Consider the following 72089-nt stretch of genomic DNA (forward strand, 5'->3'; position numbering starts at 1 on the left):
TATTTATTTCTAAACGACGATGTCCCCAAGGCAATGTGTGAATACCACACTCGAGGACGCACCTCTTGTCGTCGTTGGGATCCAGGGCAATTTTCCTAACTTCGTTTGTTGTAATCACATGGTTGACGCTCTGGATTCTTTGTTCTATGCTTAGTATCATCGATTGCGAGTAAAGGCAATCGATGTAATCGTGGAAGGTGAGTTTGTCCTCCACCGTATTTTTGCCCACACCTTTTGCTTTCTTCGTAACACTACTCTCTGTTTTTATGGCATACATCTTCGAACGCAAACCCGCGAACTCGACAATAATATCACCGTTACATTCATCTTTCAGCTTACCTAGGACTTTTTTGTTGAGGGAAGGAATTCCAAATCTGTTGGGTTGAGGGTACGCAGAAGTATCGAAATACTCAAGCATGGAAGGATTTTTTATGTCTTCGTATAGGTTGGGTGTTTGTATGCTGTAAATGAAGCTGTCGGTGTCCGTGTACAAAAGTGATATTTTATCATTGTAGAAGGGTTTCATCACGTCATAATGAAATTCGAACATGTAAAGTTTCGACAAGTCGAGAACCGTTGCGCCAACGTAAATTGGTTTTCTGAATTTCATCAATTTTATATGTAGATTGAAAAGTGCTAAATTCTCGTTGTAAATTTTTCTCGACTTGAATCTAGGATCGGCTATCCACTTCCGACATTTATTCTTATCGGAAATTAATTTCACGTCTACGTGCTTTCTAACATTCTCCATGGTCTTTCCGTACACCGCATTGTTCATTAATTTAAAGAAGTCCTTGTCTAAATTGGAAGTGGCAGCTGTTCTATGTTGTGTGTTAGTTTCTATGTAAGATCTTAACCACGTGGAATGTTTAAACTTTAGTATTCGTCTAACATTCACTATCTGAACACCCTTCCCAATCAAAAACCGGAGATTCTTGTAGTGGACGACGTATCTCTGTTTAGGATCCAATGTTAACAAAAGCTTGTCTTGAACCGAGTCGGGTGGACATTTGATTTCGGGAGTCGGAGGCAAATCCGAAAACGTGTCGTGCAGGTGGTCGGAGAATTGGAGATCTACCTCTGCGAAGAAACCACACTCGCTATCGTCGAAATGAATAATATCTATCGAAGTGGGATCTAACCATTCGAATCCCCCGTAAGGAAGTTTCTGAACCATGGCATGTCCGTAGAGATTATTAACGTCAGCGTAGAAGATGTAATTCGATGCTCGATTTGAATCGTAATCTTCTTCCATGTGTACGTTATTAGCTTTTGCATGTCTCTGTACGCATTGCACCATTCCACCTCGTATCCCTCTTTCGATGAATAGCAACATGTCAACGTCCGATATCAGTTCCAGCTTGACCTTTGTCTGGAATAACATTGCCGACCACGCTAATCCCGGTAGACTGTAGAAATATGCTGGATCTAATTTATAAATATTCGTTGCCGTTTTCCTGAACGCTTGAAAAACATCCGCGAGTATCGTCACGTCTAATTTTAAGTATGCGTCGTGGTAGTCTCCGAGTGTCCTACATTCTAATTTCTCCCAAATGAGTTGCGCGTGTTGGTATTCTTCTTCCGCGATTCCTTTCTCTCTGAGTCTGCTGTAAAATTCTCTTGGAAGTGGAAGAGCGTCGTCGTTAAATTTAGAACCATCACTAACATATTCGTAAGGATAAACCCCTTTACGTCTAACGAGTTCTATGTCTACGTTGGGAAAACTAGCTCTAGTTATTTTAAATTGATCGTCGGTGAGTTTGTTCGCTAAAGCATCCAGACTTGCAGAGAGAAATCTATACGAATCCAGGAAGCGCATCTCGATTGTATTTTTCGTTCCCGGAATCGACACTTGCTTGCTGAGACTAATGTAACGTTCTTCATTCTCGGCCAAGACACCTATACGTTTCGGATCGTAACCAAGATGTCTCACCAGGTGGTGAAAATCATATCCGCTTCCGTTGTGAAAGAATATGGGGATGAATTTAGGTTTCTGGATTTTAAGATTGCACGTGTTGCAAATTCCACCTATGTAGTTTCCGCTGAAATGATCGTGGTGGAATATTTTTTTGTTCTCATCAGTGAAACTTTGATCACATACCGGACACACCTCAGTGGAATTGTAGTTTTGAAGTTCATTTTCAGTTAAAGGTGCCATCGGTTTTGATGTAAGCAGTACGCTACCAATTACCTCAACCTCCTCCACCATTTTTTCCAGGAAGTGTTCGATTACATTTGGCCCGCGGTATATATATGCTTCATTTATTTTATCACGTCGCACAACAACATAGCCGAAACTATTAGGTTGATGAAGCTGGTACGGCGTTGTGGAGGAAATTTCAGGATCCGGTTCGCAGTAGGAGAGTGGTTTGAGGAACGCCTCGAAATCTGCGACGATGATTGCGGGATGTTCCAACAATGCCTTGTGCATTTTGAATTCTTCGACTTCGTTCGTTTCGGGCATCAACATTCTAGCCGGTCTGTTGTCGCCGCAATAAATTTTATGTTCGGCAAGTTTCTCCAGAGCAATTTGACGTCCGGTGTAATTTCGATAATCGAGTTGTTTTCGATCGTCGAACGTGGTTAGGCATCTCGGGCAAACTTCGATGTTGTTTGCATGCTTGGTTGATTGACTTCTGACCAAACGTGATAGTGAACGAATTAGCGTATAGTGATGAACATCCTCGTTGGAAATTAGAAGGAGATTTATTACACAGGCATCGTCATCGTCGATATCGCTTATCCTGACAGGGTGCACGAGATATTTATCTGACGTGAAGGAATACACATTAATAGCGATGCGTTTTCCTGTACGATTTTCGAACTTTGTTATATCCGACAATGTCACCGGGTATTCAATGTCAGACATTACACTTTGAAAGTCGGTCTCGTATTGTTTGTAATGTCCAACCCACTGTGGATTATTTTTGCAATGAACAGGATGCAGTGCAGCCAACACACACCAGAGAAAACACTTGTTATCGCTGTTCTGTATATTTAACACAGCCCTCTTGTGTTGAATGTTCGGTGGAAGAGGAACGTAGCTGGAAGCTCGAAGAGGCGAGAATCGGTTCACGTAAACAGTTAACGTGTGAGGACTTCCACATAGAGACCATCCCGACCCTTTAGCCTCGAAATCGTCATGTTTGCTAACCAGCTCGTTGGAAACTTTATAATAGAAGTTGTCCAAATTTTCGACGTCCGCCAAATAAAGAGTCTGGTTTTTTGTACGATGATAAAAAATACTCGTTGTGCCATCAACTTTCTTGTATTCGGAAAACAGAACAACGTATACTTTTATAGAGTTGTTTTCAAGTTTATCTTTTAAAATATTTAGTACAGATGTTTTCGTTTCATCCAAGAAACTAAGGATGTCACGACCTGGTTCTGACTTAATTGAAAAATCCTGGAGTTGGTCGTTAAATGCAGATCTAATTGGTTTGCGTTCATTAGATAATTTAATTTGCTTGGAAGTGGAAGCTTCCGTTTCTGAATTATCGATTTTCCTTTTCGATGTTCCTTGTTCGGTCGATGGTTTGCAAATTTTGAGATGTTTACTTAAATTTGTAATGCTGATTATTTTTCCGCATCGAGCACATGGCTTAGAAGGTAACGAACGATTAATTCTCGAACCTGTTTCGCTACATCTTGCCCTGTGTACCGATAAATTGTTCCTTGAGATTAGCTTCCCACAAGTAACACATTCAGTTTTATCATTTTTACGATTGAAACTGGCGGTGGATGCCATTGTTTTCTCCAAAATCACAGAAATCAAAAAGTCTAGTATATAGCGACACAATTTTCAGGTATGTTATTTTATATAGAATTTCTTGGAGTGATTACAAAACTCAAAAATTCAATCTACTGTAAATAGAATTTCAGGTATGTTATTTATATAGAATTTCTTGTGTGCGAATACAAAAACTCAAGAATTCAATCTACTGTAAATACAATTTTCAGGTATGTTATTTTATATAGAATTTCTTGGGGTAATTACAAAACTCAAAAAATAAATCTACTGTGAATATAATTTTCAGGTATGTTATTTTATATAGAATTTTCTCGGGGCGTTCAATATTGTCAACGGTATCATATTAGAGCACGTCGCCTGTCGCCTAAACACTACAGCTCACAGGTCGGTAAAATCTGACATGAAAGCAGATAATACGCCTATGCCTTATTTATATATAATTTTCACGGGGCGTACAATATTGTCAACGGTATCATATTAGAGCGCGGCGCTTGTCGCCTAAACACTACAGCTCACAGGTCGGTAAAATCTGACATAAAAGCAGATAATACGTTTATGCCTTATTTATATATAATTTTCTCGGGGCATTCAACATTGTCAACGGTATCATATTAGAGCACGTCGCTTGTCGCCTAAACACTACAGCTCACAGGTCGGGAAAATCTGACATGAAAGCAGATAATACGCTTATGCCTTATTTATATATAATTTTCTCGGGGCGTACAATATTGTCAACGGTATCATATTAGAGCGCGGCGCTTGTCGCCTAAACACTACAGCTCACAGGTCGGTAAAATCTGACATGAAAGCAGATAATACGTTTATGCCTTATTTATATATAATTTTCTCGGGGCATTCAACATTGTCAACGGTATCATATTAGAGCACATCGCTTGTCGCCTAAACACTACAGCTCACAGGTCGGGAAAATCTGACATGAAAGCAGATAATACGCTTATGCCTTATTTATATATAATTTTCTCGGGGCGTTCAATATTGTCAACGGTATCATATTAGAGCACGTCGCTTGTCACCTAAACACTACAGCTCACAGGTCGGTAAAATCTGACATGAAAGCAGATAATACGCTTATGCCTTATTTATATATAATTTTCACGGGGCGTACAATATTGTCAACGGTATCATATTAGAGCGCGGCGCTTGTCGCCTAAACACTACAGCTCACAGGTCGGTAAAATCTGACATAAAAGCAGATAATACGTTTATGCCTTATTTATATATAATTTTCTCGGGGCATTCAACATTGTCAACGGTATCATATTAGAGCACATCGCTTGTCGCCTAAACACTACAGCTCACAGGTCGGGAAAATCTGACATGAAAGCAGATAATACGCTTATGCCTTATTTATATATAATTTTCACGGGGGCGTTCAATATTGTCAACGGTATCATATTAGAGCACGTCGCTTGTCGCCTAAACACTACAGCTCACAGGTCGGAAAAATCTGACATGAAAGCAGATAATACGCTTATGCCTTATTTATATATAATTTTCAGGGGGGCGTTCAATATTGTCAACGGTATCATATTAGAGCACGTCGCTTGTCACCTAAACACTACAGCTCACAGGTCGGGAAAATCTGACATGAAAGCAGATAATACGTTTATGCCTTATTTATATATAATTTTCTCGGGGGCGTTCAATATTGTCAACGGTATAATATTTGAGTGCGTTGCTTGTCGTCTAAACACTACAGCTCACAGGTCGGTAAAATCTGACATGAAAGCAGATAATGCGCTTATGCCTTATTTATATATAATTTTCACGGGGCATTCAATATTGTCAACGGTATCATATTAGAGCACGTCGCTTGTCGCCTAAACACTACAGCTCACAGGTCGGGAAAATCTGACATGAAAGTAGATAATACGTTTATGCCTTATTTATATATAATTTTCACGGGGGCGTTCAATATTGTTAAGAGCGTTAGTTTTTGTAGAGCTCTCTTTTTCCATCTTTCCTCTATACAGTGAAGACACAATTAGCTAACCTAGCAAACAACATACCTTCCTAATTAATATGGATATTGTCACACACTCCTCTTATTTTATACTGTTGTAAATAGAAAAGATTATGTACGGTAAATGTTTTGTACATTATAGGAAAAAAATGCAAAATATCCTCCAATTTTAATTCGAATCGAGTCGAATTTTTACATATTTCCACGCCGCCACATATTGTCCTATTTGCTTCTTTTACTTGCCTTGCTTAATTAACTCTCGCTAATTAGCATTTTTTTGGAAGAAGTCAACTAGAACAACATATGGCGGTATGAGAAATATGCAAATCAAAGAACATTTTAGCAATATATGGGCCCTAGCAATTAGCTTTCTCGACTAAGAGTACTCTTTCAAACGTCTTCTGCTGATCGTATTACTAAACGAGGACGTTTAAAATTTTTGGGTGTTGAAAAAGTTTGACCCTACTTTTTTATTTCTATTGTTTGCTAATAGATGGCGCTAACAGTACCCCCTCCCCTCCCCTCTCCCCTCTTCTCCTCTGCTGTATGGCAAATAGCACAAACATAGAAATCAAGATTTTGGAGAGCAAAACATAAAATTTGCATGCATCTGATGTCGAACCAGGAACTTTTATCTTTCGGGGAGTCAACATTATTTCTTACTCAGTCGTCATATAACATGAACACACGCAAAGATTCACATGTGCTTTTATTATTTTGTGTTCGGTAAGTACAAGTATATTCTTACATAAATTATTGTTTAATTTAATAAATTGTAAAACTCGGAGCCTGCTAAACTAATACTCCTTCTGTATTTCATTAAACTATTGAAAGCGAATGTTGCGTGCACGCGGAAATAGCACAGAAAAAAAAACCGGATGGAAGCAATTTAAAATCACTGGGGCAAGGTCAGTATTACGAGAGCGTAAAAAACACGTGCTTCCATTCAACTTCGAAAAATAAGAATGAATATGTGCATACAGAACACATATGCTTTCTTTTCACAGTTGTAAAATCATATAAATTGTGCATGAAGTAAGTTACGAGAAGGCTCTCTCAATTAGGTACAAGTATTGTACAATTAGGTACAAATTGTTGTATAATTATTTCCCCCAGTTGCCCAGTTGGAGTTGGGGGCATAACACTGGTATTATTTGTAATCACAGTGCTTACTCATGTATTTTGTTTAATATTTTATTTCAAATTCACTGTCAGAAACTAGTGTTGCCAGTTTCTGCATGTAGGTTTACCTACTCTGTTGGTTGTCACTGTCAAGTTTTTAGTATTCGTACAGCATAAAAAGCTATAACCCCTCCCCCTCAAAAATATATACATTGTATACGCCAAGATGCCCAATAGCCTGGCAACACATCATGAAAAAACATGCCAAGAAGACCCAGTGGGTTTATAAGTCAGTGCTACCAATTCCTATTTGTAGGTTAGCTTAGCCAGTGAAAGATCATATAGTAGAATTTTTGTAGAGTGGGTGTTTGCGAGTTCCACGATGCCTTGCCCGAGGATACCCTATGCAGTGTCATCCTGATTGCAGAGAAGTCCTTCGCCTACGACGTGAAGAACGAGAGGGTCACAGAGCAGTTTTAAATTCATAAAAAATTGCCACATACTAAAAATCAACATCCAACACATTTTAGGTTATATAAAATTTGTGAAAACCTTATAATACTGAAATATTAAAACAAACAGAGTCCCCCCTGTAGGTTAGTTCGGTGCGTAAATAAAAAAAATGATAGGTTAAGTTATATCACTTAGGATCGTAAGAAAATTAAAAAATCGTAAAAAAAAAAGATAGGTTAAGTTGTATCACGTAAGATCGTGATATACCTACCAAGTACGAGTAGGGGAAAAATAAGTGCAGTGAAAAGTTGTACTAAAACATCGCTAAACGCTATAACATCGACAAAAAATTGTCAAAGTATGTCAAAAACTTATATTCGATTGATGAAAAAAATACCTACAAAATATGATCCTCAAATAATAACGTTCAAACAGTACCTAAATAAAAAAAATGATAGGTTAAGTTATATCACTTAGGATCGTAAAAAAATTAAATAATCGTAAAAAAAGGATAGGTTAAGTTGTATCACGTAACATCATGATATACCTACCAAGTACGAGTGGGGGAAAAATGAGTATAGTGAAAATTTGTACTAAAACATCGCTAAACGCTAAAACATCGACAAAAAATTGTCAAAATATGTCAAAAAGTGATATTCAATTGGTAAAAAAAGACCATACCTACTAAGTACTATTTTGAAACAACCAATATACACTACTCATTTGGTGCGTGACTTCTGATAGTTCGGCAATAAAGGATACGACTCAATCACACCATGGTGTGTGTACTTAGTGGGTCACAGCAGAGAGTATTGCTGAAGTTAATTGTGTTTTTAATTAATTAAAGTCCTTTAAAGTTCCAATTTCATATATATTTTTAAAACAAACCGTAACTTGTTAATGATCCGAAAAGTAACGCCGTTTGTGTTTATGTGTTTTAAGTTTAAACTGTTAAAGATTATCGCAAGGAGGATATTTAATTTTATCACGTATAGTTTTCAAATGCACAAGGTTCAATGGTCGACTCCATCGTAATTAAAATGACTGAAATCTCCTCGCCCCGAAGATGGGAGCCTTGGTACTAATAATTGTAGTGCAAATTGATAAGGAGATAGTCGAGAGAATACATGAGTCAGTCGCAGTGCATTTTTTTATTTTACCTTATTTAAGGATTTTTTTTTTACTAAAGTAAAGTTAATATGTGAAAAACGAAACTCTAATTATATTTCTAGGAATAGAGGATCAATTATATGTCCGCTACTATACGCTGGCGTAAGTAGTCAGAGTGACGCTACCATTCGGTTAGAGTATAACCCGCTCGTTGATTCAATGTTTTAGATAAGGATTAATAATAGGTGTTTTTAGTTGTACGCGCAGAAATACCGGTAGTGAAATATAAAAGTGTGCGCAAGTGTTTATATAAAGGGTGGCTCAATAAGTCACTTAACACCCTCAGTACAAGGCCACTGCGGAATGGAATTTGAAATTGGTGATGACCAATCGTTAGCTGGCCAAGGGGGAACCACATTGACGCCACCCACACGGTCGGCGGCCATCTTGATGTCCGCCATCTTGAATTCAACTTGAGAATTTTAAATGGGAAGGGGGTCGTGCGACATATCAAAATGGGCTAGAATTTCACGAGAAATGCAATGGTGAAGGTTTTTCGATGATTTTTATCTGATAACCCATTTTCGACAGATCAAAGCTGAATTGTTAGTGTTGGTAAGTTAATGGTGTGGCGTGCTGTGTGGAACACGATTGGTTAGTCAATTTTCCATCAACGGTACCTTAAATGCTTAGGGCTACTTGGATTTGTTAAATAAACAGTTTTTTTCATCCTTGCTTATGGAAGAAGGTACTTTTTACAGTTTTTTCAATAGGGAAGAACACCAGAACACTTATGGGAACGTTATGAACCAGTTTTTGTCCAAAGTTAGTTATCAGATGACAAGGGTCACATATTCTGTTTATAAATTTCCTTATGAACATAAACATTAGCCTTGTCACTGTGAAGGACTTTTAATTCAATGGAAGCGTCACACTGTAAATTGTTCGCGACAACCATTCATAATGCACAGCTCTTCATGGATGTATCCGATTAAAATAATGTGCAATGGCATGCGAAAGTCTCTCCATAGACGTCACTTTGATCTCGATGCATTTCCGATGCGCTAAACAAATTTTAAGGCATTTTTCTAACACCTCGAAAAGGAGCAAATTGGTACAAAAATTCAGTCATAACATTTTACTGGTTAAAGATATGTCGAAAAAAGCTTCACCATTGCATTTCTCCTGAAATTCTAGCCCATTTTGATATGTCGCACGACCCCCTTCCCATTTAAAATTCTCAAGTTGAATTCAAGATGGCCGCCGACCGTGTGGGTGGCGTCAATGTGGTCCCCCCTTGGCCAGCTAACGTTTGGTCATCACCAATTTCCAATTCCATGCCGCAGTTGCCTTGTACTGACCGTGTTAAGTGACTTATTGATCCACCCTGGATATGTTTTAAGGAATAGAGCAATGATGTCCGCTACTAAAGGTAGTAAGTGTGACGCTCCCTTCCATTAGTTTTAAGGCTATGTCTTCCCCTACGAATTAATTGTGTAGACAGAGGTACCCATAGCAAGAGGAATGGCACTGCCATTGTAGCGCAATGACATAAGAATGACTTAGTCTGCATGACTTTTAGTTTGTTAAAACACCAAAGTTAGGCGTAAGCCAACTTGTAACTTGTCATAACTTGTCATAAATATTCAACTGTCAAACGAAACAATGTTTCGGACAGGAAAAAAAAATATAAATATATACTAACAGAAAATCCAATTAATATGTGATAAACGTCCACGCCGTGTAATGCTCTACTAATTCTCTTCTAGTTATTCAAAAATAAGTTGGCTGTGCCTAACTTTGCTTAAAGCATATAAGTATATGTATATATGTGTACGGACTCATTCTCGTTACTACTGCTTACCTGTGTACGGACATCTCTCGTCACTACAGCCTATTTATGCAACTATTACTTCTCAACTAGAACTTTTAATTAATCGGGCTGTTTATACCCTAAATCACGGTACGCCACTCTAACTATATACGCTTGGCGTAATAGCGGACATAATTGTACAGCGTGTCGAGGAATATAATTAGCGTTTCGTTTCTTTACTTATTAACATGAATTAAAATTTTCAGGCAAGGTATGCGTAAGTTAAGGTAAGGCAAGTGACTATCTCGTATAAACTTGACTATCTCCTTAATCCAAGCTCCCTTCAAAATGTGCTAGGAGACTTCAGTCATTAAGAATATAAATGTTAAAATTGATAGGAAAACGTCCAATAGACGTCCCTGGCCGACCGCATTTTTGGCAAAATGTGCCTGCCTGAAACCCGACATCGAACCTTCCGCCACGCGGAATGCCGGACGCTCCTGATACCAAAGCGCCAGCCCGACGTGTGTAACCGCGACAGAGCTAGGGCGCAGGTTCCTCCGCATTTTACATTTCGCTGATTACCGACCCAAACTTGAAGTCGATAAATTTAATCGAATTCATCCTCATGTTAGACTAAACATCTATCATGGCATATATAAATTCTTCTCCATTTAGGGTGGGTAACGAACTTAGGGGTGGTATCAAGCACTCCACTACGTGTCAAAATTTGGGGTTAATCCTAAACTGGTTAACAAACTCTTTTCTCATCGCATTTCCGAAAAAAAGCATGAGAAGCCCTAGCAAATCCACCACGTAACGAAATGGAGCTAGGGGCTAGACTACAGAAAAGACAATGGTCACTCGTTGGGTTTTGTGAACCGTTGAACCTGTATCATGGCTGGGTGTAGGATAATTACCTGTCTATCTGAAGTCTTTAGCTGAATCAAAATAATCGAAGTCCTCTGTAAGCTTCTCTCTTATGCTGACCAAAACGTGCTTCCACTACTGACCTCCTGCCTTGCTGACCACATTCTCTCTCTCAACTCAATCCCAAAAGTCCATCTACCTTCAGCTTGTCTCACCTCTATATTCCCAGGCCATCGAGCTCTTCCTCAATGCTGAATCGTGTTTATTATAATTGCTACCATGCAAACCGCTGACTCTGTAACCAGAAGTATGACCTGTTCCTGAATGCTCAGGAGGTTTGCATGGCACAACACAATGCATTGTAAACATGCCTAAGAGGATTGAGACAGCTGAGAAAAACAAGTTAATGCCCTGGTCAACATGATGCGTTCAGAGAGACTTAAATAAAATAAACATATAATCTTAGGGATTGATACATGGATGTATCCGATTAAAATAATGTGCAATGGCATTCGAAGGTCTCTCCATAGAAGTCACTTTGATCTCGATGCATTTCCGAAGCGCTAAACAAATTTTAAGGCATTTTTCTAACACCTCGAAAAGGAGCAAATTGGTACAAAAATTCAGTCATAACATTTTACTGGTTAAAGATATGTCGAAAAAAGCTTCACCATTGCATTTCTCCTGAAATTCTAGCCCATTTTGATATGTCGCACGACCCCCTTCCCATTTAAAATTCTCAAGTTGAATTCAAGATGGCCGCCGACCGTGTGGGTGGCGTCAATGTGGTTCCCCCTTGGCCAGCTAACGTTTGGTCATTACCAATTTCCAATTCCATGCCGCAGTGGCCTTGTACTGACCGTGTTAAGTGACTTATTGAGCCACCCTAGATATGTTTTAAGGAATAGAGCAATGATGTCCGCTACTAAAGGTAGTAAGTGTGACGCTCCCTTCCATTAGTTTTAAGGCTATGTCTTCCCCTACGAATTAATTGTGTAGACAGAGGTACCCGTAGCAAGAGGAATGGCACTGCCATTGTAGCGCAATGACATAAGAATGACTTAGTCTGCATGACTTTTAGTGTGTTAAAACACCAAAGTTAGGCGTAAGCCAACTTGTAACGAAAAGTAGAACGAAACGTAAGCGGTATTCAAGGCGTGGAGTATTTCACATATTAACGAGATTTCTTTTGTTATTATCCATATACTGTCTCTCTCAGCTATTTATTAAAGTATAGCTTAATATTCCTCCTTTTGAATTTTCTAGCTCTGAATTTTAAATACCTTAAATTTCATGTGTATGTATATTATGATATTTATATTTCAAGTTACGGCATTCCTTAATGTTTTAATAAACACTCTTTAGCGTTATTCAACAGATTTCGTGTGGTTACTTAATCGCATCGCAAATCACTAAATCACTAAATATCGATAAAAGTTAAAAGTTTTGGAAAATCATTGCCCAAGGGAAATGGAACGATTAAATATGTCTTCAAGTGTACAATTTTTAAATATATCCCAGTTGGATAGCGACTCTTGGCACAGTGGTCCCGCCCAACATGCAAAATCATGTCGAAATCTTGTATCAGTTTTTACCTTTCAAGACCCCTTTTATGACCAAGCAGGTACTCCAAACGAAATTTTCCCGTCTAGATACATTTAATGTTGCATGTCAAACTCTTAATCCATCTCGCTCTCTTCAAACTAATCCTGTTAAAGCAAAAAGAGTTAAAGGAGTTACGGTGAAAACACAAAACGCAGATGTGTCTCGAACCGACGACCCCCAGCCCCACTCCTAACCAATTGTCTCTTTCATTCAAAACATGTTTTATGACGACATATAATCAAGCTGCTTTTCCACGCACTCCCCTAGCCGTTATGCAACTGAGTTCGTAGCATCCTTAGGCGCCGAGCAACCTTCTCCCCTTTTTTTCCCTCCGCTTTTATCTCGAGGAAATCCAGGTACATCAAGAATCAAAAGTTCATGACAGGTACTCTCTTCCTCTTCCTATTTGTTCCTTGGCACCGCCTCCCTCGTTACCAGTCCTAAGTTTCTATCGTCATGTTCCTCGCAGAGGAAGAACTCGTTCCTGTTATTGGTCATCACTCACGGGAGCTTCGTCCATCCAGAACGGCCGCCATATACCTTTCCCCCCTTCCCCCTCCTTCCCCCCGACTGAGATCAAACCTCCAGCAGAGTTGAAAGATGTCTTTAGCTAGACTCCTCGAGTTCCTGTTTATGCTGAATTGCACTTCCCTCGCAGTTATCATCGTCGAGGCCACTTCGGTGCTCAGTTTCTACTCCAGATTCGAGTTAGCGGAAGAAACATATCCTATTTCAGTCTCAGAGAGAGAGAATTTGATGACATCTTTCTTTGTTGTAGATGAACTTTACACCCAGGTGGCTTCGACACTGACATTCCTAGCCTCAAACCGAGGTGTTAATAAGAGCCTCTTCAAGGGCGCTTATTTATGCGATTTTTTTCTCGTTCCTTCAGAATTTTCAAAAGTTTCCCGAATGAAATTTAATTACTTCTTACAGATTAATTTCATGTTAATCTTCGTAAAGTAGGTAATAGCGAGTAATTGTGTTTATGTGTTAATCTCCCACACGTCATAGACTTTAGTTGAAGTAATATCATACGAAAGGAACGTGTTTCCCAGGTTATTTTTAGGGGTGAGGAAATCGTCGCACAACATCAACCCGGCTAATTGTGACTGCCCATGCCAAATCCTATACCTTTTCTCCCTGCCCGGCGTCATGATGTTTCATTTACGGTTCCGTTTCAATTTTTTTCCTAAGGCGACCATAAAAAGTAGTTCTTGTTTACCTTATTAGGCTAAAAACTCAAAAGAGTGGATTTAGACACCTACAGTTGTCATGGGTCAAGTGTAATCTCTTACGCGGCGAGCATTTCTGCTAAGTGACAAAGAAAATACACGGCTGGCTATTGCATGACGTAGAGTAGTTTTTTCCTCTTTTCTGTTTAACGTAATGCCTTATATTTTTTTCCTTTATTTTCAGAACCGTAAATTTACTTCACAGACAGCCAAGAAATGTTTTCTAAATCAATAAACCAGATTAGTTTCAGTTTTGAATTTACATTTTACCTAAGAGAGACAAATGCGCCCCCTATTTTGCCAACGGTTTTAAGACCAGCCAAGGCAACCTACTAGGGTCACACCCGGGATGTTTATGGTTTGCTTTGAGCAATTTTAATTTGATTTTTGTTATTATTGTTTATCGTTTTTTTTCTTTTTTCTCCGTCTATTTAGATCAATTGATTTTTGATGATGAAATTATCCACACTCGTAGGGCTTTAGATACAGAAATAGCTATTCGAGCAATTTCTCCACTTTTTAATACCTCTGGAAATTTTTCAAATGCAATTCTTCTTGATTGGACTAACTTTCGACTGGCCATGGAGAAATTGAATCAGTCACTCGCGAATGACCCAAAATTTCATGAAATATTTTTGTCCCATTTTCCCGTCACTGTTATCCTATTACTAATTTGGAACTTCATTTTAACTGTTTATTTATGCTATACGTCAGGCATATGCAAGCGCAAACCAACCTTGACTAGCGAGCGTTAACAATGCGTCACTATGTCGCCTTGATTTATTCATCCATTTTATTATGTATCTTTCGTAACTAATGATTTTAACGTCATTGGAGCCATGCCATTTACTCTTTTATTTTACTTGTGGCTAGGTACGTTTTAACAGCTGTGACGTTACCAAATTTTGGGATAATTATTATTTTTCGTCAGTTCCTCATTTTTTACAATGCTTTGACATTTCTGACATGATATTAATGGATTTCGTCGGGATACTTTTCTGATACCAGGGGATATACTTTATACCATCTACATATTACTTTTATATATTTATCAATATTTAATCCTAGATATTTTCGTTTATTTTATTGTGCCATGTCATAACCTTAGTTTATGTGCATATTATTCTATATTTTGGGAGCAGCCAGGGGCTATATAATTTAGTCAATATATACATACATTACTTTTGATGAAGTCATATTTTCATTTTATCGGTGTTCCAGTGTTAAGGCGTCAAATGACATTTGCCGCCTTTTATTTTATTTAGCCTTCATTCAAATTTTGTTTTATAATTTATATAACTTATTGGGCATTTTAGTTTTTGTTTATTTATCTCTACTCATGATTTTCACTTGCCTATAAAAGACGATTACTTTACACATTTTTTATATATTTTAAATATTGAATGACTGAGAGCAATGTAGTCTTTCCAATGTCCTACCTGTTTCCTACCCTGTTCGGAAATTCCAAGAGTTCAAGGAATTTCGAAAGCAGTCCAGCGACTTTTTTGAGGCCGGAAGAATAACGCATTCCTGAAGGCTATGGAGCTCACCAGCCTCCTTTGGATTTCAGCGGTGTATGTCACTGGTGTGAGAGCTGAAATCGCCAGGGATTTTCACCTCAAGACGCTCCTGCTGCTGTTATGCATCTTCGAAAATCTCAATCAGAACGACCTATCCCCTTTTGGTCGTCTCCGCCCCTGTTCCTATTATCTACCACCAATTGGGACCAGCGTAGCAGCAACGAAAATCCTATCCCAAGTGACATTCCAGGATCGGAACATCGTCAGAAACATCACAAGAAATTTCATCTTACAGAGCAAACCCCCCCTGACTTTCACCCCCTTAAGAAGAAGCATGAACATCTTTCATGTACATCGTCCCCTTTTGCTCTGTAAGGCCGGGCAGTGTACTTCACGACATATTGGAACTTTGCGGGTACAGTCAACGACCCAAATGTGTTGAGACCCCACCCCGGTGGATCAGCAACCTGCCAGGCTGCCTGTGAACAGTTTCATCATACCAGTGGCCATGTTTAGTGTTCCCCTTCTTGGAGTGACCGAGGCGTCGCAACCACCAGACACCTTGCATACTGTATGCAACGGCACGGTACACCTTCCGTTTTCGCATGCAACCAGCGTACGAAATGTAGGTCGCCATACGATGTGTGCCGGAAACATGCAATGGCGTCTTCTGTGAACTTTCGTGGGCCTATCATAAATACCTCCCCCCAGTGTCCGCCATTGTACAGCGCATATTTTGGGGCTTGGAAACGCTACTTGGAGTGGCTCTCCATGGACTACCCTTTGTTCGCCGCCCCACGGCCAACGTCTTTTCATCTGACTTGTGCTGAACAGTATTCCTGAACTTTCCACACCGAAATTCTAACCCGGTCCCCCAGTGCAATTGTGATCGGTCTAGGACCGTGCATCTCCAGGAACAATGCTTCGTATCCCAGGACTTTGGGGTTTGAGTGTATTTCGATTGCCCTGCCTTCTGACTTCGCAGGTCATCATGTGCCCACATTAGTGTGATACGAAAGTCAATAGCAAGTGAAAAATGTTTTCTTCAATTATATTCTTCTCTTCGTGTGGTTGCGGGTAGCCAATACTGCGTGTGTTGTTTCTTTTATTGGCTTCAGTGCATCCATGTCAATGCTGCGCAGTCCAGTGGAGATTGGTGTTTACCACGGTCTTTTTTGCTCTCGCCTTGAACTGTTAACCTGAGAAGGCGGGAGACTGCGAGCATACGGCCTCAAGGTTTCTCACAGCTTACGTTCGGCGCTTAGTTAGCAGTTGTTCAGATGCCATTACCAATCTCTCCGAGTTGTTATGCGAAACGCAGAAGCCATTCGCAGGTCTCGGGTTACGATCCAGTGTGATGAATTTTCCGCTGACTCCGCGGACCTGCAAACAACACTTGCTATCGCATGTTGATATACCGTCAGCATCTCTCATTACGAAAGACTCTTCCAGCGTGTGGCTAATGAAAACAAAATACTTTATTTCAGCAGTCAAGCTTGAACTTAATTCTGTTCCATTTAATTTTCGGTGAAGGGTCTCCGACATTTTTTTTATTATTTTATTTTATTTTATGTAGCCTTTTTCATGTAATAAAAAAACCTTTTAAATTTTGGTGAATGGCAGAAGGTTCAATTTGAAATTTTAATGATTACAATTTCAATTTTAGAAATTGTCTCGCAAGAGGGGGTCTCGTACCATACCCGTTCGATTAAGAAATATTGACCCTGGCAGACCTTGTCAGCTCCTGCTCAGAAATGTGTTGGGTAAGCCTTAACAGGAAAGAGTAAGAACACTGGCCTTTGGCAAGATGTGACGAGAGGCCAAGCGAGGGTTTAAATAGGTGCGCATGAGAGCGACACGAGGTTTTTTAATCTGGAATGATCGGAGAAGCAGGAGCTACTGGTCTTATTTCTGAACCGAACAGGGTAAGCTAGTCTACACCCATTCTGCCATTCCCATTGCTCACTTCAGTCTAAACCGAATCATGAGTCTATTTTGATGATAAATTAGATATTTGTACCTGCCCGTTCAGGGCTGTCTCTACCATCAACAAGTATTATACGGGAGGGGCAAGTTACATCCCTATTTAAGATCAGGTTGGAACGCTACGCTTTGTCAGACAGTTATTGTCCAAAGTGAGTTCTAATATATCAAGCGTCACGTTTTATGCCTCCATACTTTAGGATCACCTTGATAGATATCATGCTTCGAAAGAAATTACTTTAGCTTTTACGTTTATTAGGAAAATAAAATGTATTTATCATATCTACGTAAATCGACTGTAAGGTAATGTGTAAGGTATACACCCAAATTTCAATTCTGTGATAAATAAAAATATTTATGGTTTACATCTCTTATAAACATGTAGCGCACAATTAATAGTCACGGATAATATATTTATGAATTTTCGTGTGAAAGAGAAAATAAATCTTGAGGGCAGAACAAGCACGTTGTGTGTCTTCAAAAATAAAAAAAAACATTACATTGATTCAGCTTGAATACTAAACACTCGCAGTGCATTGTTATGATTTTCAAATTCAAGAGTTTGAGGATGATTCTTCTTTATCTTTCTTGATAATCTTGCGATTCACATGAGGGAGAGAATTTCGAAAGCAGGAACAGTGGTGTTCTTAGCTCTTGATGCTTTTATGGTAGTGCAAAATCGAGGATATATGAAATCGTCCTTGGAAATTCCCAGTTTACACGAAGTGTATTTGTTCTGCGGGTGCTCTTAGTTCTTAAATTAAATTAAATCGAAAGGGTTTATGTAGGTTTTTTGAAAGACCAGTCACTTTTTTTGGTTATTTGGATTTTGCAATATATGACATGATATGCTTTCTTAAGACACGTTTATTGAAAGTTTCTTTTTTTTTTGTGAACATTTCTTTACCATGTTATAGCTTTTCTGCTCGTGAAGAAATGTTGGTCTGGACTGGAACATATATCATGATGTACTACTAACATTTTTTTAAGTTGTGCAGCCTATTGCGCATGTTAGTAAGGTGTTAAGATTAATGGTTTCTTGTATCTCTGAATCACGCAGCATAATATGAGCTCCAAAGGATAACATTTCACTAACATAAAAATAATTGTACGTTTCTTTTGTGCTTTGTTACTTCTTGAAACGGTGTAACAAGCCACTTTCTAGTAACGATCTCTAATGTCAACCTCATCTACATGTAGTGTACCCGCTAATGGCTAATATATCAGGCCAACGACACTCTTGTGTCTAAAACTAGGAACAGTATGATAGTCCATGTGGCTGTACTGTCCTTCTCTCGCTGACTGTCCCTTAACAGACTTCGCTTTTAATAGGCACGGAAATTTTAATCCTCAGACTCAGTATGGTTTTTGCTCTGGTTTTGCACTGGATGAATCCATTATATCTAGAAAATGAATAAAGAAGATATTAAAACGGTATATTCTATATTGTTGTTCATGTTCTGTCTCCAATTTGGATTTAATTAATGTTCATATACCTTTATTGCTTGATGGCTAAATATATAATTCAATCCCATCAATCCCTGTCACGTGTTGGAATAACGATGAGGAACGCCCTCGTGTACTAAAGATTTGGAATTATAATATTGCTTTTGATATTATTGGTAATTCAGTGTATGGGCTGTATTTATTCATCAGGAAATCCGATTGATTTTATTAGATATGTTGTTGTAAGTCCACTTTATGCACAATAAGGCTAATCGGGACTGGACCTTCATTTTAAAGTGGGATTCGAAACAATGTATGTATGTTTGTTTACTCTAGCGTAGTAGTTGTGCTGTCTGATTTGCTTGTGTTTTTCTTGTGTAGTAGTTGTGGTGTGTAGTTTTTTATGTTTATATTGTGTAGTAGTTGTGGTGTATTTGTGTTTATATATTGTGTTATAGCTGTGTGTGTTTACGTGTGTCTTGTGTAGTAGTTGTGATGTTTAATTTGTTTGTGTTCGTCTTGTGTAGTAATTGAGCTGTCTAATGTGTTTGTGGTTGTCTTGTGTAGTAGTTCCTCCATTCAAATTGGGGGTTAGGCGTGGAGCTGACAACTCTGCACTGTAAAAAAATAATGTCAACAATCAGCAATATAAGGCCATGGATGTTCCCAAGGTAAAATATTCAGAAGGTAAAATAGTCCCCCGTTCGGATCTCCGGGTGGGGACTATTTTGGGAGGTCCCTGGACTAAGAATAAGATCTACGTTAGGAATAAGGATATTAAATTAGGCACCTGGAATGTTCTGAGACTTTACCGGCCTGGGGCATTTCAGTGTACAGTTAATGAGACAGTTTAGTATAAATTAGATGTAGTAGCTGTCCAGGAAGTTAGGTGGCAAGGAGAAGGGAATTGTAAAACTAAAAATTATACTTTTTTCTATGCTGGTACTGAAAATCATAATTTTGGAACAGGCTTTTTCATAAATAATAGAATTATCTCGGCACTTAAAACAGTAGAATTTATTAATGATAGGATATCATATGCAGTTTTACAGGGTAGGTGGTGTAAAATTATTTTAATAAACATACATGCACCAACGGAAGATAAAGATGATAATACTAAAGATGATTTTTATACAGAGTTAGAACAGGTCTTTGATAAATTTTCTCAGTATGATATGAAAATTCTGTTAGGTGATTGTAATGCACAGATTGGCAAAGAAGAGACATTTAAACCCACGATTGGTAAAGAAAGTCTTCGTGAATTAAGTAATGATAATGTTATAAGATTGATTACTTTTGCAACCTCAAAGAATTTAATTGTGAAAAGTACCACTTTTAAACATAGAGATATCCATAAATATACCTGGTCTTCTCCAGATGGTAAAACTCATAATCAGATAGATCATATTCTCATTGATAAGAGAAGGCATACTAGTATAATTGACGTTCGTACACGTAGAGGTGCTGACTGTGCCAGTGACCATTATCTAGTAATTGCTAAATTAAGAGAAAGACTCTCAGTGATAAATCATAAGCAACAAAATCTAAAAGTTATAAAATTTGATACAGGAAAGTTTACTGATGAAAGAATTAAGAAAGATTACCAAATTAAAACTGTCAAATAGATTTGATGTTTTGCAGGATTTAAATGATGATGAAAATATAAATGAAACAGACGTAAATATGAATTGGGAGCACATACGTAATGCAATAGAATCAGCAGCTAAAGAAAGTATAGGATACCATAAACCGAGAAAAAGTAAGCCATGGTTTGATAATGAATGTCATAATCTAATAGAAATAATAAATCAGGCTAGACTTAGGTGGTTAAATAACTCTGATGATAAAAATCTAAAGAATTATGATAGAATAAAGCGAGAAGTTAACCGCACCTTTAGAAGTAAAAAAGAGATTACCTGAAAAGCAAAGTTAATGAAATTGAAACAAACAGCAAAAATAAAAATATCAGAGATTTATATAAAGGTGTAAATGAGTTTAGAAAGGGGTGGCAACCTAAAGTAAACTTCATAAAAGATAAAGATGGTGATTTTCTAGCTGACCCAAGCGATATTCTAAATAGATGGAAGAACTACTTTATTGACCTTTTAAATGTCCATATAGGAGATAAATCAGAAGTAAATGAAGTCCACACAGCAGAACCTTTAGTTTCAGAACCTAACTTGATTGAAGTTAAGGATGCTATTAAAAGGCTAAAGAATTACAAAGCACCTGGCATTGATTTAATACCAGCTGAGTTAATTAAATATGGTGGAAATTCATTAATATGTCAAATTCATAAATTAATTTGTTTAATATGGAATAAGACTAATCCCATATGTTAATGAAATTATAGGTGATTATCAATGTGGATTTAAACGTAACAGATCAACTACAGATCAAATGTTTCACATCAGACAGACACTTGAAAAAAAGTGGGAATATAATCAAAATGTCCATCAGCTATTCATTGATTTCAAAAAAGCATATTATTCGGTCTCAAAAGATAAATTATATAATGTATTAGTAGAGTTTGGAATACCTAAGAAATTTGTTAATATGATAAAAGTATGCCCCAGTGAAACAGAAAGTAAAATTCGTGTGGGAATTAATATGTCTGACAAATTTACAATTCATGATGGGTTAAAACAAGGAGATGCATTATCTCCTTTGCTCTTTAATTTTGCCTTAGAATATGCTGTTAGGAAGTTAAAAGAAACTAAAGAAGGACTGAAATTAAATGGTGTGACTCAGTTGTTAGGATATGCAGATGATGTAGACTTACTGGGGGATGATGTGAATACAATTAAGAATAATGCTAAAATATTTTTCAAAACTGCTAAAGAGATAGGTTTGGGAGTTAACAAAGAGAAAACTAATTATATGCTTACAGGCCGAAACCAAGTGTTAGGTAATAATCAAGTTCTAATTATTGATAACAACTCGTTTGAACCAGTTTCCATATTCAAATACTTACGAGTAATATTAACAAATGAAAATTATATTAAAGAGGAAATGCATGTTACTTCTCTCTTCTTAAACTTTTGTCTTCTCGTTTAATATCTAAGTAACTAAAAGTTAAAATACACAAAACAGTAATTTTGCCTGTAGTATTATATGGATGTGAAACTTGGGCCCTTACATTGAAAGAGGAACATAAATTGAGAGTATTTGAAAATAAGATCCTTAGGAAAATCTTTGGACCTAAAAGGGATGAGGAGACAGGTGAGTGGAGAAGGTTACATAATTTAGAAGTACATAATTTGTATTCATGTCCAGATATTATTAGAATAATGAAATCCAGAAGACTTAGGTGGGCAGGCCATGTGGCACGAATGGGAGAGGAAAGAGGAGTTTACAGGATTCTTGTTGGGAAATCTGATGGTAAGAGACCTGTAGGAAGGCCAAGACGAAGATGGAGGGACAACGTTGAAATGGACCTAAGGGAAATCGTTAGGGATGGAAAAGATTTAGAACTTGCTCAAGATAGGGAAAGATGGAAGGCCTGTGTTGCTGCAGCCATGAACCTTCGGGTTTAAGAAGGCTAGGGAGTTAGTTAGTTAGTTAGATTCGAAACAATATGTGCCTCCACCGGGTCTTGAAATACGATTGATTGATTTGGTTTTTTAAGTCCACTTTATGCACTTTAAGTCTAATCGGGACTAGACCTACAGTTCAAAGTGGAATCCGAAAAACTGTGTGCCTCCATTGGGTCTCGAAATACGAGTATATCACTGAAGCCAAATAGTGGACGGTCCTTTAACAGGAGATTAAAAGTAATTCAGATTCGTTGAATGATGCAAATTAGCATTGTTTAATTGAATCATATGAACAAAGTCCTCATGATAATGATTTCATTATATACAAATAAATGATTCATTCAGTGCATAACAGGAACTACAACTGTGTCTCGTAGGATTAGTTGAATTTTTAACTTACATTTGTTGAATGGAAATAAATCAACAATTTCATTTGTAATCTTCATTACACCACTTTTTCTAAAACTATTTGTCTAAAATATTACATTATCACAAAAATGAATCTGCTGGTGAGTTTTGTGAAAAAAAAGTTTCTTAACTGTTCAAGAAAATCAATTTATGCTCAAAACATTTCACACATTTTCACATATTGTGTGACAATTACTATATTGGCAAAAACCTGTTAATATTTATTCACATATTTCTGCTTCTTTTAGGTGGGGATATTATTGTCACTCATGGGAGACATTGATTTGTAAGATAATTATAAGAAAATGTATCAGAAAAAATATAACATTTATTAGTATTAATGATTGCGATACAATTTATATTTGCTAAAATTACAGGGTGTCGCAAAAAACATGTTACAACGCATGGGAGGTGATTCGACAACTAAAAACAAGGAAAAAATTCCATTTGAAAAAATGTCGAAATCGGCAACATTTTTTAGTGACAGGCGTGCGAAAATCGCCTCACACCATGTTTATAGCACAATAACTCAAGAAGGAAGAAAGATATCAAAGTCGGAATAAAATAATACAAACAAAATCGTAAATGGGTAATACAACGGTGCAGCAATTGAAGCCCAGTGTAAATTGCGAAAGGGGACTCTCAAAGAAATTTGTGAATCCCCTGATGGAAAATTCAAGAAATTTACTACTATCTTCTACATAACTTTGAGATCGGAATGTAGCCAGTAAGAAATGGCAACGTATGTCGACATATCCCACTGCTGCTGGGACACCGTCTCACACCCGGGAAATAAGAAAATAACTGCAAATCTCCTGTTATGCAGGGTTCACATTGAGGTACGAAGAAGAAACAAAACGAATTTTTCGCATGTCCCACTACTGCTGAGACACCATCCCAAATGGAAAAAAATACCGTAAAAAAAAAATTCAATCCCTTAATGTTGACACACTAACTTTGCAGTACGAAACACAAAATTTAAACAATGGCCATATGTCGTCAGGCTGTACATACTACAAGAGAGCTCCCCAAAGAAAGTGGGTAATTCTCGAAGGAATGAAGACGGAGAATGGCGAGAAAACGCACACAATAATATGTAACATTTCCAGGCACAGCACATCTTGAAGAAATTCCATTGAGAAGCGCACAATCTCCGCACATACAGATCGATGGTATGAAGTACAACGATCTCCGGCATCATCACTCGCACCTTTCACTAAATGACATTATGCGGTTCTGATAGGGGCTCACAAAAACCGGTATACTCAGAGACGTTGTTGAGAATGTCCGCCATTGACTTCAAGACAAAGATGGCATCGGCGAAGCACTGATTGTCTGGTACCCGCAAATACTTCTCGCATGTCACCAATTGTCCCAGCACCGACACAAACACGAGCAACGAGGTCCTCAGCACTTACCACAGGGGTTTCATACACGAGCCTTTTCATTTCTCCCCAGACAAAGAAATCCAGTGGTGTGAGGTCGGGGGAACGAGGTGGCCACGGTAAAGGTCCACCCCTGCATTCCAACGATCGCCGAAAATATCCTTGAGTAAGGCCCTGGCTCCCCGGTCGATTTGTGTGGGGGCGCCGTCGTGTTGAAACCAGATACGTTGTCTACCTGCCAGTGGCACGTTTTCCAAAAGTTCAGGTAATACGTCATATAGAAACACCCGATAATTCCCACCACACAAAGTAGAGGGCAAGATGTACGGGCCTATCAAGTGGTCACCAACTACGCCACACCACACATTCACTGCGAACCTATGTTGATGATGGCGAACCTATGTTGATGATGGCGCACAATGATTTCATGCGGATTGTCCATATCCAAGACGTGGTTGTTGTGGCTATTGAACATGCCGTGCCTGGTGCACATTGCCTCATAGGTCCACAAAACTCTTGTTGGGAAACCTGGAATGGCAAGAGTTTGTTGCACGTACCATTGGCAGAAATACATGCGTAAGGGAAAGTCCGTGGGCAGTATGTGGTGCACCTTATGCAATTTGTATGGGTGCAATCCCTCCTCCTGAAGAACGCGGAACACATTGCTATGGTGGGTTTGTTGCGTACGAGCAATGACACGTGTGCTGGTGTCTGGACGGTCTCGTTCTCTTCAAATTGCACAGTGCGCACAGTGCGGGGTCTTCACACAATACAACCTACGGGGTAGTAGAGATCCAGTTTCACGCAGTCGAGCATCAAGTCTTTGAAAGAGTGCATCTGCTGGTAACCGTGTATTGGGAAAACGTTCGTGATACGAGCTCCGTGCTTCAAGGCTGCTTCGGTTTGTCTCTCCATAAACGAAATGCATATCAGCAAGCTCGTAGGTAGAGTACTCCACCAATGTCCTGTTCAAGAACTGCCCAGCACTTTCCCTCCGAGTGACGGATCACAACTACCGTGATTAGCACCCACGTAATGTCACACAGGTGTCCACGCAGTTGTTGCAAACCGAGAAAGAACACAGGAATACATACTCTACGTACAATATTCCTTGGCGCAATTCAACCACACACACACGCCAGACTAAACTCCACGCTGCGACACGCAGAACAGACAGGAAGAACAACGGTCGACTACACTCTCTACGTTGTATCCACCAACACTAATACGTAACAGGTGACCTACACTCCCAGCGCCAGTAGTGGGGATTTCTGTATCAATAAGCTGAAATCAATCTAAGCGTAATATGACGGCATAGCGTCATTCCTATTTCCCTAGTGTGGGACTGTGTCCCAGCAGTAGTGGGATATGTGGTCTTACGTCGTCATTTTTTACTTCCTACATTCCGATCTCAACATTACGTAGACAATAGTAGTAAATTTCCTATATTTTCCATCAGGGGATTCCCCACTTTCTTTGAGAGTCCCCTTTCGCAATTTACACTGGGCCTCAATTGATGCACCATTGTATTCGTCAGACACGACTTTCTTTGTATTATTTTAGTCCGACATTGATACATTTCTTCCTTCTTGCGTTATTGTGCTTTACACATGGTGTGAGGCGATTTTCGCACGCCTGTCACTCGCAAACGGTGCCGATTTCGAAATTTTTTCACATGGCATTTTTTCCTTGTTTTTACTTGTAGAATCACCTCCGAAGGGTTGTAACAGGTATTTTGCAACACCCTGTATATATGTGTATACACAAACACACACACATACAAATACATTCATTCTATATTTTACATATATACTGTATGTCAGGTATTTATAAAGTAGCAAACTAATTCGATTATCAACTGGATTCTTGGAGCACAAAATTCTTGGTGGGGTGTTGGTTGGATGAACAAGATTAAGTCAATCAAATAATTTAGTACAGGCAACTTCAACGTTTTGCTCGCGTATAACAAACAAGGGATTTGGTTGTGTAACTAGGATTTGTTGCAGCAAACCAGACTTTTTTCTCAATGCCGTGCGCTGTTCTGTGAGAACCAGCGGATGTAGCCTGCGATTTCTCTCGGTGTCGCAAGTAGCGGCCTATCTTCTGGTGGTTTGGTTCTGAGTTGCTGAACTGTTGTTCCTACTATAAAATGGTGAGGTTCTGGTGGCCGTGGCTGTGGATTTGTTGTGAAGACGTCCTGCAAACGTCTGGCGAAGATGTTTGCCTGTCTTTGCGGGTTGATCTCTAGTTCTGGTCCACTTCGTCGTTGGCAGTTGAGGTGCTGGTGCTGTGTGCGTTATGACCTGGTGTGCCACTTCGAAGTAAATCGTGACGTGATCCGAATTGAGTGACATATCGGCATATGGTGATACTGCTACTCCGCATCCCGTGTCGAGTAGAACATCCAGGACATCAGGTTCTCCTCTTGCCGGGAAGTGTGTCGGCTCTAGCGTGGCGTCGATCTGCAGTCCTGTTCCTGGGAGGATGCGAGCTAGTTCGTTGCCTGCTGCGTTGTTGTGCATTGAATTCCAGCTGCTGTGCTTAGCGTTCAGGTCCCCGGTGATTATCAAGTGTTGGCTCAGCGCTTCAAGCGTCGCAATGTCCTGATCTTCAATGGTGGCAGTAACATGATACTATCACATGCGGAGTTCTCGGTGTGAGGATTCGTAATGCTATTGCCTCTATCTGTTGTAGTGCTGGAATTTTTTTCTTATGTGGGAATGCTTCTTTTTTCGAGATTGGCGACCCCCTATTTGCGCTTGTAGCCTGTCTCTTCTGTAGATGGCGTAGTTTCGCAGATGCAATCGGTGCTTGGGCTTCAGGAACGTCTCTTTGGAGACAAAACACATCTATTTTGTGGGCGATAGATGGTTCTGGAGCTCTATCTTCTGCTTCTTGATGTCGATGACGTTAAACGACGCTATGCGCAGCTGACGGTGTATGATGATTTTATTGGAAGAGCCAAGTTTGTTCATGTCAGCAATCATCAGTGCAATGGCGGTGAATCTGTCAAAGGAGTCTTTAAATGATCGGAGTTGGATAGCTTCTTTCTATATGTGTGGGAGCATTTTGGTTAGTCTCCTTCCCGTGAAAGCAGCGATGAAGGTTCGGAGGATTTAATCAATTTCTTGAGTGGGTGCTTCCTGCCTTCTCCCGGGTAACTCTGTGGGCCAGTCTTTGGTAGCCATATCCGATTCTGCTAAATGTAACTTCTCCCGGGATCCGCTTGGCTGCGCTGGTGCTGCTCACTTGGTGCTGGGTTATTTTGTTCGTGGCGTTCTGGTGTTGGCTCTGCCGGTCGTGTTGGTTATCGCTGGTTTCTATTTTTTGATGCCTTTGCCTGTTGTGTGTTGTGTGTGTTGTCTGTATCCGCGAACCATCTTCCCTGTGTTACTTTTGAGAAGATTCGATACCCTCTGAAGTTTTCTGGGTGCGGTCCGGAACAGTTGAGGCATAGACAGGGGTCTTCCCGTTTTGACTTCTTGCAGTCTCTTGCTCTGTTCCGTCCCGCACATCGAACGCACGGCGGATTGGCTTCACAGGATCTGGCTGCATGTACCAGGCGTTAGCACTTCCAACACTGTAGTATGGTTGTTCCCCTGTACGTGTCTACGACGACCTGGTTTTTGCCTATTAGGTACTCATCGTAGATCTCGGCTGTTCCCGGAGCTATGCGGAGTGTGACCAAGAAGAAGAAGTTTCGGACCTTGAGTTCTCCCGGGGTGGCCCTCTTGTTTAGCCTTTTGACCTCTTTCACTGGTTAGTTCTTGTCGATGAGTTCGTCTTTTTAGCCGGTTGTTGGGATGTCCAGCTGGAGGTGTCGAAGGACGACTTTTACTGGTCGCGGTTGACGTGGAACTCCGGTCGAGTATTGGAGTTGTTTTTGCCTGCAGAGCGAGATGGTTTTGTCGTAGGCATCTGTAGTTTTAAATTCATGCCTCATCCCTTCCAAGGTTTGCCGGACGATCGGGTGTTCCTTAATTTCTGCTGCGAGGGTGTTCACGAATGTGTACCTGTTCTGTACGCCGTAGATGTTAATGACTGGTTGTCTGGTTTGTTTCCTTTTATTGGCATTCTTTCTCATCTTTTTCTTGGGTTGTATTTTGACTTCCCTCTGGCTCTTTGGTGATCATGAGTGCATCAAAGGTGTTTTGTAGAAATATATCTTATTCTGAGAAGGTTGCTAACGTTGGTCTGGATGGACTCTCTTTCTGGGGTATATGAACTCCCCTTCTTCTGCCGGGACTCCTTCTTCAGCGATGGTGGATGGTGGCGTTATGTGCGGTACTTGCCTTTTTTGGTGGTGGTGTTGGTGATGGTGTATGTCTTGGTTTGGTTGAGTTCCACCAGATCCTGTCTTTTCCTGGCTTCTCTTGCTGGAACCTGGTGTGGCTTGTGCATGGTGCCCCGTTTTGCTGGATGTCTTTGGGTTCATGGGTAGCGGCTCTTCCTTCCTTCCTGTGGGCTTTGGGTTTGGGTGGTCCCATGTTGTGGGCTCCGCTGGTGGTGTTTTCCCGGTTGGTACTGGTTTGTTGTCCGGCGTGGCTCGTGTCCGGGCCGAACTTCATACTTCTTAATGGCCTACAGGGAGGATTCTACGCGATCCTTCGCGTGACTGCCGCGTCGCAGTCCGGAACTGCGCGCTGATTGACTGTTAGTTCAGACGGGTTTCGGCTGCTTTCGCGGCGCTCGTTTTGAGCGGCCAGAGAAGATGTCTGGCACTGCTCGGCTCGGTGCGGCGTAGTCCGGGTGGCCGTGGCTTGACAAACGGGCGACATTTTCACACCTCCTAGTTCTTTCTTATTGGATGTTTGTCGCCTGCTTGGCGCGGGGCCTCGGTGGCCTATATGGACACGATTGGTTCGCGTGAGCCCTTAGCGGTTGCGTATGGTTTTCGCGCGTGTGCTTTCGGAGGAAGCTTTTCTTCTGATCTCGTGGTCGTAGCGTCGGCTTTCGAAACGACAAAGGCTCTCGCTGCACCGAAAACTAACTGGTGTGGTTCTGAATTGTGAATGAGCTCTCGTCCTCGCTGCTCTGGGTTCACACTATCGGTGGCGCATGGCCGGCGCAGATCCTAAGTGAATGCTTTGCCAACTCAATATTTGGCTACGTCTTACAAACTCCGCGTTGAGAATTATCATGTTTTTGTTGTGAAAATAAACTAGTGGAAAAATCACTAGATGCATTTGTTAACTTAAACACAACACTGTGTGTTTTAAGACAATACAATTAGTAATGAGTCTAGCAGGACTCTGCATTACTAAGCAATGGATTTAACTAGGCAAGTGCCGAATGAGGTTGCGAGCCACAGCCCTGTGTGCTACTCTCTTCTCTGACACTTAATTAAATTTGAACCTGACAAAAAATAGAAGAAAACATTTGAATTTCGTATACGTTCGCACAGAGTGTCCAAAATTTAAACCCTTATATCCTCCAAAATTTTAAATATCTAACGTCCCTCCTTTCATGTGAGGCTCAAAACCTTTCAATATTCTCTTGTACAGCAGATGATATCGCCAAGAATTCGTGACGTCATATCATTGTCCAACTATCTTGATTTGAAGATCTCTATACCTCAGTGACCGCACTCACAATGAATAAAATGAAAATACATTAAGAGCTCTAAATAATTCTACTGCGAAAAATGTGGAAATTTCGACATAAGATTTCCGAATCTCGAATTTTAAGTTTTCCCGATTGCGGATATTTTTAGCCAGCCATAGTTTGAATCCGTGATTGTTACAATAAAATCTAAAGGGGTGAAGAGACAATCGCCCTCCCACATTACGAGATACTTAATACTGGCAATAATTGTTCAATTAACACGACATCAAATAGTAATCTTCGATTTAAACTTGCTATATTGGACGCTACAATTCATAGTGAAATGTGGTTTGCCTAAGGTAGTGAGTAGATGGGATCCGCGCCAAGCACGGTCGCTATTTATTATTCGCAATTTAATTGCACGGGTGTTAATTAATTTGCACGTATTTAGTTCGCATTTGCACGTACTTAGAACTAATTTGCATGCACTTAGAATACTTTACATTTATGTATTTGCATGTTTATAACTTTTTATGAATATATAATTATTTATTTTATGAAAAATATGTATATAGAAGGTAATTAGAGGTACTAAACGCTATGCATATGTTTTTATATTCATTACTGCAAAGTATGTAATGTATGAATCGATAATATTAATGTTTATAGTATTGAAAATAAGAGTTTATGGTTTATTAACCGCTATGAAAGGTGTTAATGGTACGAAAGAAGACGGTCCCGGTACTCGAACCCACGATATGTTACGGTAATAAACGGTTAGGCCTATAGTGTATACAACGTATGTAATAATGTTATTATGGTATGAAAGACGGTGGTCTCAGACGCTAGACAGAATACTGTTTCCGAATCTGAGCTCCGCTCTGAGGGTAGACGAGAAAGGAATTTGGGAGATGAGCGTTCAAGGTCAAATGACGTCAGAACGCCAGAACAAAGGAAGAACCCGATTGACCAATCAGAGATCGCGTCGGTAGGTTTTCAGAACCGGTTTCTCCAAGGTTAACTAGAACGCAAGAACAGGGGAAAGGTATGCAATACTGTAGGGAAGGAGAGGGATTAAACCAGACAACAAAGGATGTCTGGGAATGCGCAGCGAGGGTCAAATTTTTTGAAACTGTGCGTCGCTTGCATGCTAGAACATGTTTCTGTCTAAGTAGGCCAAGGGTTTCTAGAACACTAGAACAAAGGATGATGGGAAGGAGTTCAAGGTGAACTAGAACGCAAGAACAAATAAAGCGTCTGTTTTATTTCAACCAATCAGAAAACGCGTCGGTTTTATTTCAACCAATGAGAGAAGGCGTCAGTTTTGTTTATGAAGTATAAAAACTGCGTAAAAAGCGAGAAGATGTTAGTTTGAGAAGAATTTCTGAATCATTGTGTCAGAAAAGATATCAACTTGTGATTATTGTCTGAGATTTGAAGACAAAGAACTCAAAAGAAGCTATAATTATGGTAAGTGAATTGTTACATATATGTATTATCTTCTTAAATAATGCGTAAATCAAATATTGAATCGAATCAAAAAACAAATATGCGTAATGTGAACAAGTACTACAACTATTTTTCTATTTTTTACAGGTGATTCTATTGTCTAAGTTCTTGTGACTGGAAGGAACTCTTAGTGAAAGATGGCATCTACAAGCTCAACTAACGAGGCTAACCACACTGCGGTGAGTACTTCGAACGAAATTATAAGTAATTTTAATTCTGGAAAGTATACTTCTCCACTAGAACTCGTTAATGCATACTATGATATGTGTGACAGAGTTGTGTTCCACGACGATATCGCTTCATGTGATCCGACTTTTTTCTGTGAGACAGTGCAAACAGCAATGTGTCAATTAGGGTTGGGGGCAAGTCAGTTTTCAATTGTGGATGAAAGAGAAAGATAATTTAGACGATTTGGAATGCTAGGGTGGGAGGTATCCATTGAAATACCTAATCAGGTTGTGGGCGACCCTGAATATTTGGTTGGGTCAATGTTCCAATTTCTAATGAAAAAGATTTGTTTTGATGTGTCACCGGACAGCCAGGTCGGTTTGATTATTTTCGGCAATGAAACCAATAAGGATATTTATATCCCTTGGCGCCGCCTTTCGGCATTAAATCCCAAGATTATTCAACACTATGTAACCAAATTGCTGAACAGTAATGAATCCTTTTTGTGGATAACTCTTTGAAATGCATGGCGCATATTGTCGAACCCAAGCGCGGTAGAGGCAAAAACAAGTACCCCCTTTACAGGAAGTACGCCCCTTTACTATCAATAAACAATCCTAACCAGAGACAGACTGCTTTTACTATTAAGACTAACAACGACAATTTGTGCTTGCCACGCGCTATTGTATTTGCACAAGCTAAAGTCGACAAGAATAGAAACAAATCCCAATCGTTTCAAAGATACGATAATAAATTGAAAGAAGCCGCTCTACGGTTATGCCATGAAGCACGCGTTGATCCAACCAATGGATGCACTGTAGAGGACATTGTTAAATTTCAGAATCATTTGGGACCAGAGTACCAAATTGTTGTGTTTTCAATTAAAGAGGGAGAAAGGGAGTATGAAGTTATTCGAAGCACACCGTTCGCCCCTAAACAGATTAATTTACTCTATCATGATCAACATTTTGATATAGTCAACTCTGTCCCAAAACTTCTTGTGAAGAAGTATTACTGTCCCAAATGCCAAGTCGGATTTAATAATAAACCTGAACATACTGAATGCACTAGATCTTGTTCATTGTGTGAATACAGTCATGATGGCAATGAAGCCACTAACACTATCCCCAGAAAATGCACTGCATGTAACAGGAAATTTCTGTCCCCGAAATGTTATGAAAATCATTTGCGCACAGAAGGGCAAAAATCCAGTGTTTGCCAATCTATTCACCAATGTAACGTTTGTTACAAAGTAGTGAACAAGAGAAAGCGCAAAACACCACACAAATGCGATGATTTTTTTTTGTAAGAGCTGTAATGCTTTTGTAGAACCAGCACACAAATGCTATATTCAGCCTGTTAAGCCTGAACCAACAGCAAAGTTTCTTTATATTTTCTATGATTTTGAGTGTATGCTGGTAGAAAGAGAAAATGACCAGAAACACGAAGTTATCTGGCTGTTGCTAAGCAAGCCTGTCATGTCTGTAAAGACACGGGTGCAGATTTCTGCGAGACGTGCGGTCCCAGTGTCCATATTTTCCCCAATATTCAAGAATTCATGCAATATATTCAAACTCCGAGGGAAGGGTTTAATAAAATTGTGTGTATTGCACATAATGCAGGGCGATATGACTCTCATTTTGTTTTAAATTACTTGATTACTAAAGAGAATATTACCCCCTCCCCAATTATGCAGGGCAGAAAAATAATAGAGATGTCAATTACAAAGAAAATAGTGTTCAGGGACTCGTTGAATATCATGCTCATGAAATTGAAAGATCTACCTGCAAGTCTGGGACTAGCGGAAGATTTGCAGAAAGGCGATTTTCCGTATTTGTTTTCCACCCCTGCAAATCAGAATTATGTAGGTCCATTCCCTGATATTCAATATTATGATATAGATTCCAAGTCCCCCAAAGAAAGAGAAGAGATGCTAAAATGGCATAAGGAAACTGTCTAAGCAGGGAAAATTTTTGATTATCAAAAAGGGTTGCGCGAAAACTGTATTAAAGATGTAGAAATTCTTGCTGCTGAATGTATTAAATTCTCTAATCTGACGAATATCTGACTGGAATACAGTGCTTTGTTCTCTGCGCGACTCTTGCGTCGTTAGCGTCTTTGATATTTAGAAGTAAATATCTGAAAGAAAACACTCTTATTAAAGTTCTGCCATTTGGATTTCGTGAACAAGACCAACAGTCTCTAATTGCCTTAGAGTGGTTAAAGTGGTAGAAAATACTGAAGAAATCACTCTAAGACACGCAGGTAATCTGGGGGAGGCTAAAATAGGACGTTATAAGTTGGATGGGCTCCATGAAGAAAGCGAAACTGTTTATAGTTTCCAAGGTTGCTACTACCATACTTGCCGGATTTGTCTTCCTGAAAACAGGGATAAGCCTCTTAACGAGACTGGCGAGACAATTGATCATAGGTACGAACGTACCGTTACCCGTAAAGAAATATTAGAGCAAATGGGGTACAAGGTTGTAGAAAAATGGGAATGTGAATTCAATGAGGAAATTAAAAAAGATCCAGAATTACGCAAATTTATTACTGAGAATTGTTATTCCCTGAATAACCCACTTATCCCAAAACAAGCTTTTAATGGGGGACGCACTGAACTTTTCAGAGCAGTTTATGAAAAACAAGAGAATGAAAATACGAGCATGAAACTGCTAGATGTAGTTTCCCTTTACCCTGCAATGATGAAGCAAAGAAAAATGCCTACAAGGAAACCAGTGATTTACACGTCAGAATTTCCTACCTTGGATAATGTGTTTGGGGTTGTAAAATGTGATATTCTCCCCCTAAAGATTTATGTTTACCAGTACTGGGCATGTAATGCAATAACAAATTAATGTTTGCTTTATCTGCGTGTGTACATTATTCTTGATTCTCGCTTTGTGCACAAGTTCTGCATAAAGCAAACATTAATTTATTATTGTATAATTTGTTATTACTTTCAGATATTTACTTCTAAATATCAAAGACGCTAACGACGCAAGAGTCGCGCAGCGAACAAAGCACTGTATTCCAGTCAGATCTTCGATCAGATTAGAGAATTTAATACATGCAGCAGAAAGAATTTCTACGTCTTTAATACAGTATTCGCGCAACTCTTTTTGAAAATCAAAAAATTTCCCTGTTTGGACAGTTTCCTTATGCCATTTTAGCATCTCTTCTCTTTCTTTGGGGGACTTGGAATCTATATCATAATATTGAATATCAGGGAATGGACCTACATAATTCTGATTTGCAGGGGTGGAAAACAAATACGGAAAATCGCCTTTCTGCAAATCTTCCGCTAGTCCCAGACTTGCAGGTAGATCTTTCAATTTCATGAGCATGATATTCAACGAGTCCCTGAACACTATTTTCTTTGTAATTGACATCTCTATTATTTTTCTGCCCTGCATAATTGGGGAGGGGGTAATATTCTCTTTAGTAATCAAGTAATTTAAAACAAAATGAGAGTCATATCGCCCTGCATTATGTGCAATACACACAATTTTATTAAACCCTTCCCTCGGAGTTTGAATATATTGCATGAATTCTTGAATATTGGGGAAAATATGGACACTGGGACCGCACGTCTCGCAGAAATCTGCACCCGTGTCTTTACAGACATGACAGGCTTGCTTAGCAACAGCCAGATAACTTCGTGTTTCTGGTCATTTTCTCTTTCTACCAGCATACACTCAAAATCATAGAAAATATAAAGAAACTTTGCTGTTGGTTCAGGCTTAACAGGCTGAATATAGCATTTGTGTGCTGGTTCTACAAAAGCATTACAGCTTTTACAAAAAAAAAATCATCGCATTTGTGTGGTGTTTTGCGCTTTCTCTTGTTCACTACTTTGTAACAAACGTTACATTGGTGAATAGATTGGCAAACACTGGATTTTCGCCCTTCTGTGCGCAAATGATTTTCATAACATTTCGGGGACAGAAATTTCCTGTTACATGCAGTGCATTTTCTGGGGATAGTGTTAGTGGCTTCATTGCCATCATGACTGTATTCACACAATGAACAAGATCTAGTGCATTCAGTATGTTCAGGTTTATTATTAAATCCGACTTGGCATTTGGGACAGTAATACTTCTTCACAAGAAGTTTTGGGACAGAGTTGACTATATCAAAATGTTGATCATGATAGAGTAAATTAATCTGTTTAGGGGCGAACGGTGTGCTTCGAATAACTTCATACTCCCTTTCTCCCTCTTTAATTGAAAACACAACAATTTGGTACTCTGGTCCCAAATGATTCTGAAATTTAACAATGTCCTCTACAGTGCATCCATTGGTTGGATCAACGCGTGCTTCATGGCATAACCGTAGAGCGGCTTCTTTCAATTTATTATCGTATCTTTGAAACGATTGGGATTTGTTTCTATTCTTGTCGACTTTAGCTTGTGCAAATACAATAGCGCGTGGCAAGCACAAATTGTCGTTGTTAGTCTTAATAGTAAAAGCAGTCTGTCTCTGGTTAGGATTGTTTATTGATAGTAAAGGGGCGTACTTCCTGTAAAGGGGGTACTTGTTTTTGCCTCTACCGCGCTTGGGTTCGACAATATGCGCCATGCATTTCAAAGAGTTATCCACAAAAAGGATTCATTACTGTTCAGCAATTTGGTTACATAGTGTTGAATAATCTTGGGATTTAATGCCGAAAGGCGGCGCCAAGGGATATAAATATCCTTATTAGTTTCATTGCCGAAAATAATCAAACCGACCTGACTGTCCGGTGACACATCAAAAAAATCTTTTTCATTAGAAATTGGAACATTGACCCAACCAAATATTCAGGGTCGCCCACAACCTGATTAGGTATTTCAATGGATACCTCCCACCCTAGCATTCCAAATCGTCTAAATTATCTTTCTCTTTCATCCACAATTGAAAACTGACTTGCCCCCAACCCTAATTGACACATTGCTGTTTGCACTGTCTCACAGAAAAAAGTCGGATCACATGAAGCGATATCGTCGTGGAACACAACTCTGTCACACATATCATAGTATGCATTAACGAGTTCTAGTGGAGAAGTATACTTTCCAGAATTAAAATTACTTATAATTTCGTTCGAAGTACTCACCGCAGTGTGGTTAGCCTCGTTAGTTGAGCTTGTAGATGCCAACTTTCACTAAGAGTTCCTTCCAGTCACAGGTACACAGACAATAGAATCACCTGTAAAAAATAGAAAAATAGTTGTAGTACTTGTTCACATTACGCATATTTGTTTTTTGATTCGATTCAATATTTGATTTACGCATTATTTAAGAAGACATTACATATATGTAACAATTCACTTACCTTAATTATAGCTTCTTTTGAGTTCTTTGTCTTCAAATCTCAGACAATAATCACAAGTTGATATCTTTTCTGACACAATGATTCAAAAATTCTTCTCAAACTAACATCTTCTCGCTTTTTACGCAGTTTTTATACTTCATAAACAAAACTGACGCCTTCTCTCATTGGTTGAAATAAAACCGACGCGTTTTCTGATTGGTTGAAATAAAACAGACGCTTTATTTGTTCTTGCGTTCTAGTTCACCTTGAACTCCTTCCCATCATCCTTTGTTCTAGTGTTCTAGAAACCCTTGGCCTACTTAGACAGAAACATGTTCTAGCATGCAAGCGACGCACAGTTTCAAAAAATTTGACCCTCGCTGCGCATTCCCAGACATCCTTTGTTGTCTGGTTTAATCCCTCTCCTTCCCTACAGTATTGCATACCTTTCCCCTGTTCTTGCGTTCTAGTTAACCTTGGAGAAACCGGTTCTGAAAACCTACCGACGCGATCTCTGATTGGTCAATCGGGTTCTTCCTTTGTTCTGGCGTTCTGACGTCATTTGACCTTGAACGCTCATCTCCCAAATTCCTTTCTCGTCTACCCTCAGAGCGGAGCTCAGATTCGGAAACAGTATTCTGTCTAGCGTCTGAGACCACCGTCTTTCATACCATAATAACATTATTACATACGTTGTATACACTATAGGCCTAACCGTTTATTACCGTAACATATCGTGGGTTCGAGTACCGGGACCGTCTTCTTTCGTACCATTAACACCTTTCATAGCGGTTAATAAACCATAAACTCTTATTTTCAATACTATAAACATTAATATTATCGATTCATACATTACATACTTTGCAGTAATGAATATAAAAACATATGCATAGCGTTTAGTACCTCTAATTACCTTCTATATACATATTTTTCATAAAATAAATAAATATATATTCATAAAAAGTTATAAACATGCAAATACATAAATGTAAAGTATTCTAAGTACATGCAAATTAGTTCTAAGTACGTGCAAATGCCATCTAAATACGTGCAAATTAATTAACACCCGTGCAATTAAATTGCGAATATTAAATAGCGACCGAGCTTGGCGCGGATACCATCTACTGTAGTGATTTTTGGTAGTCGGACTATTTTTATATTAGCGGATCGTTAAAACTTTTAATGAAATAAAACAAAGCAATGGGATTGAGTGGCTGAAACTGATTAGATATTGCTATTAACTGAATCATCTTTTGTGGCTGCCCTCCCTCGGATTGAGTGAACTCCCCGTAAAACATAGTGAAGCATAAATGTGGTTTTCTGAGGTAACCCGTCTTGCAACCAAGTAAACCAGATCCTGTGTGAGGCAATAGTGCTGCTTTTTGGCATTTTCACATGCAACAAACGAATGATATAAACATTGGAACGGGGTGGGCAGTGTCTCAGCACATAGACGTTACACTCCTAAGTTTTTCTTACCGTGGAAATAAACAGCTATGGCCTGTCCCTTGTCCTGGGGATATTGACGTTCAAATTTGTCGATATCTGCTACACCACCGGATGTTTAATACCCCACATTTCTCTTTTACACTTGGCAATATACTCACTCCGTCGTTAATGGCTGATACGGAATGTATTACATTCAGCTGCATGGAAAAGAGCAATGTCACACCAGAAAAAACATTTTTATTCTCATTGTTATATTCACTACAACGTATTTGATTCTGAGTTTCTTAGCAAGCTCGATGTAGCCCCTTGCTCCAAAAGAGAGATATTTTGCTATTTTGAAACGGAGCTCGTGACCGTGTCCGCAGAGGAACCACCCAGACACGCGACCTTTAAACTCATTTTATTTTGCTTCAAGGGCTCAAGCTACATCGTGTTAAATATCATCCACTTTGCGAGGGTGTGTGTAGACCCCCGATAGAATCAAATATAATTTTGTTGGAGTGGTACTGGAGGACACTGCGAATGCGATCGGTGATCTGCGTTTCATGCTACGAAGAAAATACGGGGTATGTGATTTTGGGTTCGACGTGTCCGAGGAAGTGAAGGCATGTTCAAACAATATATTATTAACATTATTCATTCGCCGTTTTTGGCTTGGTACCGGAGTACTCAATTTGTAATTCTTATACATGGGGAATAGTGTTTCGTATTTTTAAACTATTTCTCACTTTTTAAGTTAATATAACACTCTGTGTGTGTGTGTGTGTCTGTCTGTCTTCGGGTGTGTCTCTGTATGTCTCTGTGGGTGTGTGGGTGTTTTCCTCATTTGCTTGCTGGTTCGATTAATCATCAGTCAATGAATCAGACATGTCTAATCCTAGGTGAAACATGGATTAAATACCGAAGTCAGCCATATGAAATCCAGCTGATTAGAAAATCACCCTCTTTTAAAAATGACTATTTAGGTTCGTAATCACAAATCTGAAAAGGCTCGGTTTTAGACTTATGTTGTTGTAAAACAATACTTTTTGGTTGTAATATCACTATTTACAATTGCGTTTGTGAGCAAGATATGTTATACCTTTGCATTTTATCTACTTGCATGTGTGCTTGCAAAATAGCAATGTTATTTAAATCAGTTTGATTTAAATTGTGTGATTGACAATTTGCAGTGACTTCTGTTACCTTCCGTATAAAAGAAATGTATGCAATAATGCACATCAGTAACTTGTTGATATCAAATTCACTTTTGGTAAAAATACATTAATTTCGTAATCATTCAACAGTATTTACTGGGCTCTTAGATACTGACTACATTTTCCAAGGAGGCGACAGCGATGGCACCTTAATCAAGGGGTTTCGGGTTCGATACCCGGTGGAGGCACACAGTAGTTCGGATCTCACTTTATACTCCTGGTCCATTCGCGATTAGCCTTTCAGTTCATAAAGTGTGCTTAAAGACAACTGAAGCAGAGAAACAATTTTCAAAGAAAATGAAAGGTAACAAATCATATGTATTCATATGGTAAAACTCGTATGAGTTATGAATGCAGCACGGCACCCTCTATTAGCCATAACAACAGATACATACATTCAGCTTAAATGTTAACTCGTAGGCACCGCAAACCGTTAAAACGTGTAACGTCTTCCCTGTAATTTTGACATTGATTTTAACTGCAATATTGATGCTAAACTTCGTCTCACATTTTGCACTACTCAAATACTTTGGATTTTGAGATTTTGCATGATATAGAAAAACGCAAACATTTGCACCGCACAACAGTGACAAGTGATTTATGTATTCCTGACAAAGTATTTCGGCAGGCTTCTCTTGTAACTACATTTCTCCTAGGCATTAGCTGCCACACAACAATAGTGACATAACCCCTCCCCGTATTGTTATTGGAGAGTTTGGCGAGTTGTTTGCATTGCGGCTTCTCACCTTTGATCAAAAAACTGCCGCATGAAAGTAACCCCCATAGTTTACCTGTTCAAGCTGCAGCCAGGGCATTTGAAGTCGTGTTTGTTTTTCGTTACTTTTATTTCAGTGGCGACAACTTCGTTTTGTGGGATGCACTCTTCAGCATTATTGTACAAATTTATACAACACATAACTAGGGCCAGGGACTTTATGTTATAAATGTTTTTGATTTGGCATTGAATCCAATACTGGGGTGAAATATACACGTGTCTGATAAAAGACAGCCTAAATATGTCAACTTGACAAGGCTTATTTTAACATAGTTCACCAGTTTCACGTTTATACAACATATTTATTCAATTTTCTCATAATAAGAAATATTTCTGCATAATGTCGTAATTGTCTTGAATATAATCGGTTATATTATAATGTATTCTTGTATCTTTAAAGCAGCGGACAGTTTATATTATACATGGCAGTATAATGAAATTACGGACAAAGAAATTAAAAAAGATGCAGTCTTTTCTTGCCAACTAATACTGGACAATAATACTCCCCCCCGCCGATATATTTTTTATCCCGGAGACAATCCATAGCCGGGCGAACAATATTGAAGAATAATGTTCTCCGTTATGTTGTGCGGGCGCAAACTCCCAGTAAACAAGTGTCAATTGTTCTCGTTTCAATACCCTTTTTTTCTCTTCTTACATCAATCATTCAAACGTAATAGTAGCTCTCTGTACATTACAGCCCTACTCTGTCAGCAATCGAGTACAGGAGTTTCAAGATATCTTGTAATTGAAGCCAGTGTATACTCTGACCCTGGAGTGAACCTCACTATATTTTCTATATTTTCCAACTATTTTCTTTGGTTAGAGGAAATCTGACTACATTTAACACCCCACCATAATTCATCTTCCCTGGAAGATACTCACTTTCCGTACAATGATAATTTTGAAAGTACTACAGGAAATCTTTCTGCATTTTCTGACATTTTTTGTTTCTATTTTTGTGTGGCTAATCTTTATTTTTTATTACATATTAAAATATTTTGCAGTTTTACAGAACATACATTCCTGGCCCTACACATAATACATGCTCTAAGCTCTTGTTCTCCCTTATTTAGGATCACGATATGACCAAGAACAGTGTCACTGACATATATCAAATTGAAAATCTAATACGTGATTATGAGCAGTAATTAAGTTGTGAGAATTCTTTAAGAGTATGCAGTAATTATGAAAATATTTGCTTTTTTAAACGCTGAGACTTTATTACTAAACTCAAATAACATACTACACAAATGTTTGGTTTGTCTTGAGCTCCATAGTACCTGAGCACATCGTACCTGGGCAATTCAGTTGACGATGTTTCACATATTTGATGTTTTTTATGTACGTGCAAAACTCCAGTATAAAACGCATTTTCATACACGTACGTTTATAAGGAAATAAAATCAGATACTTAAAATTAATGCCAATGTAGTGCAAAGCCCTGAAGAATTAAAAATATTATTTTTTCATCTATCCTTTCACCTTTTCTGCTATCGGCTAGTTCACTCAAATACACTGGGGTCTCCTATCCGGAGGTGGCTTCTCTCACAGACCGCTTACTAAAGAACTGCACGGGACAATGCTCTTCATTTTTCTCCTCTTCTTCTCATTTATACATTGTTCCCCATTTTCATCTACAAGAAAGCATGATGCTTTTAATCTTCCAGCGTCAGTAGTGTGCCAGAGTAGGCACAGCATTTCTTTAAAATGAAGGCATAAACCTGCCTTATAAAAATCCTAGACATGACACTGAATGGAGTACAGGAAAGGATTGGCAAGCTAACCCGCGAATAGCTTGAAGGATATTACCTGTGGGGTGAGGTGGGGGTGGGGTCTCGAGATACATGTAATTTCGATTCCAGAGTGAATTTATTCATATTCAGAAGCACGTATATTGCTTGGTGGTTTCTGCTTGAATGTTATATTTGTTATTTTTCTGAGTTGCTGTTTTCCCTTTTTAGCTTAATAGCGATGATTGGATGGCATTTATGATGATGCATGCCCAAATTAGTACTTGGAGACTACTGTGTATTAGGTCGTGAGTTGATTACTGAATATACCTATCCACCAGAAGTGGTAAATCTACTATTACAAAAGTTGACGTGTTTTCATTAAAAAAAATCACCTTACCATATATATACGATTTGCATGTTATGAACCGAGTGAATTATGGACAAATAATGATTGCTTAATTAAATTATATGTTAATGTTATGTACGCGTGTGGACCAATGAGGAGGGTGTTACGCTGCCACACGGCGAACACGGATTTGAATTCCAAGGTGGGCCATCTCCAAGTCAATGTTTGAGTCAGCCATATGCTCAAATAGATTATTAGGAACGGAGTTACAGTTTAAAGTGCTATCCCAACCAACCTGTGCCTCCATGGAGTATCGAGACTTATTTGTTCTGCTTGCAAGTTGTTTTCTGGAATTGTGAACCCGGCAGGACGTACGCTGTGTAATGTTAATGGTCTTAAAGTTTGGCATTAGTAATACCTTTATTGATTAATTAAATTTTATTAATTTTGATCATTTGAATGGAATCACACAATTGATAAAAACGAGAAATTATAACATGTTGAAATATCAAACTGAAATGTGTGAGAACTCGTTGGGTTACATTTACCATTCAAGCAGAAATAACGAACTAACTAACCGAATGTACTACAGTATTCCCGTGCTTTTTCCTGTTTTCTCGCACATATTCATTCATAATATACCATGCGTATTCCTTATTTAATTCTCGGATTGGAAAAGAAATACTGAGATAATAAACTAAACGCACAAGCACAAGGAAGACACTCAAACTGCGTGATAGTTCCAAATTATTGAATTGATTGATCAAATGAAATGTTGTACTAATCGGGGCTGAAGTATGATCCGAACCACTGTGCCATGTGCCTCCACCAGCACCGTTGGTATGGCCGTACCCCCTGTTGTTCCTCGGACGCCGGGGCGGCATGAAGGCAGAACGTAACGGATTTTAGGTATTTACTGAATGCATCCTTTGGGGTAAACTTGTTCTTATTCTTGTGCATATTTGTAGCTATGCAACTTCCACGTTGAAAAGTTCCGACTGAAGCACTTTGTGCCAAAACATTGTTCCTTTTGTTTTCTGCTTCAATCAACTGTCAACAATCGCACGGAACCTGCCCTCTTACGTCAATAATCTCTTATAAAATCAATTCTCACTTATACCAATTAAATTGTCGGTGTTTATTTTTCCGTTCACTTTTTCAGAACGCGGCAGGTGGCTGTTCGGATGGGCTACTGGACGTTTTTGAACATCTTAATAATCCACGACACTAAGCGGCACGATAAACATTTTTTTTAAAAAAAATACTAGTATTAATTCCCTTAGGACACACAGTTGTGATCTGGTAGTGAATGAATCGCATTCATTAGAGGAGTATGGTCTTAACAGTTTGAATATTTCTAAATTTTTCGTTCCGGTTTTCCTTTTTCGCATCAAATGAAAAATCAGTACAGCAAAGAAGAAAACTTTGAGGGGCAGACAATAGGAAAAGGCAGAGAGAACGGGAAAAGGCTACATTGCGCCAGTCTACATCCATGAGTAATTTTCTGAAACGTTCGAAATCAGGTGAGATATTGAAGTAATTGAAAAACGGCTTACTTGTAGCGAATTATTTTTGAACACTTTTCCCGAACAGTATCATACTGAAAAAATATTTGCTATTCGAGTTTCGAAACTAGAGAAATTGACACTTCAATTTTGGATAACATTAGTTTTGTCAGATTTAGTATTGTTTGTGTCTGTGCTTCTCTCCTGGTTTTATCTTTTGAAATCTCAATAAAATATTGCTGTATGAATTGGACATGTCTTTGTAAAACTACGCATAGTATTAGGTACAGCTAACAACAACAAAACGAAACGTGAGTTAACAAACCTTTCGTCCGTGAAGGTAAGTTATTGAGAGACAATAAGAACACGTAACATTTCGCCCCTGAAGAAGAAAGTTTAGCAAATCATACGTTTTTGGCGGGTATTTGAGTGAAGTAGTCATACCTAATTCTATAGTTTCACATATTTCTCATACTTCCGTTAGTCTTATTGATTCTAAAAGCAAGAAACAAATTCTATTTTATCGTCCTCGAAAGAAAATCAAATATTAGGATTAGACATGTAATTATACTATTCGGAACCCTGAATTTCCCGATTTCATCTTTGTGGTTTCTAGTTTGTTTGATATAGATATATCGTAACGAACCTTGAAGTTCGTGGGATCTTAAGAGTACCTAGAAGGTTAACCAGTTAATTGATGGGGTGTTGTAAATTGGTCATCATTCATCCTCTTGTTGAGACCACTCGTCATTGGCATGACGAGTTACGCTTGGCAAATGCGAAAGGTACAAAATTACACAAAGGAATTAAACTACTGAAAAGACAATGGTCACTCTTTGGGTTTTGCGAACCGTTGAACCTGAATCATGGCTGGGTGTAGGATAATTACCTGTCTATCTGAAGTCTTTAGCTGAATCGAAATAAGCGAAGTCCTCTGTGAGCTTCTCTCCTATGCTGACCAAAGCGTTCTTCCACTACTGACCTCCTGCCTTGCTGACCACACCTTCTCTCTCTCAAGTCAATCCCAAAAGTCAGTCACTTCCCAGCTTGTCTCACCTCTATATTCCCTGGCCATCGAGTTCTTCCTCAATGCCGAATCGCCGAATCGTGTGTTTAATATATTTGCTACCATTCAAACCGCTGACACCATAACCAGAAGTATTACCTGTTTCCTGAATGCTCAGGAGGTTTGCATGGCACAACACAATGCATTGTAAACATGCCTAAGAGGCTTGAGACAGCTGAGAAAAACAAGTGAATGCCCTGTTCAACATGAAGCGTTCAGAGAGACTTAATAAAATAAACATACAATCTTAGGGATTGATACGTTCGCCCCGGCGGAGAAAAAGTCTCCCCATTGAAAATTTAAAAGTCAAATCGCAAAGCTTGACATGACTCAGGTTCGCCAATTCCATGTATTTTGTTAAAAAAAAACAAATATACAAAATATGATATAAAAAACAATAATATGTACTATTGTATGACTAGGAATCACAAGAGTTCGTGTAGTTAAGTAATACAACTCTCAATGTACCACATTTGTGTGTACGTAAAATTTTATTATGTAGAATTGCTCATCCGCGAGCGCTTAGTCAATAGTCTGTGATGCATCGCCAAGCGATTTCTACTCTGTGTCGCCAAGCGAAGCAAATGTCCGTTGTGTTGTCTTACAAAACAAAACATAGCTCCCACTGTTTCTTAAAATTGGATCCCGTAAATACGCTACAAACCCTGACAAGGGTACACACGTAAGTCTATAAAATGTGAATAGTCACATTCGTCCTAAATAGGCATGTAAAACATTGACACAATATATATATCTCACTGTTTTGTCTGTGTTAAAGCCAAAGTGGAATATGCTTTGTTAAGTGCGTAGCCACTTCACTCCTGACGTCGTCGAATATATGAATTTTTCACTGGTTATGTAGCACATTCCGCTGTATATAATAAGTTATACTGAAAACTGTCGCTGGTAAAAATACGTAAATATAGCGTTCAGTTTTCTCACTTATGTTAATATATATACTGTAGTATAGCCTTGCATTTATATAGCCTTGTAACATATTGATATATAACTACACAAAAACACAAAGAAAATCTTGCAAGTATCCAAAAACTGTTTTCTCGAATTATACATGTCAGAAAATGTTCTGCGAACAAATGTGTCGCTTGCGATATTCCATGTTGGTGGGAAGAAAAAAAATAATAACTGCTTGCAATAAACATATGCATAAAATCTTGGCACTAAAGCATGCTTTCTAAAAATGTTTGAAAGTGCTGTAGTTATGTTTTGTATTGCATGCATGTCTGTTTGTTTATCCAAAATGCAAATTTCTTCTTAAAAAAAAACACTTGTCGTTGCAAGTGCTAGTTAATGAACACAACTGGCGCTTGTCGCCTCCTTGTAGTAAGATAAAACCATAATTCATGTACAAAACTGGCTAAAGTAGTGTAATTGGACCTACAACCAGGACGAGAAAGTATGAACCCCCCTCAGGCAGATTTGCCTACACTTAAAACAAGCTCAACATGCCCATATGAGCTTTTTGCTCAAGTGTGGAACCCCGTCTAATCCAAGATTTTTGTAAAAAATACCCTCGGGAAGTTCCTGAGAAAGTATGACCCCCCTTAGATTGATTTGCATACACTTACAAAAGGCACTTCTGTGAGATTGTTGTCCATAAACCTGTCAAAAATAAGCCTCTCTTGATATTTTTTTTTGCCCACACCTAAAACTAAGCCACACCCACCCACATACACACCCACACCCACCCACACACACACACTGACCTTGACCTTGTTCTTGACTATTTTTTCGATTATTTTTTTAGCTTATTTTTTCGATTATTTTTTCCATTATTTTTTCGATTATTTTTTTCGATTATTTTTTTGATTATTTTTTTCGATTATTTTTCGATTATTTTTTCGATTATTTTGACCTTGACCTTGAGATGATCTTGACCTTGACCTTGACCATACCCACCCACATACACACCCACACCCACCCACATACACACCCACACCCTCCCACACCCACCCAAATACACACCTACACCCACCCACACCCACCCAAATACACACCTACACCCACCCACACCCACCCATATAATCACCTACACCCACCCACACCCACCCACACCCACCCATATACACACCCACACACACAGACACACACACACACACAAAGCACATTGTTGAACCCAACTGATATTTTTATTAAGTATAGAGTTTTCATTTGAACCCCAAGAAATTTCATATAAATACCAAAGCCAAAAATATGACCAGAAATGCTTTTTGTGGTGTATTTTAGCTGCTTTGTGTCCAGTTTCAAAGCATCCTGAGCGAATAAGTTAATATAAACAACATGAACATGATTTTGATGAGGCAATCGAGGGTTTAGAATATCCAATGTCTGTTCAGAATATTGATAAATTTGAAAAAAAGGCCCGGGATATCAATGGCAAACAATTATCTAGTAATGTATTTACTTGTTCCACTGGCCGTGTCAATTGCTTGATAGATCCTCTCAGAATCAGTACATTTGATGATGAATCTGCTATTCCGATTGATCTGCTCTTCCGATTGATCTGCTCTTAATTGAAGGGGATGGCACATATCATTACACTCTGATACATAATCTTGAAGCTTTAGTCAGAAAACAATTAGACAAATCTAAGACAATATTCAAGTTGTGCAGAAGATGTTTAAGTGTTTTTGATGGTAGAAAAATAATAAATGGGGTTCGTGAAAAAATGCAGAAATTGCTAAAAACAAATTAATTGAGCATCTGAAATACTGTGGCAACCATAAACCTGTTCATATGGTGATGCCAATGCCAAGTGAAAATGCAAAATTCAAAAAGTTTGAACCCTTGTTGAAACACCCAGCATATATAGTCTGTGATTTTGAATCAAACCTCAAACCCCTTGCATTCTGCAGCCCAGACCCTGAGGAATCTTCAATTACACCATACCAGTTACATGAACCTTCCAACTTTTATTATGTGGTTGTACAGGATGGGGTTGTTAGTAAAGAAGATTTATACATGGGAGCAGATGCCATCAAAGAATTTGCACATAGAATAGAAAATGAGTGCCATGACATAGCATCTAATATTTTATTAAAATCTAAACCCATGTTGCCTTTAACAGAGAAACAGATTGAAGATTTCAACAATGCAGAAAAATGCCCGGTATGTGATTCTGAATTTTCAGATATAAATATCAAGGTGAAACACCATTCCCATATAGATGGTAAATTCTTAATAGCCCTGTGTAATAGCTGTAATATTAAGATCCAGAGACCAAAATGTGTCCCCATATTTTGCCATGGAGCATCCAATTATGATTTTCATCATTTGATCAGGTACGAGGGGTTTGACAAGCAGAATTTAAATATTTTAGCAGAAAATGATGAGAAATATATTGCCATTAGCAAAATAATTAAAGTTAATGCTGTTCCTATTCACTTATGATTTCTTGATTCTTACAGAATTTTATCGGCTAGCCTGGCTACACTGGCCACTCAATTATCTGATGATCAATTCAAAATCACATGTGCTTTATTTCCAAATCAGGACCTGAAATTAATTAGGCGGAAGGGTGTATATCCATATGATTATGTTACAGATTTTTCTAAATTTGATGAGTGTTCTCTGCCACCAAAACAACAGTTTTACAGCAAAATCAGAGGATCTGGAATCACTGATGATGATTATCACCATGCCCAATTGATGTGGAACAATTTAAAATGCCAGACATTTGGTGATTATCACATGGCATATTTGAAACTTGATGTGACCCTCTTAGCTGATATACTGCAGGCATTCAGAAAATCTTCCATGCAAAATTATAAGCTGGATCCAATGTATTTTTACAGTGCTCCGGGCCTAGCATGGTCTGCAATGTCTTTGAACACTAAAATGCAATTGGATCTGATCCAGGATCAAGATATGTACTTGTTTATGGAACAATGTATAAGAGGAGGCATGGTGCAATGTTCTCAGAGATATGCCAGAGCAAATAACAAATATATTCCTGATTATGATCCAGCACTGCCATCAAATTATATACTGTATGTAGATGCAAACAGCCTCTATGGTTATGCTATGATGGATAAACTGCCATATGCAGGGCTTGAGTGGGTTGAAAATTTCAATATTGAAGATCTTAAGGACTTTGATGACAGTAACTATGGCCTCTTCTTAGAGGTTGATCTGACAACTCCAGATAATTTACAAAGCACATTTTCTGATCTGCCCCCAATTCCTGAGCTTAAGTGTTCACCTGGCTCTAAACACAAGAAATTGATGATGACTCTAGAGCCGAAACAGGGTTATGTCATATATTACAAAAACCTCCAGTTTCTGATGAATCATGGTGTTCAAGTGATCAAAGTTGGAAACGTTTTGAGGTTCAGGCACTCAACATGGTTGAAGCCATATATTGATACAAACACAGAGCTTCGAACATCAGCCATAAGCCAATTTGATAAGACCTTGTTTAAATTGATGGTCAATTCAGTGTATGGCAAAACAATTAAAAATGTCAGAAAACATATTGATGTTAAAATAATTACTGACCCCAGCCGGAGCAAAAAAATTGATTGCAAAGCCCAACTTCAATTACAGAAGAATTTATGATGAAAATATGGCACTTTTCAACATGAAAAAAACAAAGATCAAATTTGATAAGCCTATTTATATAGGGGCTGTGATATTGGAATTGGCCAAATTACACATGTTAAAATTGTATTATGATGTGTTGAAACCTTTGTATGGTGATTGTGTAAAATTGATGTACATGGACACTGATAGTTTTGTTCTTGATATTCAAACAGAAGATGTTTATAAAGATATTGCACAGCCTGAATTGTTTCAATACTTTGATACCAGTGAACATTCAAAAATTCAACACCACAACATAAAATTACCTGGCAAGTTAAAAGATGAGACACTTGGTGATGTTATTGTGGCATTTTCTGGGTTAAGGGCCAAGATGTACAGTTTTGAAACATGTAGTGGCGCTGTTGCCAAAAAGGCCAAGGGCATTGGCAGAGTAATTGTTGACAAAGAGCTTGAATTTGAGGATTACAAAAATTGTCTCAAATCATGTAGCACAATCAGAACATCAGAAAATAGAATTCAGAGTGAGGATCACTTATTGACTAGCAATATTGTAAGAAAAGTGGCTCTGGACCCACATGATGAAAAGAGATGTATTTTATCATGTGGCATGCATACCCTACCATGGGGGCATTGTGATTTGAAAAATGGCAATCAATGCCCAATTACAGAGCATGATTTGAAATAAATAAACATGCCTATGAACTTATTTGGGTTCAAAAAAGCAGGCTATTATGGAGCTGCCAACACCACAACCCTCTTCTGATATAATATCTAAACTAAGTGCTTTGTTAATTATTCATCTGAACAGCATACTTACAGATGTTGATGATGAAACAGGTAAAATATTGTACATATTTAACAATAATTTAAATCATTACCAATTACCTGTAGGTGGTCAATGGCAATTTATTACAACCCCTCAGGGTAATGTCAAGATTTCAGTAGGGAGAAATATTTATAGAATTAAGCACTCAAACATGATTTCTGGCACTGTATATACTGTTTCTGCTGGTGACTGCTTATATATTGAGGTCCCTGGGTCATATGACAAGCTTATACCCTTTTTTATAGAATTAAGAATCAGATATTCAATAATAAATAACCACTAAAACAAAAATGCATAATTATATATTTGGCCATACAAGACATGAAGATCACAGTGATGAGATTCTGATGCTTGATGTCAGAGTCAAGAAATTAAGAAGTGATTTACAAGCTTTACAAACCACACTCAATGCCAGTCTTCAATTAGAAATTACAAATTTACTTTCACAATGCATGGACCCTCTTCTTAAAATTGATTCTGAACTCAAAGTGCTGCTTCAGAAATATACTGATCTGGCCACATTGGATAATTTTCAAAGTTTAGAAGAAGCCGTAGCAGCTCTTCAAGCCAAATTTAAGACCCAGACTAACAACTCTGAGCAATTGAAACAACAATTAGAAGAGCAGATTAATAATGTTCAGGCACAGCTCCAAACAATTGTCAAAAGCATGAAATCACAAGAAGATTTCGATCTAGTGATTTCCACTCTAAAGGAACAGATTCAATCACTCCAAATACCTAATCTGGACCCTCTGAACAATGCCATAGCCGAGGTTAAAGAAAAAATTGAGACACTTGAAAATTTTATGAACAACTTGCCAACTTCTGATGCTTTGAGTGCAATAACTCGGAGTGTTGCCAACTTTAAGCTGCAACTTGAAACATATGAAGATTTTGGAAAAATTCAATGTACCATAACCCATCTTGAGGGTACAATAGCAGCAGTGCAAAGTGATTTGACAAATGTACAAGAATCTCTAGAATCCCGCCTGCCTGGTATTGTAGGCACACTTGTCAGTGTCCAGCAACAGATCACAAAGCTTGAAAACCTCAACACTGAATCTGAACTATCTCATTTTCATCACTTGATCGATGATATCCAAACAAAGCTTGAAATTTTACAACAATCAACACCCACTCAGGCAGATATAGCCCTGCTCCAAAATGCTATGCAAAATGTGGCTGATTATTCTGAATTAAACAATGTGAAATTGGCACTTGAATCTTTGCAAAATACTGTGTCAAATCTGCCTACATCACAGGAACTTAAAAATATTAAGAGAGCTGTGAATAGGATATTGAAATCAGAAGATATCAAGAATATCCAGGCAGAGATCAAACAACTTACTCAGACAGTTGCCACTCTACCAACCAATCAACATATTAATGAACTGCATGCCCTGTTTGAGGATATCAGAAGACAGGTCCATGATCTTACTGCTCAAAATTCAAAATTGGCAGTTATTGAAAATTTGCAACAAATTGTAGCTAATATCAAGCAACAGCTAGGGACCATGGAATCCAATCAAGCAAATGCTCTGTCTGTTTTTGCCACCCAGCTACAAGAAATTGTGCAACAATACATGAAACTTGATGTGGACATAAAAATCAAGCCAGGCCATGATGATGTTGTTAGGACCATCAATGAGCACCTTCAATCTGTAACAAGCAGATTGCTTACAGCAGAAAAAGAAATAACAGGCATAATTGAGAATCCAAAACATACAGTAATTCTTGAATTGTACAGCATCCCCAACAAAGAATATGATTCTCCATTTACACCAGGTGGCAAAATATATATGCTGTCCCCTGCACAATTTTATTGCCAGTTTTTTGTTGGGGGCACATTGAGACCAGTCAAGATCAAATATTGGCTACAACCACAGGCACACCACTACCCCACCTTATCAATAACAAATGCTGATAACAAAGCAAAAATCACCAGTGTAGAGTTAGAGGATTTTACAGACCCCAATACATTAGAAACAGCCTATGTTGAAGATGATGGCTCTCTGGAATTTAAAATACAAATAGGGGACAAATTATATTTAGAAAATCCTGTAGTATCAGCTGCTGAACACCCTATAGTTGCAATATTCTTGTTTTCAGATTATGTCTAGACAAATTATTGTTGATGAATTACACAGACAAGCCAGACATAATTTTAAGAGACTGCCAGTAGTCACAAAAGGCATAGATGATTTATGGCAGAGCGAATTGATTGAGATGGCAAGTGGACAGCTGAAAAACTTAGACAAAATCAACAAGGGCTACAAGTATCTACTCACTGTAATAGACACATTTTCAAAATTTGCCTGGGCTGTGCCACTCAAATCCAAGACTGGAAAATGTGTTACAGAAGCCATCAGGACAATCATCAATCAGAGTGGAAGATCACCGCGCTATTTGCAAACAGATAATGGCAAAAAATTTTTTAATTCTGTGTTCCAACAATTTATTAAAAGCCAGTCAATACAACATTATTCGAGTTACAGTGATCTCAAGGCCCCAATTGTAGAGAGATTCAACAAAACCCTAAAAAATCTTATGTATAAACAATTTACACTTCAAGGTAATTATAAATGGCTTAATATTCTTCCAGAACTTCTACATAAATATAACAACTCGGTCCATTCCACAATCAACATGAAACCCTCTGAAGTAACTCCATGCGATGAGCAAAAATTGATCAGGACTGTTTATTATCCTAGATACCAGCCAACAACAAGAAAAGCCAAATACAAGGTGGGTTATCAAGTAAGAATCAGCAAATATAAGCACTTATTCAAAAGAGGCTTTACAAGAAACTGGAGCACTGAATTATTTACAGTGGTTCAAGTTAAACCTGGGACCCTTAACACATATATAATAAAAGACCACAGATGAGAAATTCTCAAAGGCCGGTTCTATGAAGAAGAACTCAACAAAACTAAACAGCCTGACACATATCTCATAGAAAAAATCATCCGCAGAAAAGGCAACAAGTTATTTGTCAAATGGCTAGGACTTCCAGAACACAGCTGGATCGATGCAGACAAAGTGATAATATGAGCACCTGGGATGTTATAAAAAGGCTGCCAGAACCTGAACAGCAGATTAAGAGAAATGGCAAGTTGCTGCCTGAAAATATTAGATGTCTTATTGTTGGGCCATCAGCTTGTGGTAAAACTACACTAATGATTGATAATTTTTTATTGGCACCCAACTGGTTAGACTGGAAAAACAGGCACTTGTATATTTTCTCTAAGAGCTTGGAACAATTAAAATATCAGCAGTTGATGAAGCTATATGATGGATTGGATATTCCCACTTTTGAACCAGATGTTAAGCCACTTCATGAATGTCTCGATAATTCTGTTGTTGTGTTTCATGACATTATACTGGATAATCAAAACAAGGTTAGAAATTTCTTTACACAGGGCCGACACAAAAACATTGATTGCTTCTACCTTGCACAGACTTTTTCAAAAATACCCAAGCAGCTGATCCGAGACAACAGCAATTTTATATGTGTGTTTCATCAAGATCATACCAACCTCAGACACATACATGATGAATATGTAGGTTGGGACTTGAGCTACAATGAATTTTCCAAGTTTTGCAGTAGGTGCTGGAACCAGGACAGTTATGGGTTTGTCACAATTGATATAACAAGAGAACCCAATAGTGGCAAATACAGAAATAAAATCAACAATTTTCTAGACATTGAAACATATATAAATAACCATGAAAAGGCCAATCATTGATGATCTTAAATTAAGAGATTATCTTGTAAAAAGATTTAAGGGATGGAAATCACAGAACCGAGGAATTTATGAACAACACAAACAAACAGAACAGCCTATTATTGATGCTATTAGTGAATTAGGTAAAAATATCAAAACTGTTACAGAGCAAAATCAAAATTTGATCACAGAGCTTGTACCTGTAGCTGCAAGGAACATATTAGAATATCCAATCTCCCCACTTTCCAGTATTCATACACCTAGTCCTATTGCTCCTCGAAGAATTGAAGCTACTCTGGATCCTATTGAATTGGGTCTTCTTGCTCAAAAATATTTAAGCACACCTAAAGACAACAAAGATGAGGTCTTTGGCTTATATGCTGACACAGAGCGTGATGGTAGCATCATACATAGAATTGGCAATTTCAGAGTAACATTTATGGGAGATGATGTAATTGTATATTCAGAATCTCATCTTGGAGAAAAAGGTGCTTTTGTTAAGTATCTTGGCACACCTGGATTGTGGGAACTGATGACTAGGAAAAGGCCTGGCAGCTATACAGATCAAGATTATGAGCACTACAAGGAAATATTAATAAAATCAGATGCTCTATACCAGAACAATGATCCCACACAAAAAAGAGTCAAGTCTAGCAGTGGAGCAAAATACAACAATTTAATCAAGCCCATATGGTCACAAATTAAGACAGGCAGTGGAATAAACAATACAACACCCTGCCCAAAGAATTTGTGTGGGTTGATGATGTCAGGAAACTTGTAGATAGGTTATTGGTGATAGCTGGGGAGAAAAATGCTGGCAACCACAATTTTTACAATGAAAAAGTTGGAATTATGGACATGATAAGTACAAAATTGTCTATTTTTATAGTGAATGACACTAAGGGGATTGGATATCTTATAAAAAATATTAATACTCTACCACCTAAATTTTGGAATATTTCTTACGGTTCGGGGGTTGGTTAATGACATTATAAACAAGCTGCCATTTGAACTACATATTCCAGGCTATCAGTATTGTGGTCCCGGTACAAAATTGGACCATAGATTAAACAGAGGTGATCCTGGTGTTAATCCACTAGATGCTGCTTGCAGAGACCATGACATGGCATACAACACACATTCTGATCTTGACAAGAGACATGTTGCAGACAAGAAATTAGAAGAGGCTGAATTTGGTAGATTTGTAAGCAAAAATGCTTCTTTAAGTGAAATAAAATCAGCATTGGGAACCACCATAGCTATGAACACCAAACAAAAACTGGGGTGGGGGCTGTGAATATGTACATAATAAACCTAGAATGAATGCCAATGGTGTTATGTATCAAATACCTTATGCAGGTCTTAAATCTCTTGAGCCTATTGATAGTCTTTTAACCAAAAAGCAGCGCAAGAAAAAAAATTCTTGTATTGCCAAGGGCCATGGTATGAAATTGTTGCTTGGTACCCCCCAATTAAAAAAATTACAACAATCCAGGAAAAAATCACATGTGGGTGGTTTCATATTTACTATCCCGGCCATCTTAGCAGCACTTGGGGCTGTTGGGAGCTTGGCTGGGGGATCAGCTGCCATAGCAAAAACAGTAATAGATGCCAAGAAAAATAGGCAGAATTAGATGAATTGAAGCGCCATAACCTGGCCATGGAGAAACAAGGCAAAGGTGTTAAGAGAGCCATGAATAAGTTTAAAAAAACAAGAGCCGCTTACAAACCAAGATATTGAAGCTTTAATCAAGCCACTGGGCATCAAAAATTTTAGAGGTGTGTACATGTCTGATTCTTTACCAGAACAACCACTCAACAAAGAGTGTGGCATTGTTAATTTGGATAAGTACAAAAATCAGGGCACTCACTGGATTTGTTATCTTAAATATTTAAAAGATGAGGCATTTGTGTTTGATTCATTTGGAGGTGTTCCACCTGAAAATTTAGTAAAATATCTAAAATCAGCTAATCTTTATTACAATAATGCCCGTGTTCAAATCTTCAAAGATGTTAATTGTGGACATTTGTGTTTATCTGTTCTTAGATATATGTCTCAAATAAATAAACCATCAATTGAAAATTTTCAAAAAGCCTTGTGGTATCTGAAACATCATGGGGGTATTCCATCTCACCAGCCAAAATTCAATATTGAAACTCAAATTACATGATGATATAGTGTATCCCAAAACAATAGCTCTCAGAGCATTTTATGGCATGTACTTGATCCCTAATATTACACACCACAACAACAAAATTGCAGTAGGGGATCAAAAAGTTGTCATCACTCCAGGGCAGTATAATCTGTCCACTCTAAATGCTCAATTACCCAGAGGTATAGTGTTAAGTCAAAATTCTGTCACTCACAGTGTAGAGATTGTATCTGCTACAGAAACAGTGGATCTGGGTACTATAGGAGAGCTGTTAGGCTTTGAGAACAACACAAAACTTGAACCAGCCATCAAACACACTGCTATTAATATACCTAAATTCTTAGCCATAGATACTCTGAATATTCACTGTAATGTGGCTGAGGGTATGATCACCAAATCAAATGGCATAGGCACTCACAAACAAACTGGCATCATTGCAACATTCAAACCTAATTCTGAATTTATGGAGCCAATCATCTACACTCCATCCCCAACATTATATTTTCCTGTGTGCCATAATAGAATAGATAATATTGTGAAGGTCACTAATGAAAAAGAAGAATTAGTTGATTTTGCTGGAGCCACAACATCTGCAATCATAGAGATTAATATTTAAATAAAAATACATACAAAAAAAATTGAAAATATTGAGAGTTATGAGCTACAATCATTCCCCCCAAACAGGAGGACATTTGCAAATTTAAATCAACCCAACACAGAAATTGAGGTTGATCTTGATGTAGGGGATGGCTTTATACACCCCCACAGAGCAGATCTATACATCAAATTTGATGTTGTAAAGCTCGATGGAACAGATTATCCGGCAAATTCAAATATAAGATTGGTGGATAATTTTGTGCCGCATCTGTTCTCTGAAATTGAGATCAGAAAGCATGGTGTTGTTATAAGCAGAGTGGATTATCCCGGCATTACCTCCACAGCTTTGGTCACACTAAAATTATCCAAAACCGAGGCTTCTTACTACAAAATAGGTGGATTTGAGACTGGTGATAAAATATTATCCAAGAGCCACACAGTGCTGTTTCCAATGCGCCTGTTGCCAGGATTCTTCTCAGATTACAAAGATATTATGTGGAAGGGTGGATTAAGAATCACATTTAGAAGAGCTGCCAATGATAATAATGCTTTGAAGAGGTACAGCACATTAAACTCTACAGGTGAAGCTTTGCCCAATACCCTACCTGATGAGGGCAAGTGCCTTATTCAGACTATGGAGCTAAGAATCCCAGTTGTTGAATATGAAGCCAGTTATGCTCTTAAATACAAAGCAGATATAATAAAAAATCCACAGATTCCTTTACAATTTTATACATATCAATGTGTACAGAAGCCCGCATCTGGTACCTATTATGAGTTTGATGCTACACATTCATTCTCCAGTATACAATATGACATGCCGGATTTTGTGGTGGTATTGTTTCAGACTGGAAGACACAATAATCAGGAAAAAAATTCAAGTAAATTTGATAGCTGCAACATCAAGAACATATATCTTAAAAATGGCAGAAATGAGGTATTTCCTAGAGAAAATTATAATTTAGACATGTCCAAGGATGATTTCCTTAAATTATATGAGGCATTTTCATCATACAAAAGGGTCACTACTGGCAATACTGACATGTATTACACACCAGATGAATTCAAAGCACAGAGACCGATGTTTGTAATCAACACTTCAAAAAGAAAACAAGTTGTGGGTAATGATAGGACAAATATTAAAATTATCTGTGAATTCCATGACGCATTACCTGATGACGCCATATGTAGTGTTATTCTCATAGGGGAAAAATCTTATCTTTATGATGTAAGAAATGAGAGAGTCACAGAACAATTCTAGAAGAATTACATTATCTTAATATTAGATAAACAAATTGAACCTGGTATCCAATTGAACTTAAACCGGAAGTAAATATGTGTGTGTGTGTGGGTGGGTGTGGGTGTGTATGTGGGTGGGTGTGGGTGTGTATGTGGGTGGGTGTGGCTTAGTTTTAGGTGTGGGCAAAAAAAATATCAAGAGAGGCTTATTTTTGACAGGTTTATGGACAACAATCTCACAGAAATGCCTTTTATAAGTGTAGTGAAATCAATCTGAGGGGGGGTCATACTTTCTCAGGAACTTCCCGAGGGTATTTTTTACAAAAATCTTGGATTAGACGGGGTTCCACACTTGAGCAAGAAGCTCATATGGGCATGTTGAGCTTGTTTTAAGTGTAGGCAAATCTGCCTGAGGGGGGTTCATACTTTCTCGTCCTTGTTGTAGGTCCAATTACACTACTGGCTAACATGCATGGGCCTGCACTGAACATGGGAAAAGGGCTATGAAAAACTATTCTTTCCCATAATGCATGTGTATATGTTAAAAACCACTGTAGCACAAATTGAACAACTCTATATTTGTTGTAACAAAACTGCTGCTTGTGGGATATATCTGCTTGCTGCTTCTCTTCTTGTATTAGTGTAGGGCAATGTAAAACAAGTAGGAAATTACCCGTAGAACTTGGGAAATGGGGAAAAGTTGTTGTTCGAACTGCAAACATAGTGGAGGGAAATTATTATCTGCTTCCTTCACTAGGTGTCGTTGATAGGTGTATAGTCTGCTATACTGAGAAATTCTTGGTTGATGACATCCTTCCTGTAAAAGGTAGTCTCCGTGTAGTAATAATTAGAAATGTCTGCATGTCTCCTTGTAGTATGGTAATAAGTCTTTCTGCCTGGTAGTAGTAGACTGCCTGCAGATGTCCGTCATGAAAAATGCCCATGGATGGTGTAGGCATTGCTTGTCCACGTCGTTCCGTATATACAGGTTAGGTTACCAGAAGGGAAAATTATAAGAAAGAAAGGAAATTGCGTGGGATAGGTATATATATATAATTCTGGTAACGCACAAGACCAACTTAATTTCCATTGCCTTTTCTTAAAATTAAATTAAATTAAATTGTCTCATCAAAATAAAATAAATTAAATAAATTGATTAAATAATTGCCATAACTCTTTGAAAATAAATAAGGAAAATTTAAATAAAATATCCAACCGTAATTAAAATATTAATATCCATGATTGATGTGTTGCCTTAAACTATTAATTATTACTGTTCTGCTCTAAATGAACCTGTTTAGAAAGCTGATGATGTTTATACAAATAGTATCCCAGTGCTGATGTTAATAAAACATTCCAAATAACAAAAACTAATATAGACATGGGCAAAGGATTTAAAACTAATTCCTGAAATGAGATGCCCTTACTATTGGATTGATTAAGTTGCTTTAAAGCAAGTTCAAGCGGAGTCCATTGGGGAATAGTGAAGTCAGATACATTCTTGGGGATATTAAGTCGTAATTCAATTTCATTCATATGGACCTGTTCAAAAGCTAAAATTCTGGTATGTTAAATTTGTTGATCCACAATAATCTGCGAAAAATCCTGATAATTAAAAAAATATAGATTGCCCTTCGTTAATCTGAATAAATCTATGGGTGTTCAAATTATTATTCAAATTCTGAATGACAATAAATTGACCTGAGCCAGATATTAAAATACCATTACTTGTTCTAATAAACTGAAATAATTTATTGTCACTAATAGATTTCACTTCGAAATTACAAAATGTAGAATTCATAAACAAAAGTAAGTGTTGCAAGCATGTTCTAAATTCTGTTGAAAATTATAAAGTAAATTATTATGTTGTGAACCCTTAAAATAATATGTAAAATTTGTGTTGCGCAAAGTTTGCATTTTCGTGGTCACTTGGAAGGACTGAACTAATTTCTCTACATCGACTGCAAGAAAACTCGGAGGTTTGCTGCCGGCGTGTTCGGGCGACATCTTCGGGAACGTTCGGGGTGCCGTCGGAGAGGTGGAGGGGTAAAAAATCATTGCTTCTGGCAGCGGGCAAAAGTCTACTGCCTGGACGGCAAGCTAACAACGTGCGAAGGAGGAAAATGCAGCGCGATGATTCGCTGACGCGCTAAGTGACGCGTGAATGTATACAAAACTTTAAATTACTACGAACAAAGTCTAGTAAGCGCTGCGAGAATCGAAATGGAAGTCAAGGACTTTTGAAATGACGTAATAGGCGGGATGGAAAGGGAGAAAATATCGTCGCGCTTGCGACAGCGTGTTTACCTGAACACTTCCGTGCTCGTACAATAAAAAACTTGGGAAGGCTGCTAGCAAAATAAATGACTAATAAACCTTGCATAAACTATGCTCAAACCTAAAAAATGAATTATACTTAAAATTTGAACCGTAAAAATTAATAAAATTCTAAGCAAACGTATAGTCGTAAAAAATATGATCTGTGAAAGATACAACAGGTTCGGAAACCTGGGAATTTGGTTTACTTTCTGCTTTTAAAGTGACATTTGAAACTTTCTCGACTTTTACTGGTGACTAATTCGCAAATAGATCTTTTTCAACTTTTTCAACTGGCTGAACACAGGGTGAAATAGGCAATTCACTTTCCATTTTGCTACTGTTTTGATCAAAATTTGGACCCTTGCTTACGGCAAATTTCTGAACTCTATCTTTAACGGATACAATATTCTTCGGCACATCTAAAGTGTCGTCTTTAGTAACTAAAATATTTCTGGATACATCTTGAACTTCTTTCTGTACCCTAGGTTGAATAATAACAGACGGAGGATGGGGTGGGGGAATTGGCAGGTGACTCGTTTTCAATGGTGCCACTTCAACAATCGGTGCAACATCGTCGTAAATCTGATCAATGAACGGAGAATCATTATTAAATTTGCTTAACGGTAATTCATTGGTACATTCATGGTCATAAATAATAGATTTCTTGCGTTGACATTGACAGTAACAGGTTATGAAAATTATAAAAATACTAATAATAAATGTTGTTAATAATAAAATTGTAATTATATTATAAGGATAGTCAAAGGACTTGTTCAACAGATAAATAAAATTAGAAGCTTTTACGTGTGTAAGTAATTTGTTTAAAATAACTAAAATCACAATGATTTTCATGTTGCTTAGGCAATCAAAACAAACAATTCTACAAAACTAACACGTACTTTAAGCCTGCCTAGTCTAAAGTAATAAATATTTTAACTCAACTTAATTATTTTCTGACTCTATGCTCAATATATCTGCGTAATTTATTTATTTGATATAATTTATTTATTCTCTAAATTTATGAGCACTGTTTAACTTATCTTATTATAAATTTTACTGCAAACTTATCTTATTTAATTTCAGGTGTTAACTTTATGTTTAAACACTTAAAATCAATCGAACAGTACTGAAGTAGAAGGTAAAGGAAAAATTGAAACTGATTTACTCCTGACTACCTGAAATAAAATAATTATTATTATTTATGCAATCTTTAAATGCATTAAAATACTAACATCACTAAAACTCGAAGAATCTTGAATTCTCTCTACTCATTCTAAAATATGCTTAGCATATTATTGTAGCAAAGCTTGAAACTAAAACCGTTGTGGTTTAATCATTATCATTCTGCGATGGCAGAATTAATTTCCAGGATTATCGGTAGCTATGCAATATCTATCTGAAGTCTTTAGCTGAATCGAAATAAGCGAAGTCCTCTGTGAGCTTCTCTCCTATGCTGACCAAAGCGTTCTTCCACTACTGACCTCCTGCCTTGCTGACCACACCTTTTCTCTCTCAAGTCAATCCCAAAAGTCAGTCACTTCCCACCTTGTCTCACCTCTATATTCCCTGGCCATCGAGCTCTTCCTCAATTCCGAATCGCCGAATCGTGTGTTTAATATAATTGCTACCATGCAAACCGCTGACAACATAACCAGAAGTATTACATGTTTCCTGAATGATCAGGAGGTTTGCATGGCACAACACAATGCATTGTAAACATGCCTAAGAGGCTTGAGACAGCTGAGAAAAACAAGTGAATGCCCTGGTCAACATGAAGCGTTCAGAGATACTTAATAAAATAAACATACAATCTTAGGGATTGATACGATATAATATGATGATGTTGGTATGTATACCTAGGATAAAAAATCTTAATTTTCAGGGTTAACACTGTAGCTGATGGGGAAGTTGTTTGCAATAATTATTATGCATTTCTTAAACTTTCCTTCTCAGGGGCAACAGGTTACGTGTGTTAGTTGTCTCTCAATAACTTAAGGTTTAATAAATGATATTATATGCGCATTTTGTATTTTGTTTAAGCAGACACAAACGATCTGTGATAATATGTGTTATGTGAGAGATATCGAGACGCGAAACCTTGACTTGGAATTTAGCATTTAATTGTCTGTTTTTCTTATTTTCTTATTAAAAGTACGTAAACTATTCTCTTCTGGAAGGTGAAATTGCCTTGTTGAGAAACAACGTGCAGTTTTCTGAATCTAGGGTCATTCCTTTATTGGTGGGGTGTTTCAGATATGAACCGACAGGTGTTCTTTATTAACAGTAAAGTCAATCATTAGATCATTTTTGTCCATACCAATTTTGACAGCCAGCGTAGAGAGAAGATTCTCGACGTTTACTGGTGAAATCAAAAATAAGAACCACCGTGACACAAGATAGACTCGAGGAATTAGTGATGATGATTTTTGAAGAAAACCTGTGCAGAAATATTAGTATTTCTCATTGTATTGATAGATTCAGATCGTATGGTCCTCGTAAGCTTCTATTGTAAACTCAACTGTTAGTTAACCTTGGTATTTTTAACATGCACAAACATTTCAGTACACATAGAGGAAATTTAAATATACCTTACGGCACCAGTGCCACAAGAGAAAGGTAGATTGCGTCTGCTTACAGTGTAAGGTGGATGGTAATATTTTGTAAAGGAGGACAGAAATCAATGATCGAACATAAGTAAACTCTCGTCTTTCGGAACACATATTGAAAAAATATTGTATGTGCATTCTTGGCAGGGTGTTACATGCACACGGAACTTTACCTGTATATATTGTATTCGTTTCTGTACCACTGAGTAACTTCGTTTATTTTTTACATACCCATATACGATCCCTCTACTGTGTCGAAAGCTGAGGGCTCCCTAAAAGCTTTCTTGTCTCTTGCGGCTTGTAGATCCGGCACTGCATCCGGTACTGTGCAAGGTATATTTACTGTAATTGTGACTAAAATCCACTGAAATTGGCTTCATTGCATTCAAATGTGAAAACATCTCTCCAGGTTGTGGAGAACCATTTCAGTGTTTCGAACGGCACATAAATTCCTGTATTTTCTATTTCAAATCGATGAATCTTAAAAATCATTTAACATTCGTATTTTAAAATTACTATTTTCTTAATTGTGTATTGTATTACTGGTTTTGCGTTTCTAACTTCACGGAATGTGAAATAATGGAAAATAAATCACAAGAGCGTTTTCATTTAGAAAGAAAACCTGTTGCTAAGATGGATGCTATTTGTTGCTCTGAAGTGCTATGTGGCTAAATATACGAATTCAGGACTTCGAATTTTTCTCATGACGGTCAAATCAGGTGTTGCGAAGAGTACCTTTTGCTCTCTTAACAACGTTATATCGCTTATATTTCAGCACATCTATGTAATACCTAGTCGCATGACCTACTTTTCAACCAATCAGCATCTCGTGATGTACAGTCACGGACATTGCTGGGTTGTAACGACTTTATTGAAGAAGCATCGAAGCAAGCCATTCATGTCTGGCCACCAAGCGCCTTGTGACTAGATAACCCAACCATCATTGCAATTCTGCGGCTTGTATACCAGTCACGGTTATACATCTATGTAAATTGATTATTGATGCAAAAGAGAAATACGAGATGACGATTGTCGATGGTAATGGAATAATATTCGGTCCACGTTACGTTCCATTATTTAATGTCTTTCGGGAACAAACCTGACGGACTGGGTTTATATTTTCACTCCTTGCATTACAGTAAATTCCATATTTTACAATTATATTAATGCTTTGAACGAAACTAATAAACAGAAAAACATCGAACACACGTGCACACCACTCTTATCACACACATGCACGTCGAAACAAACAGTCAAAGCTAAGTTTTAACTTCCAACTGAATGTCCAAATAACAGTAAATGGAGAAGCACGATGTGCGAAACATGGAATTTTTCACAGAAAGAATGCGTCCATTTTTGACATACGTGGTTTCTATTAATAGTCAATGAAACACTTATGAGAGATATTAATCTGCATTTTCGTTTTCAGGTGTTGAGGAAGGAAACAGACTAACTGACTGGAAAAAATAAAACATGGTGCTACTGAAAGAGTGTTGGTTACCGTACAGAGCTTTCATCAGTGAGGTCTAGGTTCGATCAACACAAAGGACAATTTTTTTTATTCTTTTCTATTAGTGAAGAAGTATGTAATATTGTTTTCTAGGAATTTTGCCTAAAGGGTACACATCAAATTTGTTCGTATAATCTATATTTTCATTCTTCTAATAAGTTCTTTATCACAACGAGATATAGAGATTCTCTATGTAGGCGATGGATATCTTCTCAATGGTTCCGTAGCTACGATTCTCCAGTCCCTTCCACCCACTTGTCTAATTTATCTACTTCATTCAATCCAACTCACGAAATACCATGATTCTAACGAAAACACACATATATAGTTAGAACAAGAAACACACCTCGTGTCGAAGGTTCCAGACTCGAGTTCTGGCTTTTTTTGCGAGGGTGATTATTCTTGTGTGTCTGTTTATCATCTTTGTCAAAAAAAATAGTCCTCATTATTGCCGTGATTAACCTAGGGAGAGACCAAAGCGAATGAAATAACAAAACTACAGAAAATGCAAGACACATCAGTATACGCATGTTATACCTTGCGAATTAGCAATCTGAAAATTAACTTGCGTTTCAGTCGACGACATGCAAAAGAGTTTTGTGTTGTCTCGCTTGGAGTGTTGATTATCTTGTCGGACTAGCATGCCGGCAACCCGAGTTCGAACCCAGCGAAAAGAAAGTTTTTTTTGTCTAATTTCATCCAACCTTATTTATAAAACTGGCGATGGATATCTTCTCAATGGTTCCGTAGCTACGATTCTCCAGTCCCTTCCACCCACTTGTCTAATTTATCTACTTCATTCAATCCAACTCACGAAATACCATGATTCTAACGAAAACACACATATATAGTTAGAACAAGAAACACACCTCGTGTCGAAGGTTCCAGACTCGAGTTCTGGCTTTTTTTGCGAGGGTGATTATTCTTGTGTGTCTGTTTATCATCTTTGTCAAAAAAAATAGTCCTCATTATTGCCGTGATTAACCTAGGGAGAGACCAAAGCGAATGAAATAACAAAACTACAGAAAATGCAAGACACATCAGTCTAGGCATGTTATACCTTGCGAATTAGCAATCTGAAAATTAACTTGCGTTTCAGTCGACGACATGCAAAAGAGTTTTGTGTTGTCTCGCTTGGAGTGTTGATTATCTTGTCGGACTAGCATGCCGGCAACCCGAGTTCGAACCCAGCGAAAAGAAAGTTTTTTTTGTCTAATTTCATCCAACCTTATTTATAAAACTGAGGTTTCTGCAAAACGTTTTGATTTGCATGCCACTTCGTTTGTTAGTAATCTGAAAGAAGGAAAGATGAAAATTTGATTTTCCGAAGCGACGATGTATTTGTATATGTGTTGCAAAAACGCAGTTATTTATTAGCGAAAAACATACAGCCACGTGATCATTGAGAACGCTTCCTAGTTGTCAGTGCTAATATGGCAGTAGCTACAGTCCGTCAACATACAACGACTTTCACGTTTTCCATAAAATGATTACCTTTCCACGTTTCAAAATCATCAGTGCTGTCTAAAGCAATACTTTGATACTTGCGTTTGCATGTACGAATCTAAGGTAATACGAAACTTTTTTTTTTCCAGCAAATGACATTGAAACCATTAATAACGGTTTGCAATGTGATATTGATATCATATATGGAAAGAATAAAAATGGAGAATTTCGCTTAAAACGACTTATAAATAGGTAGCGGAAGTTGATGAAATGTCATCTTTTTTCTGACATCTCAGACACGATGCCCATTAAATATACACAATATTACATTTCGTCTATAACCCCAAAAAGGTAATTTTAAAGTGATTTTTTTTTCATTTGTTGTCAGTTGTCAGGTTTTAGGTCATTTTCCCCGATTTTCTGCATTTCCCCGCCATTTTTCGTATTATTCGGTATATTGTTTCGTCATATTTTGTTACTTCCTTAATTTTGATAATATTCATGAATCTTTTCACCAAGGTGAAAATGTCCCTATATATATCTGGGAGGATTGCAATTTACGAGCAAGAGAAAACTGAACTGGTGACAGTCTTTGTTGTGCCGGGGGAAACCACCAGGTGCCCGTCTGGGGTGAACTCAGATTTAAGATCAGATAAGGAGAGGCTGGAAATACCATAGCTATACCCTGTTTCCATTGGAAATCCTCGTTGAATATTTTAATTGAATGTGCGTGTGCTATCATTTGGTGCACTTTTTTTAAAGCAAGATTGCATTTTGTTTAATTTCATTTTCAATTCAATTTTTAACCTGAAACTAACAAATTTAATGTTCATTTATTAGCATTACGTCATTTTTTGCTATTGTTTAGGATATTATATAGGTCATATACCTATATTTTTTAGGTCATCAACTTCCGCTCCCTACTTATAAATATATTAAATTATGTGGATATCTGATGTGAAACGTACGATGCACGATCAGAGAGCCTGAATGTTGCATTGAAAACTGCAGAGAACAATGACTGACTTATGAACAGTGAAAGGTTTTTCCATGCTTCAATGGGATTGTACTTATAACTATAAATAGAGAAGGGAGAAAGACACATGTTGGTATGATGAACTAAATTGTAATCGAAAAATTTTAATTGAAGAAACAAAACACGTTCATTGTCAAAAATAGGGCATTCAATTTCAGGCACATTACACTAACTGAAAGAGTATTTTCAAAATTAATAGTATCCCCGTTCTTCACCTTTTTTTCAGTTATCACACATGTCAATTTCCTTTACATTCTCTATATTCTCATTGGGACAAACACCCACATCCATTCCCGAACCGAGTATTGGTAATATCGCACGCTAGCCAACAATTCCCGTGGAAAATTTGATACGCGGTTTAGGCACAAGTGGTTGGAATCCTACTTTAAACTATAGATCCAGTTTTTTTTACTGTGCATGAAGTGGACTTAAAAACAAGAAAAAAATCGATGAAGAGCGCTTGAAGGTTTCGATGAGTTTCAAGTACCTTGATGAGGCGAAGCTATTACATGATTTTCAAGTGGTCAAGTGTTAGCGGATAAGTTTCACGTAAAGAAGGCTTTGAGTTCAATTCCCGTTATATCGCCATATTTTTTTAAATAACTCGAGCAACTAATTATTTCATTTTTAATAATTTATTGGAGTAAAAGTTAAATACATTTTTACTTTATTTTTGGTGGAAATCTTTACTTTACCGTTTAAAATTTTATTTGTGAAAATTATTTTTTTCCATATGTAAGAGAACTATTGCTAATTTGGTAACTTGTGTTGCAATTGAATTTCTGTCATGAACAGCTGCAAAGAAACAAAGGCTTTCCTTTTTAAAGATTACACCGAATAATTGTTATTTGATTAGAACACTAAAATGACTTCAGTATTCCCATGCAATACACAAGAGATTCTAAACACACTCTAAAATATACTATTCTGATCGTGCATCGTACGTTTCACATCAGGTATCCACATAATTTAATATATTTATAAGTGGTTTTAAGCGAAATTCTCCATTTTTATCATTTCCATATATGATATCAGTCCTCCTCCGTAGCCGAGCCAGTTAAGGCGTTCACTCGCCTTGAGATCGTTCGCTGCGTGACGGCGTAGGTTCGAATTCAGCTCTGGATTCGGCCTACGTATAGGGCCGGTGGCAACCCACCATCGTAAGGAAATTGGGGAGCTTCGAATGAGTAAGCGTAATCCGGTCCCAGAAACCTACCATAACGGCTGGGGATACGTCAGGCTGACCCCCCGACTATTCCAATACTGGTTGCAGAGATCTCCACGCTTAGAGGTGACGAAGGAAATCGTGGAATGGAGATCGGCAGTCGGTAGGTAAGCCATGGTCCTTCAGAGCTGTTAAGCAAAGGATGATGATTATTATTATTATTATATATAATACCAATATCACATTGCAAACAGTTATTAACCCTGCTTGGGTTAATGGTTTCAATGTCATTTGCTGGGAAAAAGAGTTTCGTATTACTTTAGATTCGAACATGCAAACGCAAGTGTCAAAGTATTGATTGCTTTAGACAGCACTCTTGATTTTGAAACGTGGAAAGGTAATCATTTTACGGGAAACGTGAAGGTTGGTTGTGTTGACAGACTGTAGCTACTGCCATACTAGCACTGACAACTACGGAGCATTCTTAATGATCACGTGTCTGCATGTTTTTTGCTAATAAATAACTGCGTTTTTGTAACACATTCACAAATACATCGTCGCTTCGGAACATCAAATTTTCATCTCGTCTGCTTTCAAATTACCAACATACGAAGTGGCATTCAATTCAGAACGTTTTGCAGAAACCTCAGTTTTATAAATAATCCTATAATCCTATGCGCAACAGCCCTTTAAGGGCCTAGGCGTACCTACAGACTGCCGATATCCCTCCCACGCTTTCCTTCGTCACCTCTAAGCGTTGAGATCTTCAACCATTATTGGAATAGACGGGGGGTCAGCCCAACATATCACCAGCCATTATAGTAGGTCTCCGTGACCGGATTACGCTTACTCATTCGAAGCTCCCCAATTTCCTCACGATGGTGGGTTGCAACGGGCCCTATACACAGGTCGACATTTCCCGAGACTGAACCGGGATCGAACCCGTGCCGTCCAAAGCAAGGTGCCAAAGAAAAAAAATTCCTTTCGCTGAGTTCGAACTCGGGTTGTCCGCATGCTAGTCCTACACGACAATCAACACTCCAAGCGAGACGACACAAAACTCTTTTGCATGTCGTCGACTGAAACGCAAGTTAATTTTCAGATTGCTAATTCGCAAAGGTATAACATGCCTAGACAGATGTGTCTTGCATTTTCTGTAGTTTTGTTATTTCACTCGCTTTGGTCTCTCCCTAGGTTAATCACGGCAATAATGAGGACTATTTTTTTGACAAAGATGATAAACAGACACACAAGAATAATCACCCTCGCAAAAAAGCCAGAACTCGAGTCTGGAACCTTCGACACGAGGTGTGTTTCTTGTTCTAACTATATCTGTGTGTTTTCGTTAGAATCATGGTATTTCGTGAGTTGGATTGAATGAAGTAGATAAATTAGACAAGTGGGTGGAAGGGACTGGAGAATCGTAGCTACGGAACCATTGAGAAGATATCCATCGCCTACATAGAGAATCTCTATATCTCGTTGTGATAAAGAACTTATTAGAAGAATGAAAATATAGATTATACGAACAAATTTGATGTGTACCCTTTAGGCAAAATTCCTAGAAAACAATATTACATACTTCTTCACTAATAGAAAAGAATAAAAAAAATTGTCCTTTGTGGGGATCGAACCTAGACCTCACTGATGAAAGCTCTGTACGGTAACCAACACTCTTTCAGTAGCACCATGTTTTATTTTTTCTAGTCAGTTAGTCTGTTTCCTTCCTCAACACCTGAAAACGAAAATGCAGGTTAATATCTCTCATAAGTGTTTCATTGTCTTTTAATAGAAACCACGTATGTCAAAAATGGACGCATTCTTTCTGTGAAAAATCCCATGTTTCGCACATCGTGCTTCTCCATTTACTGTTATTTGGACATTCAGTTGGAAGTTAAAACTTAGCTTTGACTGTTTGTTTCGACGTGCTGTGTGTGAGAAGAGTGGTGTGCACGTATGTTCGATGTTTTTCTGTGTATTATTTTCGTTCAAAGCATTAATATAATTGTAAAATATGGAATTTACTGTAATGCAAGGAGTGAAAATATAAACCCAGTCCGTCAGGTTCGTTCCCGAACAACATTAAATAATGGAACGTAAGGTGGACCGAGTATTATTCCATGTCGATTGATTGATTTGTTGATATAAGTCCACTTTATGCACAGTAAGGCTAATTGGGACTGTTCCTACTGTTTAAAGTGGGATCCGAACCACTATGTGCCTCCAGCGGGTATCGAACCCGGAACCCCTTGATTACAAGGCGACGATGCTAACACTGCACCATTGGGGAGGCCCTATTCCATGTCGAGAACACGAGATATTACGATCGACAATCTTTATCTCGTATTTCTCTCTGACATCACTACTGAATTTATATAGATACCCGTGACTGGTATACAAGCCGCAGAATTGCAATGATGGTTGGGTTGTCTAATCAGAAGGCGGTTGGTTGTCAGACATGGATGGCTTTCTTCAGTGCTTCTTCAATAAGGTTGTTACAACACAGCAGTGTCCGTGACTGTACATTCCAACCAATTTTAGTGGACACAGGCCATGATCATGAAAACAAAATGGAGAAAATATTTTGTTTCTATTTTTCGTTCGTGGTTTCATCAATATCTGCAACATTTTCCGATAGGTTGATCTGGTGTTTTAAGTCACTCTATGTACATTAAGGCTAATCGCTACTTGATATAGAGTTTAAATAGTATCCGAACCACTACGTGCAGGGTATCGAACCCGGTCCCTTTGATTATAAGACGACGATGCTACCATTGTGCCATCGGGTAATCTCTATGTAGCATGTGTCCTTTGCTATTATTGTTGCATGGCACTCGAAATATGATGGAGGCATTTCACAATAAACGGCCTCCAATTTCAGTCAGCCTTTTTTGGAAACTCATTGTTCTTGTGAGTTTATAAATACTATTAATATTTCTTGTAGCATATCAAGTATCTTAATTGATTAGTATATTACTCAAGTGAGACTCAAGCTTTGTTGTTTTCAATTCGTCTCTCGTAACAAGGGAAGCTAGTTGCAACATTGACAAGCGGTCTTAAGTTGTCAGTTCGCCCGTTTTCTGTGTTCGGTTGAATACATTCAGGCTGCATTTTAAGGGCTTATTGCAATCTAACTACACTCTTCACAGATAGTGTTTATCAGGAAAGGTCATACGATTTCATGCCATTTACCAGCACTCAACCGTTGTTGATATTGTCTTAAGACACTCTGTTTGATAATAATAATAATGTATTATAATTGCATATCCATAATAAATTTAATAGCATCCTTTGTATATTTATATATTTCGTAAATGTATATCTATGGAGGTGTTTATGTTCGACGTGTGATTTCTAATTCTTGAATATATCTCTCATTCTGCAGAGTGTTCTGGGCTGTGGCTGTATCCGCTAGTTTTCTTACTGGTTTAGCGATGGTCCTGAAATCTTGGAGCGCGTTTCAAGATCACCCAGTTGTGGTTGTTTACAACAAGGCTGAATTAAATTTGCAAGTACCAATACATGCAACCTTTATTTGCCCTCAAACTATTTCCTCTGAAGAAAGAATAGAATCATTAGTTTCCAGGTAAGGAGGTTAGCTAAATAATACTGACTCATACATTTAAACATACAGTGAAGTTCAAATATTCACAAATTCAAAATTCTCTATTTCTTCCCAATCGCGGCGTCCACTAAATGCACATTATGTCAACAATGAATTAGGCCATTTTTCTAACTTACTATGGTGACAAAGTGGAACCAATTTAACTTTGAATGTTCAAGTAATATATTTGAAGAAGCAGGCGGAATAAGCATTTTTGGAGGAATTTGTGAATTTCTGGCATCCTTTAAAGTGATTCATGGAACTTCAAACATCATCAACTGTAAAGTGGTATTGAATTCAATCTGATCAAACATGTTTAATTTATTATCTCCCAGTTTTAACAATTGTTTCAAGGTAAATTCCTTGACTCCAATTACATATTGACGGACGTACTTCTGGAGGATCAAAAGTAAATATTCACTTTCTAAATAATTTAGGTAAAATTTATTTGAAGTAATAAAATCACCGGCCTTAAATATTTTTCTATAGGTTCATT

Source organism: Lepisma saccharinum, unplaced genomic scaffold (assembly GCF_977018435.1).
Source record: "Lepisma saccharinum unplaced genomic scaffold, izLepSacc3.1 HAP1_SCAFFOLD_32, whole genome shotgun sequence".
NCBI lineage: Eukaryota > Metazoa > Arthropoda > Insecta > Zygentoma > Lepismatidae > Lepisma > Lepisma saccharinum.